Source organism: Oncorhynchus masou, unplaced genomic scaffold (assembly GCF_036934945.1).
Source record: "Oncorhynchus masou masou isolate Uvic2021 unplaced genomic scaffold, UVic_Omas_1.1 unplaced_scaffold_2___fragment_2___debris, whole genome shotgun sequence".
NCBI lineage: Eukaryota > Metazoa > Chordata > Actinopteri > Salmoniformes > Salmonidae > Oncorhynchus > Oncorhynchus masou.
Window position 1 is genome coordinate 32266 of NW_027016544.1, and position 60948 is coordinate 93213.

The 60948-nt window shown below is 42.8% G+C and overlaps 2 protein-coding genes across 2 annotated transcripts; both read left to right on the forward strand.

The window, feature by feature from the left end:
- Positions 1 to 3575: 3575 nt before the first annotated feature.
- On the forward strand, positions 3576 to 10063 carry zgc:111976 (mediator of RNA polymerase II transcription subunit 1-like). The gene is made up of 16 exons (XM_064964607.1): positions 3576 to 3762; positions 6118 to 6193; positions 6398 to 6452; positions 6723 to 6855; positions 6954 to 6982; positions 7116 to 7187; positions 7268 to 7342; positions 7493 to 7569; positions 7693 to 7758; positions 7850 to 7961; positions 8121 to 8245; positions 8420 to 8538; positions 8734 to 8932; positions 9125 to 9220; positions 9335 to 9437; positions 9592 to 10063. Exons 1-16 carry the CDS (start codon positions 3730 to 3732, stop codon positions 9971 to 9973), a joined length of 1752 nt encoding a protein of 583 aa, XP_064820679.1. The 5' UTR covers positions 3576 to 3729; the 3' UTR covers positions 9974 to 10063.
- A 6877-nt stretch (positions 10064 to 16940) lies between these two features.
- On the forward strand, positions 16941 to 56650 carry LOC135538710 (F-box/LRR-repeat protein 7-like). The gene is made up of 4 exons (XM_064964617.1): positions 16941 to 17376; positions 24666 to 24755; positions 51070 to 51678; positions 55083 to 56650. Exons 1-4 carry the CDS (start codon positions 17340 to 17342, stop codon positions 55817 to 55819), a joined length of 1473 nt encoding a protein of 490 aa, XP_064820689.1. The 5' UTR covers positions 16941 to 17339; the 3' UTR covers positions 55820 to 56650.
- The last annotated feature ends 4298 nt before the right edge of the window (positions 56651 to 60948 follow it).

Below are 60948 nucleotides of genomic sequence, written 5' to 3' on the forward strand. Positions count from 1 at the left end.
CAATAATGTATATAAACCCTGGACGTGAATAATATGTATTGGCCAATGAGAGTCTGAAGCCACTGGTAGGCCATATTTGCACTCCCCAGATGAGGAAGTTCTCCACAGGTTTGAATTAATTATTTAAATATTTCAAGGACAAAATTGCATATACCGGGTATTTCATTTTTTTTTTACTGGGGACAGTAACATTAAATATATATTTTTAAATGTACATGTTTTAGATTTTTTTTTTCCATTTTGGTTAAGCTCAAATTAAATATAATTGAAACATTAAGGTGTCTAATATAATTACTGAACTTTTCTTCTTTTTTTCTTACATTAATGCATTCCTGTTTATCCAGTAGCATACCACCCTGCATATCACTGATGGCTTGCTTCTGAAGCTAAGCAGGTTTGGTCCTGGTCAGTTCCTGGATGGGAGACCAGATGCTGCTGGAAGTGGTGTTGGAGGTCCAGTAGGAGGCACGCTTTCCTCTGGTCTAAAAAAATATCCCAATGCCCCAGGGCAGTGATTGGGGACACTGCCCTGTGTAGGGTGCTGTCTTTCAGATGGGATTTAAACAGGTGACCTGACTCTCTGAGGTTATTAAAGATTAAATCAAATGTATTTATATAGCCCTTCGTACATCAGCTGATATCTCAAAGTGCTGTACAGAAACCCAGCCTAAAACCCCAAACAGCAAGCAATGCAGGTGTAGAAGCACGGTGGCTAGCAAAAACTCCCTAGAAAGGCCAAAACCTAGGAAGAAACCTAGAGAGGAACCAGGCTATGTGGGGTGGCCAATCCTCTTCTGGCTGTGCTGGGTGGAGATTATAACAGAACATGTTCAAATGTTCATAAATGACCAGCATGGTCAAATAATAATAATCACAGGCAGAACAGTTGAAACTGGAGCAGCAGCACAGCCAGGTGGACTGGGGACAGCAAGGAGTCATCATGTCAGATGGTCCTAGGCCTCAGGTCCTCTGAGAGAAAGAATTAGAGAGAGCATACTTCAATTCACACAGGACACCGGATAGGACAGGAGAAGTACTCCAGATATAACAAACTGACCCTAGCCCCCCTGATACATGAACTACTGCAGCATAAATACTGGAGGCTGAGACAGGAGGGGTCAGGAGACACTGTGGCCCCATCTGATGACAGGGCCAAACAGGAAGGATGTAACCCCACCCACTTTGCCAAAGCACAGCCCCCAACACCACTTGAGGGATATCTTCAACCACCAATTTACCATCCTGAGACAAGGCTGAGTATAGCCCACAAAGATCTCTGCCACGGCACAACCCAAGGGGGGGCGCCAACCCAGATCCCATGGCACTTATCGTAAGAGTAGGGGTGTTAACCCGTGTCCTAGCTAAATACCCAATCTGGCCCTCAAACCATCACGGTCACCAAATAATTCCCAGTTTACAATTGGCTCATTAATCCCTCTCCTCTCCCCTGTAACTATTCCCCAGGTCGTTGCTGCAAATGAGAACGTGTTCTCAGTCAATTTACCTGATAAAATAACGGATAAATAAATAAAAATATAGTTTCCAAAATATATTTCACAACGGTGGGGAAGTGCCAAGATGGAGGATCAGTGGCTTCAAAACAGCTCCCCCTGATCGTCACCAACTGTGGGTATTTAAATCATTAGTGTCATGTCCCACTTGGTGGAGCGCTTCCTGTGCGTATCATCACATACACTTTCTTGTTTGTTGTTGACCTGTTTCAGAGTAGGCCTATTTTAGAGGAAACACAACAGTTTATTTCATTCTGAAACCGCATGGGCACCAACTTCTGGTTCAAGATATAATTGAAGATGGCAGGTGAGAGATGTGCTTGGCTATTCTGATAAATTAATTGATAGAGCCTGAAACTAATGACTGCAACATCGTGTGAACGTTCCTCACGAGCCAGTGTTTAATTAAATATAATTTGAACTTTTTCTACTGGTTGTCCGTGGTGGTGGACCTTCAGATGATCGAAATATCCACGGTAAACAATTGTTTACCCAAGTTTTTAGAGCGCTGGTACTGAAGTAGAAATGTCTACGATCATCTGGCATATGCGTAAAAACCATGTGAACACCTGCAGACTTCAGTTAGTATGCGTGCATGTAGGCTACTTCCATCTTTTGCACATGCCTTTGGTCATGAGCAAACACGTGTGTACGTGTTGCATGCATACTAACGGAAATCGGCAGTTAATTACATGGTTTTACGCATGTGCCAAGTGATAGAAATGTAAACTTCAGCACTGTGCACACAAAAAAATGTGTAATCCATACTTTCCTGCGGATATGTCTCAAATTGGGAGCGGCTGAAGAACAAACTTTACAGCCAACTGCTAGAGTAAGCTCAACTATAATTTTATTAAATTCTGGCTTTTAAAGAACAGTTTTTCAGTCATTAGTTTTGGGTGTATACCAACTAATTGTACATAACAGCCTGATTTAGTCAGACTAGTGCTTGGCGAACTAATGTAATTCAGAGAGGGCAATACCAAGGTAAATATTCAAAATATTGTAATTGACGGAAGCAATTGAACACAGATATATAGCCAATAGAGGCTCAGCCTTGTTTTTGACCCCATTCACACAATGGCAATTGTTATTTCCAGTCTGCTGTCTTGTTTGAAGTCACCATCCAATGTATTTGTATCTTAAGTACTTAATCTTCTGCCCATCAGTGGTTGGGAGTAAGTCCTTCATTTCTGACCTGCACTCAAAATATGCAGAAAAGACATGGAATGAGACCTTTAAACTGGTTCGTAGGTGTATGGTAAGTATTAGTGAAATATTTCTGAAATGTTCCTCCAATGTCATATGTTTCTCCTAGCCCAGGTTCAAGACTGAGTTTCTCAGGCTTTTGTAATGAAAATATGTTTTTTTTAGGTGCCAAGCTTAAAGTTATGTTGCAGCCATTGTGTAGGAGGAGAGCCCTAGATGTGTGCAGGAGGGCATGAGACAAAGGGATGCGTAGTATCGGTGGAGGAAGCTGTGGGGGTGCCCACGGGCTGGAGATCGGAGGTGTCCGGTGAGAGAAAGGCAGGTTGCGGGTTCCAGGGTCAGAGTAGCACAGAAAGTGTTGTATGCTGAAGCAGTGTAGCGCGTGTTAGAGGAAGATGGGTACAGAGTGAGGGTTCCTCTTGAGTACGCAGAGAGGAATGGGAATACTGTGGGTTTCTTAGCATTCATTGCCGTTGTTGTCAACTGTACTGCAGAAATGGGACCGTAAGTCACAGAAAATAGAGGTTGTGGTGGCAGCTGCAAAGAAGTACTTGTTATTGTTAGATTTTTACTGCAAAATAGTTGCAGGGGGGGGGGGGGTTGAGTGGTAAAGTTCTGTCCTCCCAGACCATTGGCCTGGAGTAGGATTAGAAAGGATTAAATCATGGAATGGGGGGGTTTTTTTTTTTTTTAGTGAGGGCTAGTAGTTGGCAGGGAAATTATCCTTTTTCCCAATTTTGTATTATCAGAATTGAATGTAGGTAGGCCATGGCTGACCTCACACTCCAGTACAGTAGGGGGCAGTGTATGCACCTAAAAGTTGGATGTGCGCCACCAACCCAATCCTGAAGAAGGTGTGCTCCCAAGGCAATAACACAACATGGAATCCATGTTTGGTTTTGATTTGGCGGTGGGGCGTTAGCATCTAACAATTGGATTGAATTATTTCCTGGGCACAGCTTGTCGACGCATTCCCTACCGTCCACTGACCACAGATATACCCTCCGACATGGGAAAAGCGTCGCCAAACAGGCAGACGCAGGTAGATAAGTTTAACATTGGTTTAGTGTTTTGCTGCTAGACCGAGATACAAACTCGATCCAGAACATGGACTAATACTTCACCTAGCTCTTGGTTCTCAGTTGAAGCTCTTCTAACTGCACTGCCAATGTGTGTAACAGTCCTCACGCTCTGTCTACATGTTAATCAGTGTGAACAGAAGCTTCGGCATTGCTTGCTGTTTGGGGTTTTAGTCTGGGTTTCTGTATAGCACTTTGATGTCGGCTGATGTAAAAAAAGGCTTTATAAATAAATGTGATTGTTTACCCTATAGTCATTTACATTTACACCACTCCCAAAAGTATGGTAAATAAATCAATATGCACTACCATTCAAAAGTTTGGGGTCACTTAGAAATGTCCTTGTTTTTGAAAGAAAAGCAATGTTTGTCCATTAAAATAACATTGATCAGAAATACAGTGTAGACCTTGTTAAAGTTGTAAATGACTATTGTAGCTGGAAATGTTCTTTATTTAATTTTTTTATTTAATGGAATATCTACATAGGCGTACAGAGGCCCATTATCAGCAACCATCACTCGTGTTCCAATGGCATGTTGTGTGTGCTAATCATTTTTTATAATTTTAAAATGCTAATTTATCATTACAAAAACCTTTTGCTATTATGTTAAACTGTTGTGCTGATTTTAAATAAGCAATACAGCTGGCCTTTAGACTAGTTCAGTATTTGGAGCATGAACATTTGTGCATTTCATTACAGGCGTGATGTTTGGATGTACCGATCCTGTGCAGGTGTTACACGTGGTCTGCCACTGTGAGGACGATCCTGTAGCGCTGTCTTAGGTGTCTCACAGTATGGCCATTGCAATTTATTTGTCAGACATGGTCCTGAAAAAGGGCAGTTTATTTTTTTTGTCTGAGTTTTGTATATCTCTCTGCAGAGGCACTTATAAAGGGATAGTGCGAGACTTCAGCAATTATGCCTTTCTCTACTTACCCTGAGTCAGATGAACTCATGGATACCATTGTCTCTGCGCGCAGTTTGAAGGAAGTTACTACCTAGCGTTGGCGCAATGACTGGAAGTCTATGGGAACAGCTAGCATGCTAGCTCTTCCTGTTAGAAATGGCTCGCAAAACTACCTTCAACTTCCTTCCAACTGCACGCATAGACAAATGGTATCTGGGATTAATTGCCAAAAAACAAATACTATCCATTTTAAGATCAATGACAAGTTACAATGTGTAGGCTATTTGTAGCAAACAGAATGAGCAGTGGTGCGAATGAGAGCCACAGGCACAACTTGCTCCTCATTTCCCTGCAGTGGCTCTCATCAGTTATATCTTTGATAATGTCAACATAATTACATTTTCATACATTTTGGAGTAGAATGTCTGACCTCAGTCATTCTACCCCCCAAAAATCCTGGGGGTTATGCCCTGGACACATTTTGCTGCGGGGGTTAAACGACCATATATTGGAGTTCTTTTTCATTTGAAAGTAAAGGGCCTTATGTTTCCAGAACCGTATTGCGATTAAGAATCGATTCACGTTTAGATGGCGTAGTTGGCTGCCAGAACCAGTTGACCTCTGAACATTACATATAAGGAAGGGTCTTGGATGTTAATGGAGTAGGCTAGCCTTCACTCCTTAACAGTACATCTTGGACTAATGTTTCACCAAACTTGTCTTGAGGACAAACATCCGTGACCGTTCAGCCACAAGACTTGAAATGCCTTCCAGATGTTGGCATTCCAAGATGATTTTTAGCCAGATTAGTATAACTCTACATAAACGACTGGTCCCTTATTTGACTGAGTAACTGGTATGATCTGTCACCAACAGGACTAATTTCCAGTATTAAGTGCCACCCCCTTCCCAACACATTACCCAGATCTATCATTGTTTAGATTCAACGTCAGTGGGGGTACAATTTAAAAGCTCTTGTTTGTCTTTTTAGAATGGGCTGAAAGGTTTTTGGAATTGTGTCAGTTGGACACTGCTTTCTGGACTCTGACAAATCTATCCTGATCCATCCATGGCCATTGTCCAGTTGCACTCCATGACTGGGGATGGTTGTGTGGCCTCGGAAAGAAGTTCAGCTTGGCAGCAGTCAGTCTCCAGGGCCTGTTGGGGGTGGGGTTGAGTGGTTGTTGGGCGGACAGGGATGTGCGTTCCGAGGGGATAAGGCTGCTGGAGTTGGGCCTGGGCCATCTAGATGTCTGCCCTCAACAATGCTGCTCAGTCTTAAGCCCTAAGTTCATTCAGTTTCTAAAGACTCTCGAGATGCGCTTTCTCAAACTCTGTCATAGTATGTAGTAAGTGCTTTCTATCAGGATACTTGAGCTGCTCAAAAATGTCTTCATCTGTATTTTATAGGACAAATCGAGAGGTGACACCAAACCCTGTGAACCACTGATTAGGTGTCTGAAAATACTCCATGAAGCACTGAATGGTAAACAAAACACAAGCTATTTGTATTCACAACATCAGCTAAGTTCAATCTTCTGCATAGACTAGTGTCAGATGTAATGCACTCCATTCCAGTTGAAGGTCATTATGCAGAATTATGATTCTGGTGTCTGCCATTTGTTGTATGGTCACTTCACTCAAATTAGAACTTTTTATGAAACATTTCCCAAACCGTTTTCTGTTCCAGTGTCGTCTTTGAGCGCCATGGTATCACGGTTGGAGATAATGGCCAAACAGAGAGGGTAATATGATAATTTTGTCATCTGTTTTCATTTGGTAATATAATGCCTATACTTTGTGTCCCTCTACTGGATAATCCAGGGACCTCTACCCATTTTGAATGCTCCAAGTCAGTGCAGCATCTTGAGTTTCCTGATTTTTGGATCGAAAGATTCTTAGGCCTGTACAGTATGGAATTCATCTGATGCTATACACTAAATAACCTCCATCTCACTCTTGGTGTTTTGCAATGGCATTTCTCATTGTTGAGCCTTGACCTCTGTTTTGTACAGGATGGGGTCCCACCTGAGCCCCACTGAGACAACCTGTTACCTCACAGCTGACATGTTCTACCTAGAGGTCCTACTGCTGCCTGGGGGAGAGGTGGAGGATGTGAAGTTGGCCCAACATGGAGAAGCCCCTGTGGTATTAGACTGATATTGTTTAATTCCTATATAGGAAAGCATTTTGTAATGTTTCAAATTACTCATGTCACTCAAGCCAATGTTTTTTGTGTGTTACAGTCAAGCGAGTCACTACTTCAACTGCTAAAGTAAGATGTAATACATATGGTCTGACTAATCCAATTTGTCAACTGAGTTCACCTGACATTTATTTTACCAAGTTCTAACAAAGTATACATTGTTGGCACTTCAGATTACCCCCATCTGTTTATTACTGCACAGGTCAAAGAAGTTTGAAGAATTCTCAGTGAAACTGAAAGGCCTTTCCTCCCTGTACAACATCCCTGGGGACAAGTACTGCCTTTTTACCACTAGTTGATATTCAATGTCATTGATTAAGTGGCATGATAACAGGACAGTCTAATATATTTTAGTGAGACCAAGATCAAGGTCTACACAGCCCTTCAGTTCTTGGGGAAAGATCTACAGAAGATATCCCATTTGCCAAGGTTAGTGAAATGTAATAAGAATGGCTGAAGTTGAATAGAGGGAATTGTGACTCCTGCATTTTGCTGTGAGAATTAAATAACCTAGAGGTTGTCTTGAATGAAATCCTATATAATTGTGTTGAAATATTCACATGTTTTTTCTCCTTTCAGAGCATTAAGGGAGTGCAATCTTCAAGTGGACATGATTCTCAATGGCAGGATTGGCTATCTTACGGCAGGGAGTGGAGGTAGGTTACTAATAAAGGGAGCAAGACCATGAGCCAGAAAGCCCCTAGTCGTTTCTTTAGCTGCTCGATCACCCTCAATGACTAACAGAAATATGCTTTTTTGTGTGTGTCTGTCCTATTCAGGTATCCCAATGACTATCCAATACTACATCAGCCCTTCTGACATTCTGTTGGAGATGTCCGATTCAGGTATGTTTTGGAACATTCGCAACCGCATTTGAATGCTGTTTCTTAAAATATATATAATTAAGTACTGTTGTGTTCTGCTATGGGGTTGCAGAAAGGGGCAGTGTTGGCCAGTTAGCCTTGGTGACAGTGGGGCCAACTGACTCTACACACAAGCTCCAGATGGCATCTGTCATCCCACAGCCACCTCAGCTTGACGCCCAGGGGTAACTATCTCAATGTCATTATATTACTATTTTCAAATGATGCATTGATATCTGAGGTTTTCTAAGTGCTGACATGGAATTCCCCATGTTAGGATGAAATCCCACATTAAGACAGCTATGCTAATAAAGAGCTTGAGTTTGTGTTTTTTGTTGTTGCAGTCTACCATTGTTCAGTCCTCTCTGTGAGGTGCTCTCTGAAATGATGCCAGCCTGCTTCCAGCTCAAACTGCAGCCACCCCTACCAATGCTTTCTTCCTTTGTTGAGAAGCTCAGCCAAATTACAGGTTTGTATGCTTTGATACTCCTTTTTAGCAAAATTCAATTGTGCTTATAGTCTTATCTGTGAATAAATGGGTCTTATTGCACTAATTCACATTGGGATGATACCAGACACATTTCAATTGAACGCATTGTTGTACAACTTCCTTTCTTGTGATCAAACTGCTACTGTTCCCTAGATGTTGCCATAGCTGATGCTGACCTGCAGTGGGCACCTTTTCCCCAGTTGATGATGACCTTATTAGGGGAGAATGGTGGCAACAAAACATGGGATGGCCAAGATGCCCACTTTCTAGTGGTTTGTGTGTATATATGCTTAAACCAAAACAGATTTTGAATGCTTACAGACTTATAATTTTGCTCTACAACGTATATCATCCTGGCACTACCGGTATATCATTGACACCTGTGCACAGTAAGACCTACACCACTTTCTTCTACTCAGCATTCCATCAAAGGTAATCATTTTGACACACCGGTCATCTCCATCCAGCCCCTCCCAGGTAAAGAGATACACAGCTATGTGCTGCCGGGGGCTGCATGGGAAGAAGCTGCTCTGAGGGGGACGCTGATGAGTACCATTCCCTTTACCCACCCCGCCCATGTCCCTGCCCTACTGGAGCTGCTCCGCCACCAGTGTGCAATTAACACGCTACTGCTCAGCTGCATTACCTCTCTCAGGCCTAGCCCAGGTAAGTGAGCAACTGAGCATACATCAGGGTTCTAATCCTACAATCCCCAAATGTCACAGAATACTATTTAGTTATTACATGGATGGTATCTAATGTGTCATAAGGATGCAACCATTCATCAGATTACTTATGTCAAACTGTTCATACGAGTGAACATTGTTGACTTGGCTATAACCAAACCCCCTTTTCTAGGTCCAGTGTGTGACCTATACTGCGAAGTCCTCCCTGAGTCAGGTTCCAGCCTCTCTGTGACCTTTCACCTATCTAACAGTGACTCTCTATCTGTTTGTGAGTATTTGTTATCTCTATTCTGCAGGGGTCAGTTTAGCAGAATCACAATACAGTATGTTACACTCCATGTTCTCTACTCAGGGTTTAGTGTGGTGTATTGTTGTCTTGCAGTGCTGGTGAATGTGGCAGACTCCCGGAAGCTCACCTGCAGTCTGTTTGCAGTGGGGTCAGAGTCAGAATCCATGGATGAATATGTCTCCAGAGTCCTAAAGAGGTTTAGGGTGTATTCTCCCACTAGATCCATCATTTCTCAGTCATACTGCTTAATTGTGTCTCTAGGCAGAGACCACATTCTTACACTGAGTATTTACTTCATGAGTTGTTGGTTACATGTCTTCGATATTCATCATCTTGCTCTTCTGATTCAGATGTATGTCTATTCCTGTCACCATGCGTGCCTTGAATCGGAGGCTGTCCAAGAGGACCTGTGGAGAACCTCTACCTGCATGCTCCGCCACCATATCCACTGCAGATGTCAGCCCTGCTTCTCCTCTCCCCATGTCCTGTGAGGCTGACGGCAGTCTCTCTTCTGGCTCTGGCCTGGAGTCCATTGGCATCCCTACTACCTCCTCTGCCGTGTTCTCCCAGGATGCAATGGGGCCGGATACCACCGTAACGGCGGCAGAGTCTGCCTTCTGTCTGTCTGTTGCTGAAGTCAATACAAACCCTACTGCCAACCCTTACCCCCGTGCCTCGGTGTGTGTGTATTCACATTGGATGCACAACAACCATCTCCCCGAATTTATCTAGTCAGTTTAATGCGTGACCCTCAAAGGGGTTAAAATGTTTAAGTGATATATTTTTATTGAATGGTTCCAAAAAATAAAGTCTTTTGACCTATTAGTTGTTTTGAGGTAGCCTTCACATCAGCATAATAGGCTTTTAAACTATAATTACTTTAATATAAAGTAATTGTACTGCTTATAACTGTTCCTGCCAAAAACATATTTTAGAAAATAAGCAAGCCCTTAGCACTGTTTTACTTTGTTAGTGGGCTTCAGACGTCAGCGTGTTAAACTTCACATATTACTCTAATTTATGACATGTAAACCTTAGACCGTAGCATGCACTGTGCATGCATTTGTAATTGCTTTAAACCACAATATGAATAGTGTGTCTTTCTAAAAACTCCTCTCTATCGTTGTGTGCGACGGTATCAATTCTCAGACCAGAGGACTGGTTAGTTACAACTGTTTTTATGGTATTGGCAGCAGTTTCCTTTAATTTGTTTTATTTACCTCCTCACGCTTGCCTGCACGTGTGTCAGTAAAACTCTTAAATGAAGGATGTAGAACACATTCTTGGTGTGCATTCCAGTGTGGGAGCAATGGTTGGCTGTAAACGGTTTGGGGGCTTGGCTTCTGATCCCTTCAGAGACAGACAAAAATCAAGTAGATTAAAAAAGAAATCGGCATTAGCAAATGGCAACAGAATCTTCCTGTGGTCCGACACAAAACATTAGACAAACAATTTAGTAACTTAGACATTAGACTTGAATGCATACATTACTATACACACAAACTTACTAGACAGTTCATTAGGTACACCACCCCGTTCATGAAAATAGATCACGCCTACAGACGTGAGTCACGTGGCGGTGGCTTGCTATATAAAATAGGCATCGAGGCATTCAGTTTCTGCTCGATTGAATGTAAGAATGGGCTGAAATTAGTGACCTAAGCTCCAGTGAGCGAGCGCTATTGTGCATACATTTATTTTGTCCCAACACCTTACCACTGCTACACCTGGCTATCAGCGGAGCCTTGTCTGGCAGCGAAACAGTTTACTGCATTTAAAAAAAACAGCTGATATGGCTGACTTGCTTAATAATCAAATTTGGTTTCAACTTACGATTGAAATGTACAAACTATGGCATAATGGGATGACGAGTGGTTGAGGCAATCTGTAATTTTGATTAAGACAATGAGCGAGCTAGGACGAACGTAGTCAATATAACTATTTGTTCAGCACCTTTGAAATGTACAGCGACAGAATTCAGAACATGGGCCGTTCTTACAGTATTCTACCTGTACACCAAGTCAGATTTGTAGGATAAATAAGGGAGGCATATAAGCAGACAATTAAAGCTCTTACAATATGATGACATTTCTTTAAAACAGGCTATATGCTACAGGTACACCACCAAGTCAGAACAGTAGGCTAAGTTATAAGGGGAAAGGCACATGGGCTACTAACAGCTTACTACACAACATACAGTTAGTATTAGCTACAGTATACATATCTCCCTTGCATATTAAATCATTTTTGAAGCAGCATACAAGACATTTTTGAACTCAACTTGTTGTGCTGTGCTCACTTTAACAGGCTTCATGAGCAAATTTCTGTCATCGAACTTTGTCATCAAAGTCTCGCATTCTCGATGTATGGTGCTCTCAAAACAACTGGGAAATAACAAGGTTGAATCATGATGACGTTAGGGATCTTCAGATCGAAGCTCTAGAAAGAGGCATGAGTTCCTGACTTCCAAATCTGAGTTGGATGACCGTTCAAAACATTTTTTCCCGGTCGGAGCTCTTTTTTTTTTTTGAGTCCCCAGTTGTTTTCGATTCTGAGTACGGCAGATGTCATGCTGGATTGACAGCATGGCCCACTTTGAATGTCTATCCTTTTAAGCTTGGAAAAGAGATCCTTAGACCTAGACTTGGACAACACACCCACTCCACTGAATAGCAGGCTAGTGATTGCAATGCCTACAGTTAGCCACTGATTCCTTCCAAACCACTCATTGATGAATATGCGATTTCCAAATTGTTGTGTAATGTTTGTTGCATAATGGCGGCAGGTAGCCTAGTGGTTAGAGTTGTAACTGAAAGGTTGAAAGATCGAATCCCCGAGCTGACAAGGTAAAAAGCTATCATTCTGCACCTGAACAAGGCAGTTAACCTACTGTTCCTAGGCCATCATTGAAAATAAGAATTTGTTCTTAACTGACTTGCCTAGTTAAATAAAGGTAAAATATATACACTGCTCAAAAAAATAAAGGGAACACTTAAACAACAATGTAACTCCAAGTCAATCACACTTCTGTGAAATTAAACTGTCCACTTAGCAAGCAACACTGATTGACAATACATTTCACATGCTGTTGTGCAAATGGAATAGACAACAGGTGGAAATTATAGGCATTTAGCAAGACACCCCCAATAAAGCAGTGGTTCTGCAGGTGGGACCACAGACCACTTCTCAGTTCCTATGCTTCCTGGTTGTTTTGGTCACTTTTTGAATGCTGGCGGTGCTTTCACTCTAGTGGTAGCATGTCTAAAACCCCAACAACTGGCTCAGGTAGTGCAGCTCATCCAGGATGGTACATCAATGCGAGATGTTGCAAGAAGGTTTGCTGTGTCTGCCAGCGTAGTGTCCAGAGCATGGAGGCGCTACCAGGAGACAGGCCAGTACATCAGGAGACGTGGAGGAGGCCGTAGGAGGGCAACAACCCAGCAGCAGGACCACTACCTCCGCCTTTGTGTAAGGAGGAGCAGGAGGAGCACTGCCAGAGCCCTGCAAAAAGACCTCCAGCAGGCCACAAATGTGCATGTGTCTGCTCAAACGGTCAGAAACAGACTCCATGAGGGTGGTATGAGGGCCCAATGTCCACAGGTGGGGGTTGTGCTTACAGCCCAACACCGTGCAGGACGTTTGGCATTTGCCAGAGAACGCCAAGATTGGCAAATTCGCCACTGGCGCCCTGTGCTCTTCACAGATGAAAGCAGGTTCACACTGAACATATGTGACAGTCTGGAGACGCCGTGGAGAACGTTCTGCCTGCAACATCCTCCAGCATGACCGTTTTGGCGGTTGGTCAATCATGGTGTGGAGTGGCATTCCTCAAGTGCTCGCCAGAGGTAGCTTGACTGCCATTATGTACCGAGATGAGATCCTCAGACCCCTTGTGAGACCATATGCTGGTGTGGTTGGTCCTGGGTTCCTCCTAATGCAAGACAATGCTAGACCTTATGTGGCTGGAGTGTGTCAGCAGTTCCTGCAAGAGGAAGGCATTGATGCTATGGACTGGCCCGCCTGTTCCCCAGACCTGAATCCAATTGAGCACATCTGGGACATCATTGTCTTGCTCCATCCATCAATGCCACGTTGCACCACAGACTGTCCAGGAGTTGGTGGATGCTTTAGTCCAGGTCTGGGAGGACATCCCTCAGGAGACCATCCGCCACCTCATCAGGAGCATGCCCAGGCGTTGTAGGGAGATCATACAGGCATGTGGAGGCCAAACACACTACTGAGCCTCATTTTGACTTGTTTTAAGGACATTACATCAAAGTTGGATCAGCCTGTAGTGTGGTTTTCCACTTTAATTTTGAGTGTGACTCCAAATCCAGACCTTCTTGGGTTGATAAATTTGATTTCCATTGATCATTTTTTGTGATTTTGTTGTCAGCACATTCAACTATGGAAAGAAAAAAGTATTTAATAAGAGTATTTCATTCATTCAGTGTTCCCTTTATTTTTTTGAGCAGTGTATATACAGTGCCTTGCGAAAGTATTCGGCCCCCTTGAACTTTGCGACCTTTTGCCACATTTCAGGCTTCAAACATAAAGATATAAAACTGTATTTTTTTGTGAAGAATCAACAACAAGTGGGACACAATCATGAAGTGGAACGACATTTATTGGATATTTCAAACTTTTTTAACAAATCAAAAACTGAAAAATTGGGTGTGCAAAATTATTCAGCCCCCTTAAGTTAATACTTTGTAGCGCCACCTTTTGCTGCGATTACAGCTGTAAGTCGCTTGGGGTATGTCTCTATCAGTTTTGCACATCGAGAGACTGACATTTTTTCCCATTCCTCCCTGCAAAACAGCTCGAGCTCAGTGAGGTTGGATGGAGAGCATTTGTGAACAGCAGTTTTCAGTTCTTTCCACAGATTCTCGATTGGATTCAGGTCTGGACTTTGACTTGGCCATTCTAACACCTGGATATGTTTATTTTTGAACCATTCCATTGTAGATTTTGCTTTATGTTTTGGATCATTGTCTTGTTGGAAGACAAATCTCCATCCCAGTCTCAGGTCTTTTGCAGACTCCATCAGGTTTTCTTCCAGAATGGTACTGTATTTGGCTCCATCCATCTTCCCATCAATTTTAACCATCTTCCCTGTCCCTGCTGAAGAAAAGCAGGCCCAAACCATGATGCTGCCACCACCATGTTTGACAGTGGGTATGGTGTGTTCAGGTTGATGAGCTGTGTTGCTTTTACGCCAAACATAATGTTTTGCATTGTTGCCAAAAAGTTAAATTTTGGTTTCATCTGACCAGAGCACCTTCTTCCACATGTTCGGTGTGTCTCCCAGGTGGCTTGTGGCAAACTTTAAACAACACTTTTTATGGATATCTTTAAGAAATGTCTTTCTTCTTGCCACTCTTCCATAAAGGCTAGATTTGTGCAATATACGACTGATTGTTGTCCTATGGACAGAGTCTCCCACCTCAGCTGTAGATCTCTGCAGTTCATCCAGAGTGATCATGGGCCTCTTGGCTGCATCTCTGATCAGTCTTCTCCTTGTATGAGCTGAAAGTTTAGAGGGACGGCCAGGTCTTGGTAGATTTGCAGTGGTCTGATACTCCTTCCATTTCAATATTATCGCTTGCACAGTGCTCCTTGGGATGTTTAAAGCTTGGGAAATCTTTTTGTATCCAAATCCGGCTTTAAACTTCTTCACAACAGTATCTCGGACCTGCCTGGTGTGTTCCTTGTTCTTCATGATGCTCTCTGCGCATTTAACGGACCTCTGAGACTATCACAGTGCAGGTGCATTTATACGGAGACTTGATTACACACAGGTGGATTGTATTTATCATCATTAGTCATTTAGGTCAACATTGGATCATTCAGAGATCCTCACTGAACTTCTGGAGAGAGTTTGCTGCACTGAACGTAAAGGGGCTGAATAATTTTGCACGCCCAATTTTTCAGTTTTTGATTTGTTAAAAAAGTTTGAAATATCCAATAAATGTCGTTCCACTTCACGATTGTGTCCCACTTGTTGTTGATTCTTCACAAAAAAATACAGTTTTATATCTTTATGTTTGAAGCCTGAAATGTGGCAAAAGGTCGCAAAGTTCAAGGGGGCCGAATACTTTCACAAGGCACTGTATGTTTATGTTCAATGGCCCATGAGCACCGATGCGTTTTATCCATTATTTCTCATGACAAGGAGTGAAAAGGATTTGCCAGTAGATTGTCGACTTGATTCATGATGATGACTTCTAGCTTGCTAGCTAAGTTTTTGAAAGTGTAATGTTGACATGATCAGTCCAATCAAAGCTAAGGTAATGACCTTGAGCCTTCTTGGATGGGCACTTCTAATGTAACTATTGCAGCACCCAAGCTCTACCTGTACATTTTGCGGCGATGTAGTGACCCTATGAGTGACAGAACACTGAGCCAATCACGGCGCAACTAGAGAACTTTACCAACCCTTACGCTCCGTATTTTCCCACTGGCTGCCTCACCACCACAGCAAAGCACTGAGCTAGGCTGAAACCATGTTCAGGTTTTATTCTAATACAGGCGTCTAACCAGCCATACAATTACCTAATATATGTCACAACAGCTGTAAAAATGTGGGTCATGACAGTGTTATGACCATATTATAACAGGTTATGTCAGCTGTTAAGACATATTATGGCATGGTTATGACCGTGTCATAACGTGTAATGACGCTGGGTATCAAGTAAAGTGTTACCAATTATTTTCCTTATTTCTTTTAAATTATGTCTTGGGAACAATAGAACAGACACGCACTTCAGTATTTCCATGATAAGTGTATAAACATGGATTGTGCAATTCAGCAAACGTTTTTCCCATGGTCAGTACAACACAAAGGCCACAGGGTTTGATACTTAAAGGAAGTTCAATGAACGTTTTGGATGATAGAAATGTCATAGATATTTATATATCATTGATATTTCCTATTCCTGTTTAAACTTATTAACAATGGAACGTTTCCAATAATAGATTTTTATCACTTGTTATCTGCTCAGGAAAGTCATTCCCATTAAATACTGACACTTGAATAGTGTCCATGTCCACGTATAGTAAAATAGCCTGGTCATGGGAGTTTAATGTGGGAAATTGGTGGTAGTACTACTAGAGTAGTGAATTGTCACAAACGTAGACAGAGGTCGTGCCTGAATAGCCATACTAGCATACTACATACTTAAACTGCATACTAATTTCAGGGTTTGATCTACTAAAATTCACTAATATTTTCCGACTCACGTGTTTGACAACAGCTGATAATAAGATAAATTGACCGGCTGTACAAAAATGAACGAATGGCGGGAATCAACGCAATTGCCCATTTGGATAACGCATTCAGAGTACTATTTTCAAAATGTCACATACTATAAATGTTTATTTTTTGCAAACTATTTAGAAGCTAGTATGAGTATCCAAACACAACCAGTTATAGATATGTACATATATAGCACGTCCTTCAAATCACATAGTGCATGTCCAAAAGCTAATATGTGCTCATCATAGCCTATCATGCTGTGCAATGCCAATGTTGTATCATTTGCTTCATGTAAAAGTTTGCCTAGGTTATTGTATACTGAAGGGGTTCCCTCTGATTTATTTCATCATCTCCCTTTAAATAAGGTGCACTGTCTCTTTAAATCTAGACTAGCGGAGTGCGTTTTCCCTTCATTGCCAAAAGTTATTGGGTATGGTTCTGGACGCCTCCATGACTGCACGCAACCCGCAACAGCTGGTTGCATTTAGGGGGTTTCATTTAAAACGTATATTTGATATTATTCTGATGCTGGATTTATTCGAACAATGCAGACCCAAAGTTATGGAGTTAAACAAACTATTTTGATAGAGAAGTTACGCTTCCCGTACCGTCTTGGAAACTCTAGTCTGGATTGCTTTGCGTAAAAATCGAAACGTCTTCTATCCCCGTTATTCTGTCAACATCTGGATTAACCATTCGATGACAAATATTATTTTAGAATTTCCTTAGTTCTGTGTGATCATTTCCTTTTTCATATATGATAGTGTGTGGACGCTTATCCTGGATTTGTGCTTTTTTGGATACCAATGAATTCTGCATGTAGATTATGCATTCTTTAGGATGGGTGCGAACAATGGGAAACAGTATGGAAGTGAGGGTGAGTATTTGGAATGCCCAAACTTTGAAGGAAACATTCGCCAGGTTAACCAACTACTGAGAACGAACTTATCTTTTATGAATTCAACATTGATGGGTTTGTATTAGAATATAATGGAATCTTCTGTGCTGTTCCACAACTGAATTAATTAGTCTAATTTCAGAAGGCCTTTATCCATCCTTGCTTATTTAATAGCAAATATTTTGTTGGATACAAAAATAGAGCTTTCCTGTACCAAAAAGGCATGTCAGGGTGTTTACTCTTAAAGTGAAGTAGGCTATAACCAGTTATATGGCAGACATATTTTATGCACATGATCATTCCATCTAGTCTATAGCCCAATAGGCCTTCTGTACCAGGTGAGGGGACTCTACTGTATGGGAAGTAAACATCAGACCTCATTGCATTATAATGACAACCTATATCATGGGACATAAAAAAGATGAGATAGATGGATTGTTAATTGTGATAATAGCCTATGTTGTCTTGCAAAGTTTTTTTCATTTTACCTTTATTTAACCAGGCAAGTCAGTTAAGAACACATTCTTATTTTCAATGATGGCCTAGGAACAGGGGGTTAACTACCTGTTCCAGGGGCAGAACGACAGATTTGTACCTTGTCAGCTCGGGAGTTTGAACTCACAACCTTCCAGTTACTAGTCCAACGCTCTAACCACTAGGCTACCTTGCCGCCCCGTTACAAGATACCAATTTTGTGGAAGGACCTATGGGCTCCTGAGTGGCAGAGTGGTTTAAGGCACTGCATCTCAGTGGTGTCACGACAGACATCCTGGTTCAAATCCAGGCTGTATCACAGCTGGCTGTGATTGGGAATCCCATAGGGTGGCGCACAATTGGCCGAGCATCGTCTGGGTTTGGCCAATGAAGGCCGTCATTGTAAATAAGAATTTGTTCTTCACTGACTTGCCTAGTAAAATAAAAGATGACCCTTACATCCAAATAGCCTAATTTCTGACTGAGACACATACCATACACAGCAGTTTAAAGTACTTAAGTAAAAAGTACTACTTAAGTTGTTTTGGGGGTATCTGTACTTCACTATTTATATTTTTGACAACTTTTACTTCACTACATTCCTAGAGAAAATAATGTACTTTTTACTCCATACAAGTTTCCCTAATACCCAAAAGTACTCATTACATTTTGAATGTTTAGTAGAACAAGGAAAATGGTCCAATTCAGGCAGTCATCAAGAGAACATCCCTGGTCATTCATACTGCCTCTGATCTGGCGGACTCACTAAAGAAATGCTTTGTTTGTAAATTATGTCTGAGTGTTGGAATGTGCCCCTGGCTATCTGTAAATTTTAAAAAAACACAATAACATTGTACCAACTGGTTTGCTAAATATAAGGAATTTGAAATTATTTAGACTTTTACTTTTGATACATAATTATATTTAAAACACAATAGTTTAGACTTTTACTCAAGTAGTATTTTACTGGGTGACCTCATTTTCAATTAAGGTATCATTACTTTCACTCAAGTATGACAATTGGGTACTTTTCCCATCACTGACCATACACATACCATAATTTCTCTACCAAGGTCAAAATATAGAAATCTACAAAGTATGACTATTTGGGATATTAATTTACAGTACTTAATTATGTGTCCAATTGTTACTGTGTTCTAGATTGGCATATCTCATCAACGCTTGCCGAGTTCAGCACCTCAGACCTCAAGTCTTCTCCCTCAGATTTTAACAGACCAGTTTATTAGACCATTTGTGGTTCACTCCTTATGTAAATACATATTTTTGTGTTACAACAGAAATAATTTGGGAAAGAGAATCAGCTTAAACACTACTTGGGTGGCTTAGGATTCATACCTGTTAATTTTGCTCCACAGGAGATGACTCTGAACTAGCCTATGTTTACCCAAGGGATGTAGCCTGTTGCACAATAAATTGCATGCAGCTCCGCTGAAAACCTTCAAACAAGTTATGCAGTAAAGCATTAATATTAACATTAATATCAAGGCTGTCAAACAGAATTGTATTAATGTGTTTTATAGAGTGTATTTCGGTCCATTTACACATCTGTTTCCAAGTGTCCCCCACAATAAATCACACTTCAGTAACTAAAACTGAGCAATGCTCTCCCAACACATTATATAAGCACAAGACAGGAAAGGACGTTTTTTTCCCAGAAATGTCAACAAGCAAAGCATTTCTCAGGTGCCTTTCACAGGTCCACTTCCTCTGAATGTGTCAACTACATACTGATATTTCCCTCCAAGGACAGGAATCACGAGGTCGGCACAATTTGTGAAACTCTTATATGCTTCTCGTCATGTTTTCTCCAGTAATATCTCAGCAAAGACGGGGGGGGGCTTTTATCAATTAGATTTGCTCACCTTCTGCGTCCTCTCTCCTCCGACCTCTCTTGCCTCCTTTTGAAAAAGGTCAAAGTTAATCGAGGAGAGTCGACGAAGGGAGTGAACATGGATGGAAATGCGCTTGCTTGAAATGAGACGTTCCTTCTCCACGCACGCGTCTTTAGGCAAATTACGTTTACAGGGGTGGATCCCAAAACAAATGTGTAAAGTGATCAAAACGAATTAAGTTAGTTTTATAGATAAAACAATCCATAGAATATTGTTTTTAAACATCTGCATGTTTTTCTCCTTTGACAAAACAAAAGCTCATTCAAAGGGTGTGTGGCAGATTTCAAAACTCTTAAGCATTAGGATTAAAAAAAAACTCTAACTTGTATCTCAAACATGGTTGCTACATTACAGAACATGATGTTATGTTGGCTCATTGGTTGAGCTGACCAATCAGCTGTCTACTTAAATTAATATGCCCCACTTCCTAGCATTCTTCTTGCCAATGTCCAGTCTCTTGACAACAAGGTTGATGAAATCCGAGCAAGGGTAGCATTCCAGAGGGACATCAGAGACTGTAACGTTCTGTGCTTCACGGAAACATGGCTCACTGGAGAGACGCTATCCGATGCGGTGCAGCCAACGGGTTTCTCCACGCATCGCACCGACAGAAACAAACACCTTTCTGGTAAGAAGAGGGATGGGGGTGTATGCCTTATGGCTAACGAGGCATGGTGCGATGAAAGAAACATACAGGAACTCAAATCCTTCTGTTCACCTGATTTAGAATTCCTCACAATCAAATGTAGACCGCATTACCTACCAAGAGAATTCTCTTCGATTATAATCACAGCCGTATATATCCCCACCCAAGCAGACACATCGATGGCTCTGAACGAACTTTATTTAACTCTTTGCAAACTGGAAACCATTTATCCGGAGGCTGCATTCATCGTTGTTGGGGATTTTAACAAGGCTAATCTGAAAACAAGACTCCCTAAATTTTATCAGCATATCGATTGCGCAACCAGGGGCGGAAAAACCTTGGATCACTGTTACTCTAACTTCCGCGATGCATATAAGGCCCTGCACCGCCCCCTTTTCGGAAAAGCTGACCACAACTCCATTTTGCTGATACCTGCCTACAGACAAAAGCTAAAAAAAGAAGCTCCCACGCTGAGGTCTGTCCAACGCTGGTCCGACCAAGCTGACTCCACACTCCAAGACTGCTTCCATCACGTGGACTGGGACATGTTTTGTATTGCGTCAAATAACAACATTGACGAATACGCTGATTCGGTGTGCGAGTTCATTAGAACGTGCGTTGAAGATGTCGTTCCCATAGCAACGATTAAAACATTCCCTAACCAGAAACCTTGGATTGATGGCAGCATTCGTGTGAAACTGAAAGCGCGAACCACTGCTTTCAATCAGGGCAAGGTGTCTGGTAACATGACTGAATACAAACAATGCAGCTATTCCCTCCGTAAGGCTATCAAACAAGCTAAGCGTCAGTACAGAGACAAAGTAGAATCCCAATTCAACGGCTCAGACACAAGAGGCATGTGGCAGGGTCTACAGTCAATCACGGACTACAGGAAGAAATCCAGCCCAGTCACGGACCAGGATGTCTTGCTCCCAGGCAGACTAAATAACTTTTTTGCCCGCTTTGAGGACAATACAGTGCCACTGACACTGCCTGCAACGGAAAATGCGGTCTCTCCTTCACTGCAGCCGAGGTGAGTAAAACATTTAAACGTGTTAACCCTCGCAAGGCTGCAGGCCCAGACGGCATCCCCAGCCGCGCCCTCAGAGCATGCGCAGACCAGCTGGCTGGTGTGTTTACGGACATATTCAATCAATCCCTATACCAGTCTGCTGTTCCCACATGCTTCAAGAGGGCCACCATCGTTCCTGTTCCCAAGAAAGCTAAGGTAACTGAGCTAAACGACTACCGCCCGTAGCACTCACTTCCGTCATCATGAAGTGCTTTGAGAGACTAGTCAAGGACCATATCACCTCCACCCTACCTGACTCCCTAGACCCACTCCAATTTGCTTACCGCTCAAATAGGTCCACAGACGATGCAATCTCAACCACACTGCACACTGCCCTAACCCATCTGGACAAGAGGAATACCTATGTGAGAATGCTGTTCATCGACTACAGCTCGGCATTCAACACCATAGTATCCTCCAAGCTCGTCATCAAGCTCGAGACCCTGGGTCTCGACCCCGCCCTGTGCAACTGGGTACTGGACTTCCTGACGGGCCGCCCCCAGGTGGTGAGGGTAGGTAACAACATCTCCTCCCCACTGATCCTCAACACTGGGGCCCCACAAGGGTGCTTTCTGAGCCCTCTCCTGTACTCCCTGTTCACCCACGACTGCGTGGCCACGCACGCCTCCAACTCAATCATCAAGTTTGCGGACGACACAACAGTGGTAGGCTTGATTACCAACAACGACGAGACGGCCTACAGGGAGGAGGTGAGGGCCCTCGGAGTGTGGTGTCAGGAAAATAACCTCACACTCAACGTCAACAAAACTAAGGAGATGATTGTGGACTTCAGGAAACAGCAGAGGGAACACCCCCCTATCCACATCGATGGAACAGTAGTGGAGAGAGTAGCAAGTTTTAAGTTCCTCGGCATACACATCACAGGCAAACTGAATTGGTCCACTCACACAGACAGCATCGTGAAGAAGGCGCAGCAGCGCCTCTTCAACCTCAGGAGGCTGAAGAAATTCGGCTTGTCACCAAAAGCACTCACAAACTTCTACAGAGGCACAATCGAGAGCATCCTGGCGGGCTGTATCACCGCCTGGTACGGCAACTGCTCCGCCCTCAACCGTAAGGCTCTCCAGAGGGTAGTGAGGTCTGCACAACGCATCATCGGGGGCAAACTACCTGCCCTCCAGGACACCTACACCACCCGATGTTACAGGAAGGCTATAAAGATCATCAAGGACATCTACCACCCGAGCCACTGCCTGTTCACCCCGCTATCATCCAGAAGGCGAGGTCAGTACAGGTGCATCAAAGCTGGGACCGAGAGACTGAAAAACAGCTTCTATCTCAAGGCCATCAGACTGTTAAACAGCCACCACTAACATTGAGTGGCTGCTGCCTACACACTGACACTGACTCAACTCCAGCCACTTTAATAATGGGAATTGATGGGAAATGTTGTAAATATATCACTAGCCACTTTAAACAATGCTACCTTATATAATGTTACTTACCCTACATTATTCATCTCATATGCATACCTATATACTGTACTCTATATCATCGACTGCATCCTTATGTAATACATGTATCACTAGCCACTTTAACTATGCCACTTTGTTTACATACTCATCTCACATGTATATACTGTACTCGATACCATCTACTGTATCTTGCCTATGCTGCTCTGTACCATCACTCATTCATATATCCTTATGTACATATTCTTTATCCCCTTACACTGTGTATAAGACAGTAGATTAGGAATTGTTAGTTAGATTACTTGTTGGTTATTACTGCATTGTCGGAACTAGAAGCACAAGCATTTCGCTACACTCGCATTAACATCTGCTATACATGTGTATGTGACAAATAAAATTTGATTTGATTTGCCGTCACCAACACAGAAAATATGATTTTAACATACTTTATTAAATAAAAAATTGGAAGGAAAACTATTTCACTCGTATTATAATTAATTATAGGTCATATTTCATAGAAATCTGGAAACACTGGAGAGTTACTTTAACATCTATATGGTTCTCTATCATGATGATGTGACTCAATTTGGTGGAAACCATAGCAGATGTGCTGTCTCTATGATGTCACCACAATATGTTGCCGATATCATACAGCCGTTTTGAACGTGAAAGAAATATTAGTTGCATTGTGTGTGCGTGCGTGCGTGCGTGTGTGTGTAGACTTCATGTGGGAGGGGGAAGTTGCACTTGAAAATTACTAGTCTGGTGAGGTAGGTTTTAGTATAGTCATTACAGATGAGGTGTTAAGACATCTTTGCCTTTTTCAACGGCTAAGCTGAACTGTGTCCCGGGGGCAGCTTTTTTTGTTGCACTTGCCATCTTCCAGCGCTCTTACTTTCATCTCACAGCGTTCATGCATGTTAACCACATTTCTCTGGCGTTGTCTAGTCCATGTCCATGAGTGGCCTTGATGTGCGCATAAGTATGTGTACATAGGCGTGTTGTGTGGGTGTAACTGTTTGGGAAGACCTAGGAGGCTCTCACGCTGGGTGAAGGCATTGACCTCGCTTCAGCTCGGCAAAGCCACAAGGCTGCATTTATGATCTGACGGAGGAATGAGGTGCAGTAAAAAAAATAATGTCCACTAACAGCCTGTTGGCCCTCAGAGAGGAGTGAGAGGAGATCATGTCATCAGCAGCTTTTCATGGAGAAGAAAACAGCTAGAAACCAACCATCTAGACTAAACTCACAGCATAGAGTTAAGCTGTGTACTACTGAGTACGGACCATACATCTAGTTATTCTACATACAGAATACTGCTTACAGCTGGGACCACTACACTGCATGCCCCAAGAGGACCCATGAAGCTGCAATCGCGGATCGTATGTGATTACTCATTTCCCTCTCTGACAGGACAGCCTTTCCCTTCTGTCTTTTCCGTTTTCTTGGAAGCAGGGGTTGAAGGAGAAACGTGATTCCTATTCCAAATGGAAGAGGGGACACACTATCATAGGAAGCAACCAACAAAAATGTTGAACACATGCCAAGGTGAAATGTCCAACTGAAACTGAGGGAGGCAGAAGTCTTAAAGGACAGTAGAGATGGCTCTCCATGTTTCCATAGTATGCTATTCTTCTGTTGGTTAAACCCTTTCAGATATCTCACCCTATCAATATCAATTGACAATCTTTCATGAGTGTAACATCTATGTATGTTTTCTTTGTCCACAGGTAAAGGTAGCTCCAGCATCTCCTCTGACATTAGTTCGAGTACAGATCACACACCGACCAAAGCTCCAAAGAATGTGGCTACCACCGAAGGTAAGGCATCTGGTGCTCATTATTCAACCCCCCCCCCCTCCCCCATCCCCTTTCTGTAATACTGCCTATTTTTGGAGAAACCTGTGTGTTCCTGGGATAACCCTAAATTGAAAACAAACTCACGGCTCTCATCAGAGCTAAGGAGCCGGAGGCTTTTCTATTGCTTTGTTTCAAAACTCCTGCCCCCTCGAAGAGGAAGAATGCTTGTCCAAACTGGTAATATCAGGGTTGAGTGTTGTCAGTGAGCATGCTCTTTACCTGTCTGTCTGTCTGTCTGTCTGTCTGTCTGTCTGTCTGTCTCTGCGCGAGAGAGAGAGAGGAAGAGAGAACGAAGACCAATGGGAAATGTTGAAGAGAACATATAATACTATGATGTATTACATTGTCTAGCAATAGCAGGACTAGCTAAACGATGCCAATTTTCTGCTCTTTGTTTGGTCTGGAATGCATGGCCATCTAGCTCCATTAGATTGTATCATCGGTGTAGTGGTTAGCTCTGTGCCTCTCACAAATAGACCCTCTCCTTCCAAGCAGACATTGTTCCATGGTGGCTCTCCTTCTCCTTCCTCCAACCCCAGTTCCCAGTGAGTATGCCCAGGCAATGTGCCAACCTGGCTACATCAGGGCCTGCTCTTCATTGTGCTAGTGTGTTTGTAACTCCTGTCGATTTTGTGGTTGTCAAACATCAAATAAAATCTCCAGGATATTAAGACAGTTGTATATATCCAAGCAACGCTCTGGCTTTGGTAAAAAAAAAGTACTCTCCAATATGTGTAACATATGTCTTTCTTGAGGGTATGTCAATCTGTTTGACAGTTCGTCAATCAAAGGAGCTGGCTGACTGCTTGCATTTATGGAATGAAACCCTAAATGTCTCCTTTTCTATCAGCTGTTTAGAATGTGTTTCATATAACTCTACTTCGCGTCTGCTGAGCTTCAATCTCCTCAAACCCATCATAGGCAAAGGTCAGGCAGTATTCCTTTTAAGAGAAAAAAATGGCATAGGCTTCTTAACCATCTTTAGACAAACACACACACACACACACACACACACACACACACACACACACACACTCCATTGTATGTGTCACGTTCTGACCTTTATTTCCTTTGTTTTGTCATTATTTAGTATGGTCAGGGCATGAGTTGGGGTGGGCAGTCTATGTTTGTTTTTCTATGATTTGGGTATTTCTATGTTTCGGCCTAGTATGGTTCTCAATCAGAGGCAGGTGTCATTAGTTGTCTCTGATTGAGAATCATACTTAGGTAGCCTGGGTTTCACTGTGTGTTTGTGGGTGATTGTTCCTGTCTCTGTGTTTGCACCAGATAGGGCTGTTTTTGGTTTTCCACGTTTATTGTTTTGTAGTGTTCGTGTTTATTTATTTTTTATTAAACATTAATCAATATAACCACGCTGTGTTTTGGTCCGCCTCTCCTTCACCACAAGAAAACCGTTACAGAATCACCCACCACAACAGGACCAAGCGGCGTGGTGACAGGCAGCGGCAGCAGGAGCAGCGAAAAGAGGAATGGACATGGGAGGACGTTTTGGACGGCAAGAGTATGGACTTTACTACTTGAGAGGAAATAGACAGGTGGGCGGTCGACCCAGGAAGAGTGCCGGAGCCTGCCTGGGATTCGCTGGAGCAGTGCGAAGAGGGGTATAGGAGAATGGAGTTGGAGAGACAAGCACGGCGGCGCGGTAGGAAGCCTGAGAGTCAGCCCCAAAAATGTCTTGGGGGAGCACACAGGAAGTGTGGCGAAGCCAGGTAGGAGACCTGCGCCAACTTCCTGTGCTTACCGGGGGGCGAGCGAGACCGGGCAGGCACCGTGTCATGCGGTGGAGCACATGGTGTCCCCAGTGCAGGTGCATAGCCCGGTGCGGTACATACCAGCTCCGTGTATCGGCCGGGCTAGAGTGAGCATCGAGCCAAGTGCCATGAAGCCGGCTCTACGCATCTGGTCCCCAGTGCGTCACCTTGGGCCGGCTTACATGGCACCAGCCTTGCACACGGTGTCCCCGGTTCGCCTGCATAGCCCAGTGCGGGCTATTCCACCTCACCGCACTGGCAGGGCGACCGGGAGCATTCAACCGGGTAAGGTTGGGCAGGCTTGGTGCTCAAGAGCTCCAGTGCGCCTGCACGGTCCGGTCTATCCGTACCACCTCCACGCACCAGCCCTCCGGTGGCAGCCCCCCGCACCAGGCTGTCTCTCCATCTCATCCCTACAGATGCTCCCGCCTGTCCATCGCTGCCGGAGCCTTCCTCCTCTCCAGCGCTGCCGGAGTCTCCAGCCTGTTCGGCGCTGCCAGAGCTCCCGCCCCTCAGTCCAGAGGCTCCAGAGCCCCTCGTTCCAGAGGCGCCAGAGCTCCTCGGTCCAGCACTGCCAGAGCCTTTCTCTCCAGCGCCGCCTGAGCTACCCGTCTGCCCAGCGCCGCCTGAGCTACCCGTCTGCCCAGCGCCGCCTGAGCTACCCGTCTGCCCAGCGCCGCCTGATCTACCCGTCTGCCCAGCGCCGCCTGAGCTACCCGTCTGCCCAGCGCCGCCTGAGCTACCCGTCTGCCCAGCGCCGCCTGCGCTACCCGTCTGCCCAGCGCCGCCTGCGCTACCCGTCTGCCCAGCGCCGCCTGAGCTACCCGTCTGCCCAGCGCCATCAGTGTCGCCAGTCTGCCCGGCGCCATAAGAGCCGCCAGTCTGCCCGGCGCCGCCTGAGCCGCCAGTCTGCCCGGCGCCGCCTGAGCCGCCCGTCTGCCCGGCGCCGCCTGAGCCGCCCGTCTGCCCGGCGCCGCCTGAGCCGCCCGTCTGCCCGGCGCCGCCTGAGCCGCCCGTCTGCCCGGCGCCGCCTGAGCCGCCCGTCTGCCCGGCGCCGCCTGAGCCGCCCGTCTGCCCGGCGCCGCGAGGGGTCGCCAGTCAGCCAGGCACCGCCAGTCAGCTAGGGGCCGCCAGTCAGCCAGGCGCCGCCAGTCAGCCAGGGACCGCCAGTGCCGCCAGTCAGCCAGGGGTCGCCGGAGCCCCTCAGCCCAGAGGCGCCAGAGCCCCTCAGCCCCGAGCTGCCGCCCCTCTGTCCAGAGCTGCCGCCCCTCTGTCCAGAGCGTCCGCCCCTCAGTCCAGTGGGGTCATTTAGTAGGGTCACCGTGGTTAGGAGGCACGGAAGCGGACAAGAAGGCGGACTAAGACGTTGGTGAAGTGGGGTCCGCTTCCTGCGCCAGAGCCGCCACCGCGGACAGACGCCCACCCAGACCCTCCCCTATAGGTTAAGGTTTTGCGACTGGAGTCCGCACCTTTGGGGGGGGGGACTGTCACGTTCTGACCTTTATTTCCTTTGTTTTGTCATTATTTAGTATGGTCAGGGCGTGAGTTGGGGTGGGCAGGCTGTTTGTTTTTCTATGATTTGGGTATTTCTATGTTTCGGCCTAGTATGGTTCTCAATCAGAGGCAGGTGTCATTAGTTGTCTCTGATTGAGAATCATACTAAGGTAGCCTGGGTTTCACTGTGTGTTTGTGGGTGATTGTTCCTGTCTCTGTGTTTGCACCAGATAGGGCTGTTTTTGGTTTTCCACATTTATTGTTTTGTAGTGTTCGTGTTTATTTTTTTATTATTAAACATGAATCAATATAACCACGCTGTGTTTTGGTCCGCCTCTCCTTCACCATAAGAAAACCGTTACAGTATGGACACCAATCTTTTTATATTTGCTTTGAAAGAGAGGAATGAGGTATTCTTGTGGAGCCTCCCACAAGAAAACAAACACATAGGCTACCCAGTACTTCTGGCTGTCACTCAGTCATACATTTCAAGGTGTTGCTGAAAGAGGGGAATATAAATAAGACTATTTTGCTGTGAAACTTCATATTATATCAGATGCAATTTTTGTTTCGTACAAAAATGTGCATGTATGTGCGTATTAGTGATGCGTGGGTCAGCTGTTTGTCGCCCGCCTGCAATTGCTAATAACACATCCTGCATTTCCTTGACTATATGTGATAAAGTGGAAATCTGATGCCCGCACTAACCGTAAAATACAGAGAAAATGCGCTGTACAGTCAGAGACGGCGAAATAATTTTTTAGATATGCTTATGTTTCTGCTTATATTTTCCAACAATTTGGTAGGCTATTTGTCAACTTGTCTATAATTCAATACATTCAGCTTCCCTTCTGTCATTACTTGTTGCCCTAGAAGACTACAGTAAATAAACCCTTGCTCACCAGAATAATGTCATAAATCGATAGAATGAATGCTTCAATGCAGTTGACATTGCTAAAGTTTGTTTTTGCTTTCCTCTTCCATCTCCACTTCTCGATTGCAGCAAAGACATTTAGGGACCGGGTAGAAAATAAAATTATTCTAAAAATACAGGAAAGATTTTCCATGCAAAATTTCCAAATGAGATCAGTTTGGCCGGTTTTAATGAAATTAAAAGCTGTTAAAACGACCCAACAGGTTTTTATACGTTTTCAGACAGCTTGAACTAATATTTTATGTGGTTGAAATACTATCAGCTTTTATGATGTTGATAAAGATAGCACCTTTACAGACGTTCCCTAACCGCATCAACTGCTAGCAACTGTTCCAGCAAGATGAGGCGTTGGAATGAAGACATTGAAAAGACGGACAGTTGTCTTTACTGCAGGAACTGATTCACATATCATTTAAATATATGAAGAAATTCAGAGATTAAACTGTTGATGCATGGCCATGCATGGCCAAATTCTCTCAAGATGCTAAAATAAATAATATTTCAAAAATAGTCAAAATGTATATTTGGTATATCATTTTACTGCAATAACTGCTTACTTCTGCAGGAGTAAATATTATATTAGGCTATGTGAGAGGTTTTACAGTCAGTGTCCATATTTCATTTAGGGTACTATTCCATTTAACCCATCTGAACAGCACAATTCTCTTGAAGTCCGAATTTGTATACCGCCTCACAATCATCACACATATCATAGACATATAGCCGTCACTGTTTTCATCCTCTTTTAACACTTCACCAAATCTTTCCCAAACATTAGACTGCTGTTCTGGCCCGCCCTTCTATTTATTTTCAACTCTCCATTTCGCAGATTTTATGTTATTGAGTTATTCTTTTTGCCTCAGTGGATCGACGTTAACTTTTTCTTCCCAAGTTTCCTAAAGCATTTGGCATGTGTTTGGCGCACTACGACTCTAAAGCTAAGGCCTAGGTTGCGCATTAACGCCAGATACAAATAATGAAAGCAAAACCTCAATGTAGCCTATAGAAATGAATTGCACAAAAATTATACATTTATGGACTTTTAATGGATAGTTTTCTCTTTTTTCATGACCCTAAACCTGCCAACCCTGTGGATATAATCATGGGGACTGTGGGTTATGAGTCAACCCACGCATCACTAGTGCATATGTATTGGTCTTAAGGTCTTTCAATGACTGGTTCCATAATGGACCACTCAGTGGCTAATGTAATTAACATTAATGTTCATTAATGTTAATGAATAATCCAATTAACCATTTGTGAACTGTAACAAGTCAATTCAGGAGGTTTGGCCTACTACTCTCAGCTTGGGTTCAAACAAGGCAGAGCATTGTTCCTCTCCAGACTACATTAGGCTCAGAGGGAAACGTTGACTCACCAGTATCTCTCCATCGAGGAGCTGCTGGAACCTTCACTGGGGTATTATGGGAAATTACTAATTGTGCCTTGTGTGTCTGCTAGCTAGGAGAACAACCTGTACAGGAGAGTGGGCCGCGGTCGGTGGCTCCCCAACCATAATTCCGCTCCTGTGTTATGACAGAAATTGTTGTTTTTTTCTTCCAGCTAAGTGGGAGTAATTACATGGTCTGGAACCACCACAACCACAGCCCGTTTGCTTTCGTGACTCCAAAGCCCCCCCCCCCACACACACACACACACACACACTCCACCCAGCCCCATGGCCCTCTAAACTAATCAGGATGCAGGCTGCTCCTGCACAAAATCACACATTGGCTCAGAGCTCAGATCTGGAGGCATGGTCCATCACATTTCCTGGACTTGTGAGCTTGGGAGTCACGAAAGCAAACTGGCTTTGCCAAACTTGCTGATTGGGAGAGGATCCTCTCTCTAGGCTATTTGAACTAGCTAAGGTTTGCATTCAGTAGCAGCACGGGTAATTTCATGATGACGCATCACTTGGATTATGTGAAGTCATCTGGGTGGCCTTATTTAATTGTGTACCTTCATAAGAAGAACAATAATATTGCATCAGTCTTGGCTTGGAAAGTTGTCATCCCTCACTGCACATATGGATGTGAAATCATGATTAAGTGTTTGATGAAACCAGGCTTTACACAATACAACTGGGCCACATTGGGGCACAGAAGTTAAAGATAGGCCCTTGTTTCTGCTTCATTGTAGGACATATATTGCCATCATGCAGTAGACTATTGCAGAGCTTATTTGAGGGTTTGGGAATTTGTTCATTCCATTGGCTTGCCGTGCACCTGCATCAAGTCACTCTTTGGGATTTAGCTCCCTCGTGTTTTCCCAGAACCTTCTTGTGGTTCAGCAATACTTCTTCATGCCTTTTTTTCACATGAAGAAGATGAAGAGTTATACCCCTCGTCTCCATCACAGCGGATCTAAGCAAGTGGAAAATACCTTTTGATGAAGTCATCCAATATCATTCTGTGATATGTGTTTTTTATGGCTATTTAGGAGAGCTTGTGGGCTCAAACAGCTGACCTGCTTATTAGCTTCAGACTGTACATTCCTCCCCTGGGATGGATGAGGTTGAAGACTCCCAGCATGTGTTAAACCATGGCCCTGCAGTCTGGGCCTGCCTGGAGGGTTTTCTTTGGCATGGTTCTACTCTGGGGTGGAATGTGGTTCAGCCATAGAAATAGGATGTGTAGAACTCCTATAGTGTTTAGTCATCTCAGCACCCAGAACCTATAGTATGTAGCAACCGTGGCTGTTTTGGATACCGCATATGTAGTTGAGAGTGAGAAATGATAATATGAAAAATCCCACTTGGCATAGTAGTATCAGGCTTATTCAGTCACAGATAAGAGAATGATTCATTGGAAAGTTGACCATGTCAAAGCCATGCACCTTCTGTGTTGTCATCCCCCCCCAAACCAACCAGCAATTTGTTCTGGCACCAGGAAGGCAACTTAGAAACAGTGAATGGTGGGGAAAATACACATGCCCGCTTCCTTCCTGTCTGACCAGGAACAAAAGAAAAGTGAAACTGTGTGTAGGGAAAAGTAGCCATTAGTCTTCCACTCGTGAACATGATAAAATAATATGAGGTGGAATTTAGCCATTTTAATGTAAAAGTGTGATAAGGAATCAGGCTCTGTTGGCCATTGGAATCAAACTAATTATTCTTCCAGTTAATTTCATACCCAATATCAAATCCAATTTCCCCAGCCTAATACATTTCTTATTGGATTATCGCAAGATCCATAGTAGCCTCTCAATTAGCAATGGCATTGTCATTCATCAACCCACACAGGATATGGAGCCATATATTCAAATCCAATAATCCACATTTATTGTCCTCTGTACAATAATCAGCCTCTGGCCAGTCTGAAGTGTGTTTCCACTTGGCTACTCTGAAGTCAGTGAGGGTCAGCAGTGCAGTCTAAACAGTGCAAAGTAGAAAACTCTGCTGTCTCCAAAATGTTAACATTTTGATCCTCCAAAGGACGATAAATCCCTTGAATTCCAGCTGTTTGTAAACTACTCGCCCCATAGACCCATGATCCATTTATTTTGTATGCTCAAGTAAATACACTACATGGTCAAAGTATGTGAACACCTGCTCATCGAACATCTCATTCCAAAATCATGGGCATTAATATGGAGTTTGCACTCTTATGGGAAGGCTTTCCACTAGCTGTTGGAACTTTGCTGCGGGGATTTGAACCACAAGAGCATTAGTGAGGTTGGGCGATTAGGCCTGGCTTGCAGTCGGTGTTCCAATTCATGCCAAAGGTGTTCAATGAGGTTGATGTCAGGGCTCTGTGCAGGCCAGTCAAGTTCCCTCCACATCGATCTCGACAAACCATTTCTGTATGGACCTCGCTTTGTTCACAGTTACATCACTCCAGAGAACACGTTTTCACTGCTCCAGAGTCCAATGGCAGGGAACTTTACACCACTGCAGTCAACACTTGGCATCATGCGGCCGCTCAGACATGGAAACCCATTTCATGAAGCTCTCGACAAACAGTTCTGGTGCCTACATTTACATTTTAGTCATTTAGCAGACACTCTTATCCAGAGTGACTTATAGTGGTGAGTGCTTACATTTTCATACTTTTTTGCATACTGGTCCCCCATGGGACTCAAACCCACAGCACCATTCTCTACCAACTGAACTACACAGGACTGTGCAGATGTTTATTCTCGGCGGTCCCATTCTGTGAGCTTGTGTGGCCTATCTCTTCGTTGCTGAGCCTTTGTTGCTCCTAGATGTATCCACGTCACAATAACAGCACTTACAGTTGACTAGGGCAGCTCTAGCGGGGCAGAAATTTGATGAACTGAATTGTTGGAAAGATGGCATCCTGTAACGGTGCCACAGTGAAAGTCCCTGAACTCTTCAGTAAGGCTGTTCTACTGCCAATGTTTGTCTATGGAGATTACATGGCTGTGTGCTCGATTTTATACACCTGTCAGCAAGGGTTTGGCTGAAATAGCTGAATCCACTAATTTGAAGTGATGTCCACATACTTTTGTATATTCAGTATAGTGCATACATGATGTATGTTCATGTAGATTTTTCATTGTCAGATATGAAATGATCTGAGGAGATGTTGGTCTGTTATGATGAACAGCACGACACAGGATATTCCATAGTGTTACTATAAGCTACACAACCTTACCAGTGGGTACTAGTAAGATTCCTTAAGACAGTATTTTTTATTTTTTATAAACAGCTATCATCAAATCCTTCTGTGTTTTCAGTGCACTGATCATAAATAACACAGTTAATTTATTAGTGATTGAGCGGGTTGTTCCCTAACCAAACAATAACACAGGCCCCTGGCAAACATCACACTTTTGCGGCAGCGCTGTGTTTTCCGAGCATTAGCAGAACGTTTTTGCTACACCGAGAGAGGCGGTCTACCCATCATTTGTCCTCCAGCCTGACAGCTGTGTTGAAAGGTGCTCAAACAGGCATGGCGGTTTGTTTAGAGGAGGAAGCTGTTTCTATATGGAAATGTCTTGCAGGTGCTAGACTGCCAGCGTTGTAGACCCTGACCCCATGTTTGACTTCTAGTGGCAGACCAAGCAGAGCTGTGTTTGAGGTCTGCTTGAAAGAAGTTACATGTAGGTCTACACTATGACAACTCCTCTACAAGGGATAATATACATAATACCCCACCTTGCAGTAAAGAAATAGCAAGGATCTGTCAATGTAGGCCACACAGTGTTCCAATGTTAAATCATCGTAATATGGAGGGTAGATGGATTATTAAACTATAGTTGCCTTATTTTAGTTTGATTTAGATACTTTACTCACTCCAACATGCTATTTACCACAAATCAAGCTCATGTTTCACAAAGAAAACATCTAAAAAAAAAATAGCTGTCTTTTGGTGGTTTGTATGCGAGTCTGGGATATATTTGTTGTAATTGCACCTCCTTTCTGTCTACTATCTCAGCCCCTCCCCCATTCTCTCCCTCACTTCCAGAGTGAGGAAATGTGAGCGTCAGGCACAGAAAATGACTGTTGAGATTGCAAGAGAAAAAGAAAAACAACAAGTAAAAGTAATTTCCTCAAGGAGGAGGGGAAGGGAGCACAGTTTGCCTCAGTCTTTCATCTTATAATTCTTCTCTGATTTACTGCTTAGTCTTTTCATGATCTATCTCTGGAAGGCAGAACGTAGACCCACTTGTTTGAATGCAGTTGCACTGTTGGTTTCTTTCACTCTGAATCCCACTTTTCAGTATTATTACTGGAGCATGTTCGACAGGAGTTGGGAAAGACGCCATGTGGTCCCACTAGTCAGGTTTTGGCTATACAACACCTGGAACTGTGTGAGTCTGTGTGCCAATATGACATCAGATGTGGATATAGGGCTTTACCTTGCTCTGGTTTATCTCTTCCTTTCGCTCTGAGGGTTGTGTCACTACTCAGTAGAGAAAGTGACAGCTGTGGTGGAAGCAACCATGCCATATGGATGAAAATTACAGCCCTATATCCAGGGGTTTTAAAGCCAGAGCAGAAGACATGTAGCAAAGCATCTGGGATGTTCTCTACATTTCCTCCTATCATAACACAATGGTTTGGGGAATTCTTTCCTCACTGGCTGCGATCTACTGTGCATCTGTTGCAAATGGCTAAGGAACAGATCAACATTTACTGGGGGGAGGGATGGCCCAAAATAGGGGAGGGTTGCCAAACTTACATTTTTTGCTTTGGGGAGGGTTCTGTTTTTTTTTATCCAAGCACCGGGGAAAGTTGTGTGTTTTTTCTCTGGTTTACATTCTCTATTCTAATCATATTTTCCCTATAAACAATAGCTTGGCTTACTTTTGATATTACCTTAATACAGTTTAGAAATGTTTGTGAAGGTTTGGTGTAGCTATTATTAAGATTTAGCTACTGGAGGCCTATGATATGAAGGCACTGTGCCCCGGCACTCCCATTTACTCCGACAGTTTAACTTGAGTTGAGGAAGACTGTTTCAGTTACTCTTATAATCTAACAATATCATGCTTATCTTTATACAAAATATTTCTATATTTGTATGAAAATGTATGAATTACCCTCCTCCTGTACGTCTATATCTATCTGTACAGCAGACGCAGTAGCCATCTGACATAAAGAAATGTATACAGTGCCTTGCGAAAGTATTCGGCCCCCTTGAACTTTGCGACCTTTTGCCACATTTCAGGCTTCAAACATAAAGATATAACACTGTATTTTTTTGTGAAGAATCAACAACAAGTGGGACACAATCATGAAGTGGAACGACATTTATTGGATTTTTCAAACTTTTTAACAAATCAAGTGAGGATCTCTGAATGATCCAATGTTGACCTAAATGACTAATGATGATAAATACAATCCACCTGTGTGTAATCAAGTCTCCGTATAAATGCACCTGCACTGTGATAGTCTCAGAGGTCCGTTAAAAGCGCAGAGAGCATCATGAAGAACAAGGAACACACCAGGCAGGTCCGAGATACTGTTGTGAAGAAGTTTAAAGCAGGATTTGGATACAAAAATATTTCCCAAGCTTTAAACATCCCAAGGAGCACTGTGCAAGCGATAATATTGAAATGGAAGGACTATCAGACCACTGCAAATCTACCAAAACCTGACCGTCCCTCTAAACTTTCAGCTCATACAAGGAGAAGACTGATCAGAGATGCAGCCAAGAGGCCCATGATCACTCTGGATGAACTGCAGAGATCTACAGCTGAGGTGGGAGACTCTGTCCATAGGACAACAATCAGTCGTATATTGCAAAAATCTGGCCTTTATGGAAGAGTGGCAAGAAGAAAGCCATTTCTTAAAGATATCCATAAAAAGTGTTGTTTAAAGTTTGCCACACGCCACCTGGGAGACACACCAAACATGTGGAAGAAGGTGCTCTGGTCAGATGAAACCAAAATTGAACTTTTTGGCAACAATGCAAAACGTTATGTTTGGCATAAAAGCAACACAGCTCATCACCCTGAACACTCCATACACACTGTCAAACATGGTGGTGGCAGCATCTTGGTTTGGGCCTGCTTTTCTTCAGCAGGGACAGGGAAGATGGTTAAAATTGATGGGAAGTTGGAAGGAGCCAAATACAGGACCATTCTGGAAGAAAACCTGATGGAGTCTGCAAAAGACCTGAGACTGGGATGGAGATTTGTCTTCCAACAAGACAATGATCCAAAACATAAAGCCAAATCTACAATGGAATGGTTCAAAAATAAACATATCCAGGTGTTAGAATGGCCAAGTCAAAGTCCAGACCTGAATCCAATCGAGAATCTGTGGAAAGAACTGAAAACTGCTGTTCACAAATGCTCTCCATCCAACCTCACTGAGCTCGAGCTGTTTTGCAAGGAGGAATGGGAAAAATTTTCAGTCTCTCGATGTGCAAAACTGATAGAGATATACCCCAAGCGACTTACAGCTGTAATCGCAGCAAAAGGTGGCGCTACAAAGTATTAACTTAAGGGGGCCGAATACTTTCGCAAGGCACTGTATATCTATGGGGTTTGGCCTAAGCTTTCTCTTCCATTATGCAGACGAATATATACGGTTGAAGTCGGAGGTTTACATACACCTTAGCCAAATACATTTAAACTCAGTTTTTCCACAATTCCTGACAATTAATCCTAGTAAAAATGACGTGTCTTAGGTCAGTTTGGATCACCACTTTATTTTAAGAATGTGAAATGTCAGAATAATAGTAGAGAGAATGATTTATTTCAGCTTTTATGTCATTCATATTCCAAGTGGGTCAGAAGTTAACGTACACTCAATTAGTATTTGGTAGCATTGCCTTTAAATGGTTTAACTTGGGCCAAACGTTTCGGGGAGCCTTCCAAAAGCTTCCCACAATAAATTGGGTGAATGTTAGCCCATTCCTTCTGACAGAGCTGGAGTAACTGAGTCAGGTTTGTAGGCCTCCTTGCTCGCATACGCATTTTCAGTTCTGCCCACAAATTTTCTATGGGATTGAGGTCAGGGCTTTGTGATGGCCACTCCAATACCTTGACTTTGTTGTCCTCAAGCCATTTTGCCACAAATTTGGAAGTATGCTTGGGGTCATTGTCCATTTGGAAGACCCATTTGCGACCAAGCTTTAACTTCCTGACTGATGTCTTGAGATGTTGCTTCAATATATCCACGTAATTTTCCAGCCTCATGATGCCATCAATTTTGTGAAGTGCACCAGTCCTTCCTGCAGCAAAGCACCCAACAACATGATGCTGCCACCCCTGTGCTTCATGGTTGGGAACTTGGGAGGGTGTTCTTTGGCTTGCAAGCCTCCCCCTTTTTCGATGGTCATTATATGGCCAGACAGTTATATTTCTGTTTCATCAGACCAGAGGACATTTGTTCAAAAATATGATCTTTGTCCCCATGTGCGGTTGCAAACCGTAGTCTGGCTTTTTATGACGGTTTGGAGCAGTGGCTTCTTCCTTGCTGAGCGGCAATTCAGGTTATGTCGATATAGGACTCGTTTTACTGTGGATATTATTTATTTTTTTAACCTTTATTTAACCAGGCAAGTCAGTTAAGAACACATTCTTATTTTCAATGACGGCCTGGGAACAGTGGGTTAACTGCCTGTTCAGGGGCAGAACGACAGATTTGTACCTTGTCAGTTTGGGGGTTTGAACTCACAACCTTCCGGTTACTAGTCCAACGCTCTAACCACTAGGCTACCCTGCCGCCCCATATATAGATACTTTTGTAGTTGTTTCCTCCAGCATCTTCACAAGGTCCTTTGCTGTTGTTCTGGGATTGATTTGCACTTTTCGCACCAAAGTACATTCATCTCTAGGAGACAGAAGGTGGCTCCTTCCTAAGTGGTATGACGGCTGCGTGGTCCCATGGTGTTTATACTTGCGTACTACTGTTTGTACAGATGAACGTGCTACCTTCAGGATGAACCAGACTTGTGGAGGTCTACAATTGTTTTTCTGAGGTCTTGGCTGATTTCTTTTGATTTTCCCATGATGTCAAGCAAAGAGGCACTGAGATTGAAGGTAGGCCTTGAAATACATCCACAGGTATACCTCTAATTGACTCAAATTATGTAAATTAGCCTATCAGAAGCTTCTAAACCATGACATCATTTGCTGGAATTTTCAAAGTTGTTTAAAGGCACAGTCAACTTGATGTCTGAATACTTAGATCTGAATGCATATGGGTGTCTGTATTTTTTTAAATTTTATATATCTGTTAAATTCAAATCTTTCCTGTCATGTCTGGCGCAAAACATTTTTTAAAGGAAAATGGCATATTGAAGATTTTTGAATATCCACATGAAATACTGTCAGCAATTGAATGGAAACATAGCTATAGACACCCTAAAGACTCTGGCAAGTGCACTAGTCCAGTGTCACTTTGATTATGCCTGCACATCATGGGTCACCAGCAGCCCCAAACAATAAAGAACATGCTACCAGCAAAACAAGCTTGTAAGAAGTGTACTTAAACACCCTCTCATACTCATCTGGAGGTTGAGCAATTCTTCTTCTCTATCTCTGTAATGTGTCTGTATCTATGTAATTATATATGTATTTACATAAAATCTCGGGACCACAATGGAATAAGTTTATTGTGCAATCCCCGTCACTTTAAAAAAATGTTTGTGTATATGTGTATTTTTTTTGGACTGACGAATAAAATCAATCAATCAATCCAAACTGGTGAATGGAAAAAGACATCTGTTACAATACACCAAAAAGTTTAATGTCAAGACAAGCGTTTGATACTGGGTCAGCCTACAAGCTAGGGAGAGATGTATTTTCAGTTTTTTGTCTATTTATTGGTGTTGAAAACGCAAACCATGATATTGAAGTGCCTGAAATCGGTATGCTTTGTTGATTGGTTGTGTGGTGCATATTCGTTGCATATAATATATATATATATAATTTCTCCCTAGCTGATCATTGCCTGCAGCCAGCTTTGATTGCAATGTACAGGCAGAGAGAGTGGTCAGTGCACTGTCAATCATCTGGCCAGGAGCCCTGCGTGGCATTAACTGTGCCACAAAAGCATGCTGAAGTGACAAAGACGATTTCCACGTTTATAAACACATGGTCGTTAACATTATTTTGAGTTAATTATATGAGGGGGGAGGGTATTCCGTTTATTTTACAGTACAAGGGAAGGGTCATGTGAAAATATGTTTTACACTGGGAGGGCTGTCATTTTTTGAGTTTGGACCAGCCCCCAGCTCTAGCTATGTATCATGGCCATCATTCCACACCTGCTGTCCACACTGTCACTAAACTAAACATTGCTAAATCTACATGTATAGTACACTACCTCAAGCACACTCTATGTCCAGGAGCAGCAGTTGGTTAGAAGACATTAAGCACTTCCTGCTTTTCCCTCTTGATATCCTGCTTTAGCAACCTGTAAATGTTGCATCAGCTTCTAATGTTTCTACAGTCAGCGCTTTCCAAGAGGCTGGATCAGTTCTACCCTGACGCCAAATTGCTTTTGGAGCCTCAGTATGTCATCTCCGTTCAGGGAAATTAGTGCTGTGATACATAGACACACAATGGCCTCTCTCTGAGCTGAGAAAGTTGGAGCAGATCAGGCCTGGGTTTGGCTGTCGTATATCTGAGGGTCTGCAGTCCTCCTCAGCGAAGATTTACGAAGTGAGGAGAGGCGAGGGGGAGGGATTGTGTGTCCTTGGAGCAGACACTGAGGCCTTTTTTTCGAGGCCCTGAGGATATTAGTGTTGTTTTGGGGGTATGTGTCAGAGGGGCCAGAGGACACGTGGTGCTGCTCATGCTCAGTGAGGAGCAGGCTGTTTGGGAGAGAAAAGTCATGCTGGTCGTTCTAAAGCTCCCACAGTTTCCTGCCCTAGTATGCACATTGTAAGCGAAGCGCCAGGCTCCATTGTACTCGGGCTTGTCTGGTGACGTAGCTGCTTCCTGTAGTGAAGGCCTTGGTGACAGGCAAGCTTCTGCACTGCACTGAAATCTCAGCATCCACCTATTCAACTCAAGATGGGAGAGAGTTAGTATTCTCCCACAAATCCCATTAAACTTTCTCTGCCCTTATTAGGACTTATTAGTCTTCCAAAAATGAGATATAAAGGCCATATGGTTTTATAGAGCCATTGTAACCCAATACTGGCCTAGATGCTGACAGCAGGTTCTGTCTCTCTATTTTGGATCGTTTTGCTGTCCTTATCAATTACGTTAGAGCCCCTACAGACAGTACACAAAAGCCTGGCCACTGGTTTCGACATCTGAAACCATGGAGCATTTCTTATTACAGTGCCTTCAGAAAGTATTTATATACCCTTGTCTTATTCCGCATTTTGTTTTGTTACAGCTTGAATTCACCCATTTATACACAATACCCAGTAATGACAGAGTGAAAACATGTTTTTAGAAATGTTTGCAAATTTATTGAAAATGAAATACAGAAATATCAAATTTACGTTAGTATTCACACCCCTTGGTCAATACATGTCAGAATCACCTTTGACAGCGATTACAGCTGTGAGTCTCTAAGTGCTTTGCACACTTGGATTGTACAATATGGGCACATTATTAATTTTTGAATTCTCCATGCTCTGTCAAGTTGGTTCTTGATTCCATAGATTTTCAAGACGATTTAATTCAAAACTGCAACTCGTCCACTCAGGAACATTCAATGTCGTCTTGGTAATAGTGCTGAGCGGTTAAGCGAAAGTCAGGTTATTTTTTTGTTTTTTTAAACAACTAATTGACCGATCTCGGTTCAATTATTTTAATTCCATGTTATTACATTTATTTTCTGTGAGCTCAATGAGCAGTTTCTGTATAGGTAAATCAGATCCAGCCTGAACTGTGCAATGTAGTAGGGAGTTGTAGTCTCCAACAGGCCAATATTCTACATAGTTTAGCACAGAAAACGTAGTACAGTAATTAACTTTAATTCCCATAATCCATTGCGCCGGCCTGCTTGTCCAGTATGTGTGGAGCACTGAGCTATAATAAGAATGGTGTGGAATGGAGACAGAGAAGAGAGAAAGAGGGATCGAAAGCAGTTGCTACGCGAGGTATCTCTACCTGAAAATACATGATCTAAGTGATTGATAGTTGGTATTCAGCAATCATAAAAGTTTGTCTTATTTACTTTGAAGAACTACTAAAATAATGACAGCATTTTAACACACTGAAAACAAACTTAAAGATTCCCAAAATAATTTAGCCAAATCAATGTTTGTAAATATCATGTGGTTTACCATGGTACTGAATGCCAATGCTATCCTCCTCTCTTTCATGTTGGCAAAACGTTCTATGGCTCTGTCATACAGTACACTTTTAGTTGTTGTCATAAGCTACCTAGCTAAAATGCTTGCTAGCCAAACTTCCTCGCATGGGCAACAATGAACAACAGAACCAACTGTTAGATAGCTAGTTAACGTGAGCCTACTTGGCTACATATTGGCCTCAGGCCAGTGGCACAACATATTCATTTATGGTTAGACCGTAATCATTGGCCTGTACAGAGTCCAAATCCCCATCGCCATCCATTGGAAATGGCCGATTTAGCAAGCTAGCTACTGAAGGACATCAACACAGACCAGAAACAGACACGTTTATCCTGAAAGTTACATTTTGCTTGATTTGATTGGTCTGAAGCCAAATCCAAACTGGCCTCCCTTGAGGGGTTTGTTTTGCTGGACCAGGACAACTCACAGTTGATCTCAGCTCAAAACTGATTGGCTAATGATTTTTAAAAATTGTTTTATGAAGGGAGGCCAAATGCTTGCTGGCATCAATCAGTCAAATGCTACAGCGGCAACAGGTTATACAATAAAAAATATAATAATACTAGTAGGAAAGGTTTTCATCTTTAGCTCACAACCTGTGGATACTATACGATCAGAAAGGTTCAAAATGTATGCAAAACATCACAGCACAATTGAAAAATATATGGCACATGGAAATCAAACAAGGTTGGTGTATGGTGATAGGTGGGATGGGCTGAGAGTGGCTGGGGGTTGGGATTAAAGAGCTTATGTTTGGTAATGTATTATTGTTATGTGACTGCTTTATATAAAAGTACCATGTATGTAAAATGTGTATGCTAAATGTTTATGTAAAATGTATGTGTAAAATATATATGTAGCAGAAAAACTGTAAAAAAAAACTAAAAATATATGTGTCCTCGGAAGAGGGGGGAGTGGTGGATGGGCTAATAAATTCTCTTTTGGTCCAGACAGCATCAGATACATGGGCTACACATACTGAGACAGAGGGGACACTGTTTCCCTCATTCTGATGATTTCTCTGGTGAGATTCAGTCACTTGCAAATTGATGGGAAATTTTGAAAACACAAAGACAGATGAAAGATACATTCATTTTTTTATTGGTCAAATATTTGGGGAAGCCTGGCTTCCCTTGGCATCCATGGATACATGCCACTGCTCAGCATTACTTGCTAAGCAACTCCCGTGTATTTTTGGCCTTGTGTTTTAGGTTATTGTCCTTTTTTAAATTTAAAATGGACTTTTATTTAACTAGGCAAGTCAGTTAAGAACAAATTCTTATTTTCAATGACGGCCTACTGAAAGTTGAATTTATCTTCCAGTGTCTGTTGGAAAGCAGACAACCAGGTTTAGGATTTTGCCTGTGCTTAGCTCTATTCTTTTTATTTTTATCCCCCCCAAAAACTCCCTTGTACTTGCAGATGACAACCATACCTATAACATGATGCAGCCATGCTTGAAAATATGAAAGGTGGTACTCATTGATGTATTGTGTTGGATTCGCCCCAAACATAACACATTATATTCAGGATATAAAGTAAATTTCTTTGCCACATTTTTTGCAGTTTTAATTTAGTGCCAAATTGCAAACAGGACGCATGTTTTGTAATATGTTTTATTCTGTACAGGTTTTCTTCTTTTCACTTTAGTTTAGTATTATGAAGTCACTACAATGTTGTTGATCCATCCTCAGTTTTCGCTTATCAAAGCCATTGAACTCTGTAACTGTTTTAAAGTCACCATTGGCCTCATGGTGAAATCCCTGAGCGGTTTCCTTACTCTCCGGCAACTGAGTTAGAAAGGACACCTGTATCTTTGTAGTGACTACAGTAGGTGTATTGATATGCCATCTTAAGTGTAATTAATAACATTACCATGCTCAAAGGGATATTCCATGTCTGCTTTTTAGTTTTTACCCATGTATCAATAGGGGACAATTCCCTGGTCTTTGTGTTTGAATCTGTGTTTGAATTCACTGCACGACCGAGGGACTTTACAGATAGTTGTATGTGTGGGGTACAGAGATGGGGTAGTCATTCAAAAATAATGTTAAACACTATTATTGCACATAGAGTGAGTCCAAGCAACTTATTATGTGACTTGTTAAGCACAATGTTACTCCTGAACTTATTTAGGCTTGCCATAACAAAGGGGTTGAATGCTTTTTGTCACAAGACATTTCAGTTTTTCATAATGTCTAAAAACGTCATTCCACTTTGTCATTATGGTGTATTGTATGTAGGCCAGTGACACAAAATCTCAATTCAATAAATGTTTTACTCAGGCTGTAACACAACAAAATGTTGGAAAAGGACAGGGTGTGAATTGTTTCTGAAGGCACTGTATGTGCTGGTTTCTTTGTGATACAGTTTTTCCTAGCTTGATTTGGAAAAGGGACTTGACGATGTCCTATTCACTGTCAGTTGGGATTTAGAAACGAGTGTCACTGACTTTCTCACATACCCCACCCCCTTCTCTTGGCAAAACAACCACAGTGGAAAAGACCGATGGGAAAGAACTTGTCACACGAGTAATGGCACTGAGGTAATGAATTGGACTGTCTTGCCAGACACTGTAGCATTAGCCCACTGGCAAGAGCTAGAGTCATGGAAGCCCTTTGCAGTGTTCTTGAAAGGAGCTCTTTGGTGTACTACTGGACTGCGTTGAGGTCTGGATTGACCCAGCCTGAACACTTCTCTCAGGCTTTCGGTTAAGTCTGTGACATCTTTTGCCAATTTATCTTTCCCCCCTCTCTCTTTTTTCTTCCTGTATCTCTGCTCTGACGTTTATTAGGATGAGTCTTGACCGAGAGACAGAGTTGAGGGATTTCCACTAGATGGGCCAGCTGCAAAGTCAAAATTGGCTATATATCATATAAATGCAAGAAAACAAAAATGTGCTTTTCGGTCTTAATTTAAGATTAGAGTTAGGCATAAGAACAGCAGTGGGGTTAAGGTTAGGGTTAGGTTTAAAATCTGATTGTATTTCTTTGTGGATGTCCCAGCTAGTGACTACCCCACAGAGCTGCCTGCAGTACATGAGTCATTCCAATAAATTCCCACCTGCTTCTCCTTGTTGTTGTCCTCGTAGTTGTCTTCTCTCCTCTCCCTCTCATTCTTCACTATACCTTTTTTCAACATCTGTTGAGTTTATAATGCACAAAACGACTATGTGATCATCTTTATTATTATGTCTGAGGAGTACAGTGTATGGATCATTTTATATGGATCATCATTGGTTTGGGTATCAGTGGGGAATTATTTTAGCCCAAAATGCCTTGCTGTGGTTGCACACTTAAAATACATGAGTTTCTCTTTGATTCTCCCCCCGTCTGAAATAGTTTGTGCATGTTAGATACCAGATGTTTGACTACTTTCTCTCTGATGTCTCAAACTAAAGGAGTCTTGCACCATCTGTACCCCTTGTAAATTAATGTCTAGCGTAATCAGCTGGGTGAGATATGTCCTTTTAATGACAGGTTTGCAAGTAATACAGAGACATCAAATGTGATTACACTGTCGTGTTGAACTACCATGATTGATGAAACATATGGTAGGAAGGAGTTCATTCAAAAGGGGACAAAGGATAGTTCTTTCGACCAATAGCACTTTCACACACATCACACAAAAGAGTAATCAATACTTTTCCAGTTTGTTTATTTCTTTTACATTTTTTTTACCCGACGAACTTGGGTGTTTTATATTTCAGGTCATTTGTTTTGGCTGGGTCTTTGTGTTATGCCTGTCTGTTGTTTGTCTGCATATTTGTGTATGTCCAAAATCTAGCTTGTTTTATTAGCTCTAGCATGCTGGTTTCCATTAGAATGATACTGAACTTGGACTGGCAAAAGCAGTGTCTGCGTGTTTTTTAATGGCAGTACGTGTTTGTCTCACCATTGGGATGGAAGTGAAGGGCTTTGAAGACACTTCCAGGATCTATTCCTTCCGATGCATAGAACCGCTGATGAAAGTTCAACTTTTATGAGTCATGCTCTGACTACCGAGGCTTGACTGATGCTGAGGTTGGACTCAACAGTTTCTCGTAAAACTCTTGTTTTCAATCGAAGTTACAAAATGATCAAGACGGCTAAGGTTTTTATTTCCTCAGCAAACAGTAAAAGTAGAGAGGGTTTCAAAACCGTTCAGTTTTGAAAAGAACAGTTAGCAAAGATTTGAACTACCACTGTACTTGCAGTTGGCTCAATCAACTAGTTGACATGAGCCTTAGTTGATACCTTTTGTCTCTTACAGAGAGCAAAGAGACTTAGCTGTGCATCCTCCAAAAGAAACCCAGGTGCTCAAACTCAAAATAGAGTGAATCAAAATAAAATAAAAGCTGTCTTCATTTAACTTTTCCCACCAGCTGCATGAAAGTGTGGATAGGAGCTATGGGGGAAATGTAGCCTAATTAGGAGCACTGTGATTCTCTGGGTTTGGAATGCTCTTATGATCAGTGAGTGACATGTAATTACGGAATTTGGATGTCGCTCCTTGTCCAGTGGCAGCTGGCCATGTCTCCTGCATGCAAAATCCATAGTATCAGTTACAGTGCCTTGCGAAAGTATTCGGCCCCCTTGAACTTTGCGACCTTTTGCCTCTTTTCAGGCTTCAAACATAAAGATATAAAACTGTATTTTTTTGTGAAGAATCAACAACAAGTGGGTCACAATCATGAAGTGGAACGACATTTATTGGATATTTCAAACTTTTTAACAAATCAAAAACTGAAAAATTGGGCGTGCAAAATTATTCAGCAAACTCTCTCCAGAATGTCAGTGAGGATCTCTGAATGATCCAATGTTGACCTAAATGACTAATGATGATAAATACAATCCACCTGTGTGTAATCAAGTCTCCATATAAATGCACCAGCACTGTGATAATCTCAGAGGTCCGTTAAAAGCGCAGAGAGCATCATGAAGAACAAGGAACACACCAGGCAGGTCCGAGATACTGTTGTGAAGAAGTTTAAAGCCGGATTTGGATACAAAAAGAATTCCCAAGCTTTAAACATCCCAAGGAGCACCGTGCAAGCGATAATATTGAAATGGAAGGAGTATCAGACCACTGCAAATCTACCAAGACCTGGCTGTCCCTCTAAACTTTCAGCTCATACAAGAAGAAGACTGATCAGAGATGAAGCCAAGAGGCCCATGATCACTCTGGATGAACTGCAGATATCTAAAGCTGAGGTGGGAGACTCTTTCCATAGGACAACAATCAGTCGTATATTGCACAAATCTGGCCTTTATGGAAGAGTGGCAAGAAGAAAGCCATTTCTTCAAGATATCCATAAAAAGTGTCGCTTAAAGTTTGCCACAAGCCACCTGGGAGACACACCAAACATGTGGAAGAAGGTGCTCTGGTCAGATGAAACCAAAATGTAACTTTTTGGCAACAATGCAAAACGTTATGTTTGGCATAAAAGCAACACAGCTCATCACCCTGAACACACCATCCCCACTGTCAAACATGGTGGTGGCAGCATCATGGTTTGGGCCTGCTTTTCTTCAGCAGGGACAGGGAAGATGGTTAAAATTGATGGGAAGATGGATGGAGCCAAATACAGGACCATTCTGGAAGAAAACCTGATGGAGTCTGCAAAAGACCTGAGACTGGGACGGAGATTTGTCTTCCAACAAGACAATGATCCAAAACATAAAGCAAAATCTACAATGGATTGGTTCAAAAATAAACATATCCAGGTGTTAGAATGGCCAAGTCAAAGTCCAGACCTGAATCCAATCGAGAATCTGTGGAAAGAACTGAAAACTGCTGTTCACAAATGCTCTCCATCCAACCTCACTGAGCTTGAGCTGTTTTGCAAGGAGGAATGGGAAAAAATGTCAGTCTCTCGATGTGCAAAACTGATAGAGACATACCCCAAGCGACTTACAGCTGTAATCGCAGAAAAAGGTGGCGCTACAAAGTATTAACTTAAGGGGGCTGAATAATTTTGCACGCCCAATTTTTCAGTTTTTGATTTGTTAAAAAAGTTTGAAATATCCAATAAATGTCGTTCCACTTCATGATTGTGTCCCACTTGTTGTTGATTCAAAAAAATACAGTTTTATATCTTTATGTTTGAAGACTGAAATGTGGCAAAAGGTCGCAAAGTTCAAGGGGGCCGAATACTTTCGCAAGGCACTGTACTTCCAAAGTTGTGGCAAAATGGCTTGAGGACAACAAAGTCAAGGTATTGGAGTGGCCATCACAAAGCCCTGAACTTAATCCCATAGAAAATTTGTGGTCAGAACTGAAAGAATGTGTGTGAGTAAGGAGGCCTACAAACTTGATTCAGGTAATCCAGCCCTGTCAGGAGAAATGGGCAAAAATTTACCCAACTTCTGTGGGAAGCTTGTGGAAGCCTACCCAAAACGTTTGACCCAAGTTAAACAATTTAAAGGCAATGCTACCAAGTACTAATTGAGTGTATGTAAACTTCTGACCCACTGTGAATGTGATGAAAGAAATAAAAGCTGAAATAAATCATTATTTCTATTATTATTCTGACATTTCACATTCTTAAAATAATGTGGTGATCCTAACTGACCAAAGAAAGGGACATTTTACTAGGATTAAATGTCAGGAATTGTGAAACTGAGTTTCAATGTATTTCAATGTGTATATAAACTTCCGACTTCAACTCTACTTATATGTACATATTCTCATTCGCCCCTTTATATTTGTGTGTATTAGGTAGTTGTTGGGGAATTGTTAGATTACTTGTTAGATTTGTGTGTATTCAGTAGTTGTTTGGGAATTGTTAGATTACTTGTTAGATATTACTGCACTGTTGGAATGAGTGACCAATAAAGTTTGATTTGATTTGCTGTTTCAGCATGACAATGCCCCTGTGCACAAAGTGAGGTCTATACAAAAATGGTTTGTCGAGATCGGTGTGGAATAACTTGACTGGCCTGCACAGAGCCCTGACCTCAACCCCATCGGACACCTTTGGGATGAATTGGAACGCCGACTGCGAGCCAGACCTAATTGCCCAACATCAGTGCCCGACTAATGTTCTTGTTGTTGAATGGAAGCAAGTCCCTTCTGCAATGTTTCAATATCTTGTGGAAAGCCTTCCCAGAAGAGGGGAGGTTGTTATAGCAGCAAATGGGGGACCAACTCCATATTAATGCCCATGATATTAATGCCCACATACTTTTGGTCATGTAGTGTATCAAGTGGAACCCACTATGAATGGACCACCCAGTATGAGAATGGGCAAAGCATTTAAATGCAGACCAATGCCAGCGCTAGTTCTTGAGAACCCCCAACCCGCAACCCGAAAGCTCCAACACTGAATGGGACCGCATGCATGATGTATTCATACTAATCTAAAAGAAATAATGGAATAAGACTAAGGATTTCTGCAAGCATTTCCACAACTAGTGTTGTCCCTAGTCCTCCAAGCCATGTTATTTTCTATACACATTTTTACATTTTCTCTAAGCCATTCTATATGGCAGAGATGATGTTTTTTTAGTTGTTTTCTGAAGCCTCTGTGAGTGTTGAGTCAACATATTTTTTCACTTTGTGTTGTAGTCTTGTATCATGTTCCCCAGAGGGCCTGAGTCTGGGTATGTCATCACAACCTGGTCAGGAGGAGTCTGATCTCAGGTCAGGTCTGGAATACAAATCTACGGGACAAACTTTAGGAGGGTCGCTGTCTGTCTGTCCGCCTGTCTGTGCTCTGCTCGCACACAAATCTAACTAACAGGCATTAGCGGGGTCAATGTTCGTTTGTCACGCAGCAACAGACATACATTATGTAGAAACAGTGTGCTCTGTCTCTGAAAATCTATAAATCTACATAAATAAATCTACATAACTGACAGACATTATCTGTCTACCTGTCTGTTCCCATTTTCTCTCTAAATCCCCTCCAATTCTGGACATACCCAATGCCTAAACTCTATTTGTATACCTGCATGATATATTACACTGTAGAGACTTTTCCTGAATGCAGTAGGCTGTAAACTTGATTTTAGACATCCCATTACATTGTGTAACGAGCCGCAGCTTTTTATCAGGGTTGTTCCCCCTCATAAAGAACCAAAGTCTAGCCATAACCCCTATATGCCCCATATAGGTGGATCATCCAAAACGCATCATTTGTTGGACTTTCGGGAAACCATTTATAATCGTGGGGTATCAAATGGTGAAAATGTTTCCCACACTCTCCAGTTTTTTTTATTATTTGTGTAGGAGATGAGATTTATACACTGTCGTATTTCCCCCTCCTCACTTGTATCATGCAATTGTGTCTGTGACCCAGTCAGAGGATTCGTATTAAGGGAATATCTCAATTGCATACTCCTCGCTTCATCTTTCCTCTCTCCTTGTCTCCCTCTCAAAACCCACTGGATGAGAAAGCCAGAGGTCCCTCCCCTCTGACCTTCTCCTCCATTGGGTTTTTGAGAAGGAGGTGAGGAGAGCGTGCAATTTAGATTCTTTCTGTTTTTAGCCAATAACGATTCCACTCTCCCACACCGGGACGGCGAGGTGACTTCTTTCAATGATTACAACCACTCTGTACAAAACCTTTGAGAAGGGACGGGCCGCTTTGAGGGGTGATGAGGAGATGGTGATCGCATCGGAGGAGAGCACTCCGTGTCCCAGTGTGATGGGTCGCTCTCAGGAATCAGATCCAGCTCCAGGGCCAAAAAAAGAGATGGGGGATCCTCCTCTCTCACGCCACGGTGATGGGATCCAGCTTGCAGCTTCTCACGACTCCCTCCTTCCCTCGGCACGGCGGCACTCAGCGCACATCTGCAGTCTGGAGGGGCCTCAGTGTTTACATATGGCCAACCATACAACGCCGACCGCAGCACCAAACTCCCTAACCGCCGCCTTTGAACAGAGCAAGTTTATCTGATGAAGAGGCCCTGTGACCATTGTACAAGTGCATGCAAGATAAACTTGACACTTCATTTTCACACAAACATCCCAAAACAAGATAATGAGATCCATGGTAACCCTATAGTTTGTGTTAGTCATTGATGATAGAAGACTGCATGGCACCATCTGTGCCGAAAGCTTTAATAAAAGCCAGTTGATAGGTACCACATTTGATGCCGTTCTCTCATGGCTGGAACTTTGAACAATATGAAATGGACTGCACCATTTTCAAAGTGTAAATATGGTAATACAAAGTGTTCTACAACAATGGACATATGTTTCTTGACAATGAGATTATGGGGAAGAGAAGAAAAATGGCTAATGACTTGTGTGTGGGATTTTTTTTCATATAAAAAAAAAATATTTCTCAGGCTGCATTATGTCTCTGACGTGACATATCTCTATGGTAGTATGAACTGTGCTTCTGATTGTTTTCTCTCTATTTATATATCTCTCTCTCTTTCTCTCAGACTCAGACCGCAGCACACGGACATTGAGCACCCCCAGCCCTGGCCTCATCCTGCCCACAAAGTCCCCTTCCCTCTCCTCCCCAGCCCTATCCATCAATGGCCATGAATCCACCTCCCCTTCTGGCTCTGCAGAGACCGTCGCCATGGTGCACCCCCAGCCAGGCACCCAGACCCGCTCCCGCCAATCTAAAGGTCAACACTACGCCCCCATCGACCTCCTCCCTGATCATGCCCTCCTGCAGATCTTCTCTCACCTTCCCACCAATCAGCTGTGCTGCTGTGCACGGGTGTGCCGGCGCTGGTACAACCTGGCATGGGACCCGCGCCTGTGGAGCACCGTGCGTCTGACAGGCGAGCTGCTCCATGCCGACCGTGCCCTGAGGGTGCTGACCCACCGGCTGTGTCAGGACACCCCCAACGTGTGTCTGACCCTGGAGACAGTAGTGGCCAGCGGCTGCCGGAGGCTCACTGACCGGGGGCTGCATGCAGTGGCTCAGTGTTGCCCGGAGCTGCGCCGCCTAGAGGTGACCGGTTGCTACAACATCTCCAACGAGGCCGTTTTCGAGGTGGTTTCCTGTTGCCCCAACCTGGAGCACCTCAATGTCTCAGGTAACCATGGGAGGTTGGGGACCAGTTCAGTTCAGAAGTGGTTGGAGACTCTGAATGAGTGAAGAATCAGATTTTATGCAAATGCTTCACAGATGTTCACATCGTATATCAGAGGAATGCCCAGTTTCCTGTGGTTATTATCGGGGTCGTTATTGATTTGCATTGGCATTTGTGTCCCTTGCCGTTGCAACCATGAAAAACACTTGAACATGACAATTAGTTACACATCATAAATGTTGTTGTTTTATTGAACTGTTTATGAATGATAAAACATAATGCAAGTCTTTTATACTGAAAAACATTGTTTATGCATTGTTTAAAGTACTAAGGGTAAGCAAATTGCTCCAAAATGTCATTTGGTGTTACTCAATTTAAATGAAGGGAAATAACATTGTGAGCAAAATTATTAACCATATCACTTTTGTAATTAATTCTCAATGAATGACCTTAGTTTTGAGCACATGTGGCCTGCGTTTCAGAAAATCCTGTTTTATCTAAAATGTCTCATTAGTGTTACTTCTTTTATTTAACTAGGCAAGTCAGTTAAGAACACAATCTTATTTACAGTGACAGCCTATCGGGGAATAGTGGCTTGTTCTGCCTTGTTCAGGGGTTCAGCGGTAGACCTTGTCAGCTCGGGGAATCAATCCAGCAACCTTTAGGTTACTGGCCCAACGCTCTAACCACTAGGCTACCTACTGCCCCAAATGTACTACTTCTACTGGGGTCACAATGTTATCATAATGCAATTTAAAAAAATATAAAGTCATTGTCGGCCCGCAATGGAATTTTAGGAATGCCCATCCATAAAACAGGCAGTTGCATTTGCTTTATTAGTCCTGATTCCTGTGACTGTTCAATTTGGCTGATTAAGCTCTACATCAGCTACCAAACTTTATCAGGAGTCATCCTAAGCCTATTTGCAATGAGAATCCATGTGTTTACACGGCAGAAATGCAGAAGTATTTTGTTTTTCGCTATGACGCAGCTCGTCAAAAATGTACAAATACCACTGATTATCATGACAATTTAGCCCACGGGGTGAAACTCCCGGGCAGCAGTTCTGAGGAGCTTGATTTTCCATTGCATATTGTCCACTTCACCTTCACCTGTCCTGTTTTAGGACATCTTGTTTGTTAACACGTCATATACAAATCAAAGCACATTTTTCATTTGATTGGGCACCAGGTTAAGCTGTTTTAGTGGTCACCAACCGGTCGATTGCGATCACACTGGGTAGGCAGTGATCCCATTTTGAACCATTTCATTTGTCTGAAAATACAAACTCCCCCTACCGGACGGACCAGGAGATCTGTGGCTAAATTGAATGTGCTTACTGCTCTGGCAATTCGAATAGGTCACATCACCGTGCCTCGAGCTTCAATGACCCCGGCCACAGCAAAGTTTGATACTAGCCTATGTAAGATTTAATAACTTTTTAAACAATGACCAGAGAGAGACTGTCAAAGAATACAGCAAAGAGCTGCTGTATTGAGTGAGGTCATGCACTTTTATTCAGCACTGTCAACACTGTTTTGATTCAACACTATTACAAAACGTAAAACGCGCTTCTCCAAACTTCCACTAGCGCTGCAGCTGCAGTGAATGAGTAGCTGTCGATAGCCCTGTGTTTTTATTTTTATTCGCATTTCGTTGTCTCTATTTTAATATGGAGGAATATTTCACTGTCTCTGGTCATAGGAACAACATTCATTTTTGCACGAGACTGATGCGGTGCTACTCAAGTTTTGCCATCAGGCGGAAGACGGCGTGCCCTCTCTCTGGTCAGTCTCACCAGAGGGAAGGAAACTGAGCAGAGACCATGAGAGGTCAGACCCTTTGCTGCTTTCTCCTTCCCTCCTCTGAGACTAATTCAGTGCATTCAAGACACCTCGGAACTCTGAAAAAAACTAACTCTGAAAAATATAGTTGGAAACTCTGGCATCTTTCTAGAGCTCTAACTTTTCAACCTGAAGATCACTGATGTCGTGATTTGACCTCAGAGATTCCAGTTGCCTTTAAAGCACCATGACCATCAGATGCAGGTAGCATTAGTCCAGTAAAATAAAATCAAAACAAATGATTTCAATTCATGCTCAGCTGTGCCTCGTAAGTGCTACACCAACTGATCTATTTTGTTATCAAAGCTTGAGTTTTGAAAGATAATATGGTCTGAGAAGAACAACATTGGCAGGCCAGGCATATAGCAAATATGCTGTGATAATGTATTCGGCCTAATGCACAAACCGTATTCCTACATAACTGTTTTTATTAGGTTAATGTTACGTTTTTTAAGTTATGTTTTTTTTTTAATGAAGCGGTAGATCTCGGCTTGCTTTTTGACTGCGAAAGGGATCTTGTCTCAGAAAAGGTTGGTGACCACTTGGCTATTTGATCTGAGAAATGTGCATGATGTAAAAAGTGTCTGTCTCATGAGATTTTCATAAATGTAATTGCCAGACTGTAGGCTACAGAAAATGCCACATACACTTTGTACCGTAGGCTATAGGCTACATGCTTTGTTAGACCTTTTTTTTATTTTTTAAATATGTTTTTTTTACAAAGTGGGCACTGCTTATCATGGGGAGGCATCAACGCTCACCTAAATAGCCCATATGCCACTGGGTGAGATAAATGATCACTGTTTTTTAGCAGAATTATGGGATGTATTATGTGTTGTTGGAGGTACATCTTGGTCAGTTTAGCTCGGAAAATGCCTCCCCTGTCAATCTGCAGCCCTAGGCTGCTGCCTAATCTTGCCTAATGTGGGGGCCGGCCCTGCATCACACACATCTGTGAACTTTCCTTAAAGAGAAATTCATTTCAGTCCTGGTTTTCTCCCAAAGCTGGGAAAAACATTAAAGGAGCATGGAAGCTCTTCCAGCCATTGGGTCCCTAGTGGGAGAGGAAAGACCTACTTAGCTTTGAAAGCAGGACTCCTTTACCTAACAGGAGTAAGAGGGCTAGTCTGGTGCTTTCATTAAGGAAATGGCACAACTTTTTTTTTACTTTGACTCGGCTTTGGTGACAAAGCAAAGTCAGTGCCATGAGGAAGTCCTTTGTTGTAAAAATAGACTTGAATGGTCGTGGTTGTAGAAATAATGAAATGAAGATGTATTTATTTTGCTGGAAAATGTTGGTCCCCTGATGTGTTATTTGTATTCTGAATTTGGTCATGTCTTTCAAGAAGTATGGTTAGGCAATATAGCAGGTTCTACTTTGGCACCCTCAAGTGGTCTTTTCTCACATAGCTGCAACATTAGTACAAATTATAAGGAAATTGTGTATGCTATACTAAGAGAGAATGGTCAGACAACAAAATATGTAAATTGCTTGAAGTTATAAACCAAGACCAGTTACGATTACATGGCTGTCTTTGTAATAAGCCCCTTCTGTTCCTCCAGGCTGTTCCAAGGTGACCTGCATCAGCCTCACCCAGGAGGCTTCAGTCCAGCTCTCTCCACTGCATGGCCAGCAGATCTCCATCCACTACCTGGACATGTCTGACTGTTTTTCCCTGGAGGACCAGGGCCTCCGCACCATTGCCTCCCACTGCCCCCGCCTCACACACCTCTACCTGCGGCGCTGCACGCGCCTCACTGACGAAGCCCTGCGCCACCTGGCTCTGCACTGCCCCTCCGTCAGGGAGCTCAGCCTCAGCGACTGCCGCCTGGTGGGGGATTTCGGGCTGCGCGAGGTGGCCCGCCTGGAGGGCTGCCTGCGCTACCTGAGTGTGGCCCACTGCGGCCGCATCACAGACGTGGGGGTGCGCTACGTGGCTCGCTACTGCCCGCGGCTCCGGTACCTGAATGCGCGGGGCTGCGAAGGCCTCACGGACCACGGCCTGGGACACTTGGCCAGGAGCTGCCCCAAACTCAAGTCCCTGGATGTTGGCAAGTGCCCGTTGGTGTCAGACAGCGGGCTGGAGCAGCTGGCACTGTATTGCCAGGGCCTGAGGAGGCTGAGCCTGAGGGCGTGCGAGAGCGTGACGGGTCGAGGGCTACGGGCCATAGCCGCGAACTGCTGCGACCTGCAGCTGCTCAACGTACAGGACTGCGAGGTGTCGCCGGAGGCACTGCGATTCGTTAGGCGCCACTGCAGACGCTGCGTCATAGAGCACACGAACCCCGGGTTCTTCTGAGAGAGGGATCACTGGATTCACCTTCTGACAAATGGATATGTTTAAATTCCTGCTCTGGGGTTGACCAAGAAGAGGGCTGAGTTGTCAGGACTAGTTGGAAAGGGTGTGCAATATCCACTTGTGTCTTTTTTTAAGGTTATTTGCATGGTTAATAATGCTGTTCTTTGCGTACACTCACATGGAATGTATTTAACATATTTATCTGTATAAAGGGAGGCAAATGTTTCAATGTATTAGACCTTGTTTGGTATTCCTCTCACATGACACATTTCGGATGTGACGTTTGCTATGCAATAACATTGAGCACTGGGTACAGATTCATTTCGAATGCCTTCTCTTTACCTTTGTCCATCTTTTGTGCTTCATTTCATCAACATTAAGGAGACAGATATTCACCATTACATTGTACACATTCCTTTTTGCGCAGGACGTTATTCCACACCAAACCACTATGAATGTATCCCTAGTAAGCTAACCCAATAACCAGCATATCTGGTGACTTCTTAACCCTGTGTTCAAATCCAGTAGGAAGAAAGGTGTATCTTTGTCAGTCTTAAGTGCTTATGTTTCTTTTTTTTGTGTATTTTGTGTGCATATGTACTTTATCAAATCTAATAGACAATCTCTTCAATTGAGCTCAATGGTGTCATGCGTCTTGACTATTTTATCTTGCAAAGTACAGTGTATAGAATGAATGTATGGACTCAATGTATCGACTCAGTGTACAACTACGTTTTTACCACCAAATAGAAAACAAAAGGATTGATGTTCTTTTGACCAGGAACACGTTGCTGCTACAATTATTCTAATAAACAGCTTTGTAATAAACAATTCTTCGACCATCAGGACATATTTTTCACACAAAATGAAGTGAATATAGCCACGAGACGTGACGCCCATGTGGACATGAGTATGCATGAAGTTCATTTGTAGTAGCACTCGCTATTTAGGGCCATTCAGGTGCTTGAAAAAGCATAGTATCTAATAAATACTGGTGCTACCATAAGTGGCTTGCTACCATACACTATATACAGTAACTTAACTGACAGAGAGCCGCAGAGAGAGTGCTAGAGATAATCCGTTGAGTTGTTAACTAAAGGTCATTGTTCTGTGTGTGTCTGCGCATGTGTGACACAGCACTTCACAACACACTTCCTGTTTATTCATTCCATTGCTGTACCATGTTACCTCATATGGTAAGGACTATGTGTCACCTCAACTTTGGCCACCATCCTCTAGGGTTGTGTTCCTGTTATAACACACTGACAAAGAAGAGTAGAATAACATTTGAGTACCTGTGTGTTAAACAGTTGTTATTTTCACTGTCTTGTATTGTAGCTACATGTCTTCTTCTCTGTTCTTCTGTTATGTTTAAGTAGAAATTGGAATTTCAAATCACTGACTGACAACCAATGACAGTTAACACTGATAGTCACTGGTTTGTGTGTATGTGAGTGTGTGCGTGTTTATGTTGATTTGAATGCCTATGTAATGTATGTGTTTTCATCAGTCTGAATTTCTCTTTCTCTCTGAAAGTAACAGCCATGATGAAACAGTTTCTGTTGAGTTTTTGCCTGGCCGTAGGCCTTTTCAGCACTTTGTTAGCTCAAACAGGTACATATTGCATTACAGATTTTGTCCTGATTTAACCTACAACCTGATCCTACTCCCCTCCTTTTTACCTATTGGACAATATGACTTCAAGTCTTACTGACAGACACGTCTGAACTTGCACCAAACTACCCCTTACTCGGGTTATGGTTTGGATCCATGGGGAGGCTTAGCTGTGGGTGGAACCTTCCAATATGATGGATCGGCCCTGGTGGCCTATCAGAATGTGGTTGTGGTTGTCATTCAGTATCGCTTTAGCATCCTGGGTTTCTTAAGGTATGACCTTGACAACATTTCACCAGTGTTACTCTACATTTACTCCAATTCGCATTAAGTGCCTTAAACTCTAACTGAACAATAGTATGTTTTACAATGGTGCCTTGAATGTTAATTTGATGTGCCAGGTGTGCCAAAACAATTGCAACCTTAGACATTACAACACCAGGTGTATTGTTTATTTGCTTCAAGTACAGGAGACAAACATGCAGGTGGTAACTGGGGCTTCTTGGACCAGATTGCCAGCCTTCAGTGGGTTCGTGATAATATCATGGATTTTGGGGGAGACCCAGACTCAGTCACCATCTTCGGACAATCTACCTGGGGCATTAGTGCATCCATGCTGGTAGGTATGAGAAAGACAATGTGACACAGCAGTGAGATGGTCAGGTACAAAAGAAGAGGTGTGGTTGAATTTATACCTCAGTGTAAACCATCAAAACCAAAGAGAGTAGCACTGTTTGACCCAATGGCTCTGTCTATCACCTGACAGGTGTTGTGTCCGTTAGCTGAGGGCCTGTTTCCCAGAGCCATCCCTATGAGTGGAGTGGCACCACTGGAGGCCCATTACTACCAACAACCCACTGGCCAATGCCAAGGTACTCATGAATACCTATGTAACACAGCATCCAGGTCCACACCCACCCTGCCCCCATTAATGCTGGTACAAAAGTAACCATTGGTTACAATATGAATAACATGATGGCCCTGACTATGACCTAAAATAGTAACCAGTCTACTCTGAGAGGGTTTGTTAATGGCAGGTGAATACCTCTTCCATTCAAGATGATGTCCAATCTGGCAGAGTGTGATGACAGCACAACTGAGAAGATTGTGCAGTGCGTCAGAGGGACATACTCACACCATCAAAAAAGTATGAGGTCATTCAGTTCTGTTTGATGTGGCTTATGTTTGGCATGTTGGTCTATTATCATATGCACGGAAGATAATAAAAATATCTGTATTTTAGGTTCAGGCATTCATGGGCCCTGCATTGATGGTGTGTTCCTGAAAGGGCCTCCCGAAGAGGTTTTGAAGAACAAGGAGTTCCTGAATGTTCCTATGGTTGTAGAGGTGGTCAACCATGAATTTAGATGGATTATGTCTCAGGCAAGCTCACTGGCTTTTATATCTTGTTGTGAGATTTTCTTTAAGACAACATTATTGTGATCAGATCAGATTACTGTACCTGTATCACATTTCAGATATCTTCACCTCTGTTGCAGTCTAACTGTTGTTTCTGATGCCATAGTTTTATATTATGCACCTTTGGGTTGGGTTGATGGCATGGAGAAGCAGTCTGTGGAATCCGTGATGGACATTTTCTTCTTATGTAAGTTCTCCTTATTCATACACTTATATACTTCTCTTGCTTAACCCTTTGAACTCACGAGATTTGGCCTACAGTGCATTTGGAAATGATTCAGACTCCTTGAATTTTTCCACATTTTGTTACGTTACAGACGTATTCTAAAATGAATGAATCGTTTTTTTCTCTCATCAATCCACACACAATACCCCATAAAAACAGGTTTTTAGAAATGTTTCTAAAGTTATATAAAAAAAACTGAAATATTATATTTACACAAGTATTCAGACCCTTCACACAGTACTTTGTTGATGCACCTTTGACAGCGATTACAGTCTTGAGTCTTCTTGTGTATGACGCTACATGCTTGACACACTTGTACTTGGGGAGTTTCTCCCATTCTTCTCTAGAGATCCTCTCAAGCTCTGTCAGATTGGATGGGGAGCATCGCTGTACAGCTATTTTCAGGTCTTTCCAGAGATGTTTGATCAGGTTTATGTCCGGGCTCTGGCTGGGCTACTCAAGGACATTCAGAGACTTGTCCTGTAGCCACTCCTGCATTGTTTTGACTGTGTGTTTAGGGTGGTTGTCCTCTTGGAAGGTGAACCTTCGCCCCGGTCTGAGGTCCTGAGTGCTCTGTAGCAGGTTTTCATCAAGGATCTCTCTGTACTTTGTTCCGTTCATCTTTCCATCAATCCTGACTGAAAAGGGGCTGAGCTGGACCCAAGGAAACAAACAATAAGTATTCAAAAACACCCCTAAGCTAGACTAGCCTACTTTAACAACAGCTAACTAACTAACCCAAAATACAGTGGGTGGTCCGCCCAGTTCTAACTAGTGTATTTAACAAAGTCTACCTACGGGTAGTGTATGCCCATGGGCGACTTGTCTTGGTTTCCCCTTTTCCCACCAGCAAACAAACACCATAACCAAAAACAATACTCACAGGTGAGGACAAAGTGCTATGGAGGTGCTCAAACAAAAGAGAGATTAATACACAAAGAGAGAGTGACACAGAGACCTACAGACATGGCATTTACAGAGAGATTGAGCTCTAGAGCAAACTACTGACAGGGTTTTTAAACCAAGGGAAAGGAACTGTGATAGGGTAGGAAACAGGAGGAGGTGTGTCTTCTGATTGATGATTGGATTGGTGACTGATTGGGGAGTGATGATTTTCACCTGTGAGGGGAGAAGGAGAGAAAAGAACACAGGATACACACACACACACACAGGATACACACACAGGATACTGGTATCCGTAACACCAATCAATTTAATTTACCACAGGTGTACTCTAATCAAGCTGTAGAAACATCTCAAGGATCAATGGAAACAGGATGCACCTGAGCTCAATTTTGAGTATCGTAGAAAAGGTTCTGAATACTTATGTAAATAAGTATTCTGCTTTATTTTATTTTATACATTTGCAAAACATTTTAAAAACCTGTATTCGCTTTGTCATTATGGGCTACTGTGTGTAGATTGATGAGGAAAAACATTTAATTTAATCAATTTTAGACTAAGGCTGTAACATAATAAAATGTGTAAAAAGTCAAAGGGTCTGAATACTTTCCGAATGCACTGTATATTGATAGGACTAAATTGAAATGTTTCTTACAGAATAAATATTAAATGCATAAGCATGGTAGCAAATGAAAGGGACTAGTTTGGAGTATTAGACAAAGGTTGAGGATACAACAGTTCACCTTACACAAGACTGAATCCAAATATTACACTGTTGATTTTACGTGCATTTACATTTACTGTACTTTTCGCCACATTTGTAGATAATGAAATCAGAAAATACTCTGGATGAATTCAGTAACATGATAAGAATTGTCCTGGAAAAGTGGGGTAGGTGCAACATAAGACGAGGATTTGAGTGGTGTCGCCAAGTGACCAGACAAGTCATTTCAATGCACTTTTATGA

Excerpts from the sequence above, each read along its gene's own strand:
- zgc:111976 (XM_064964607.1), top strand. The coding sequence starts at position 3,730 with ATGGGAAAAGCGTCGCCAAACAGGCAGACGCAG. Across the intron at positions 7,188-7,267 it reads TACAACATCCCTGGGGACAA|TGAGACCAAGATCAAGGTCT; the intron begins GTACTGCCTTTT and ends AATATATTTTAG. Across the intron at positions 9,438-9,591 it reads GTCTCCAGAGTCCTAAAGAG|ATGTATGTCTATTCCTGTCA; the intron begins GTTTAGGGTGTA and ends CTTCTGATTCAG.
- LOC135538710 (XM_064964617.1), top strand. The coding sequence starts at position 17,340 with ATGGGTGCGAACAATGGGAAACAGTATGGAAGTGAGG. Across the intron at positions 17,377-24,665 it reads GAAACAGTATGGAAGTGAGG|GTAAAGGTAGCTCCAGCATC; the intron begins GTGAGTATTTGG and ends CTTTGTCCACAG. Across the intron at positions 51,679-55,082 it reads GGAGCACCTCAATGTCTCAG|GCTGTTCCAAGGTGACCTGC; the intron begins GTAACCATGGGA and ends CTGTTCCTCCAG.